Source organism: Labeo rohita, chromosome 24, assembly GCF_022985175.1.
Source record: "Labeo rohita strain BAU-BD-2019 chromosome 24, IGBB_LRoh.1.0, whole genome shotgun sequence".
In the NCBI taxonomy this organism is placed as follows: Eukaryota; Metazoa; Chordata; class Actinopteri; order Cypriniformes; family Cyprinidae; genus Labeo; species Labeo rohita.
Window position 1 is genome coordinate 26,125,341 of NC_066892.1, and position 72,089 is coordinate 26,197,429.

Below are 72,089 nucleotides of genomic sequence, written 5' to 3' on the forward strand. Positions count from 1 at the left end.
CCTCCATTTTCAAAGCCAATTCAGTGTCAAATCTTCCAAAATAAGCTTCAAATGAGCTCCAATGTGAATTTTTTGCTGTGGCGTTAGCAGGGGTTCACTAGAAAGCCTTCACGCTCTCGGTTGGGTGATCTGGTGAGGGCAGAGAGATGCCTGAAAGCGTTTAGGTGTCAGACTCACTGCCCGCACCCTCCCCAGGGAGTCAACATTGTGTAGAATTACATTGGCCGGACAAAAGGAATTCTTAATTGGATGCTAATTAGGGGCACGGAACTGATAAATACCTCGGTGAGGCAGCTTTTATCCGACCTCAGGATAAAAGAGTCAGATGAAAAGGGTCAGACACCCTACTTCCAGTTCCACTGAATAAAAGGCAGTTTTTAGGCAGGAAAAAATGGCTCTCCACTGGTCCACTTCCAGAACAAAAATTTACAGATAATGCACTCACCCCCTTGTCATCCATGATGTTCATGTCTTTCTTTCTTCAGTTGTAAAGAAATTATGTTTTTTGAGGAAAACATTTTATGATTTTTCTCCATATAATGGACGGATATGGTTCCCCCGAATTTGAACTTCCAAAATGCAGTTTAAATGCGGCTTCAAACGATCCCAAATGCGGTTGTAAACAATCCCAGCCGAGGAAGAAGGGCCTTATCTAGTGAAATGATTGGTTATTTTCATTAAAAAAGTACCATTTAAATATTTTTTAATCTCAAACGCTCATGTTGTCTTGCCGACCATATTTGCAACGCCTCCGGGCAGCTCATCTAAGACCAAGTCCTATCTAAATGAATGGGGGAATCCTGAAATCTCAAAAACTGCTCGCTGAACTGGCAATTAAATAACATATTTCAAATCAGCAACAAAATCTGAAATTAACTGCCCGATGAATGTTGTTTCTTATGCTCACATAGCATTTAAAAAGCTTATTTTTTTAAGCTGGTCCAGCCTCAAGTTTCTATGGGAGTGGGCGCTTCTAACGGCCACTGCAGTAATGCAGTGATTTTACGCATCAGTGATTGTCTCTTTCATTTAGAAGGCGGGACTATTCCACCATATAAATATAGAAGTTAACCGTCTTTGTATTTCTGTAGTCTTTGATATGCTGGTTTGGTATGTTTTGAAGCATGACTGCTGGTTTGTGCTGGTTTAAGCTGGTCATGTGCTGGTGCTAAGATGGTCCTGAGCAGGAGCTAGTTAGGACCAGCGAAGGACCAGTTTAAACCAGCTCAAATCAGCAGCCATGATTCAAAACATACCTAATCAGCATATGCTGGATTTTTTCAACAGGGATGTCACGTCTTAAACCGTGCGATAAAATACATCTAAAAACTCCTGTGCTCTCTATAGTTAGGCAAAGTTTCAGCAAAGGCTAATTATTTTTCCAGCACCGAAAATCTAGCTTGCAGTAGCTCTGCTAAATTTATTTAAAATGGATTTCCCTGTACAGTTATGATCAGCTGTTCCTCCATCTTGGCTAAACTTTCAATGTTGTTACAGAAAGGGTGAAGCTGATTTGCTGGGTCTTGTCACATGACCTTGTGGCATACTGAAAAGTTGATGTTTTCATCTTGCTGCCGCCTAGACGTAACTGGAAAAAGAGCGTGTTGGAGCACATGAGTGTCACAACCGTGTTGCTTATATTATGAGTGTGCTTGTGTCTAACATTTAAAAATAACAAACTTGGGCCTTGTCAACACTTACACATTTTAATTTGAAAATGCATCTTTTTCTCTCCGTTTTGGCCTCTGTTTTGGCATTCAAAAAATGCTGTTTTTGTAAAGATGACAGAACATTTACTCGCAATCGCTGTTTGCTGCAAAACATGAGGGCAGTTGCAGTTTAGATCAGACATATAATGGTGAGTAGGGATGCACCGAAAAAAACACAAAGAGGGTCTTAAACTGGTAGCCTATCTTGCACTTAATCGTAGCCAATACAGCATCACCTTTTCTAGATTTTGACCAAATGTATTAAACGAAAGAAAAAAACTTTCAATGCTTTAAAGACAAATAATTTTTTCAATATATTTAAAAATGTGTGCAGCATGGATTAAAAAAATAAATAATAAATAAATTAGTGGGCTGTACATAGCATTTTATTAGGCCTATTACATCAAGAAATAATGTAAGCTAAAATAACAGTAAATACAGCAAATATTTACAAACATTGCAAACACAATTAGGCTATTTTAGTTCCCTTTTCTCCACAGCAAATACTCTAAAGTTCTATTTAGGCTAAATGTAAACATCAAACTAAAACAAATTAATTTAAAAGCGAAATTGAATTGAGCCTCTCTCATTGTGCACAAATCCAAATGTTTTACATATTCGCGATGTAGCCGGAGACTAAAACATTATTTATTATGTAAAAGCACAGGCTTTGTTCTTCACTCAACATAAAATATCATGTGTCACATAGGCTATATCAGCAGTGAGGCACTGGTCACTCTGAATGTCACAGACTGTACTACAGACTATTTAAACTGAGCAGTGTAATTTTTTGTTTCTTTAACTTTATTTTATTTTGATAATGTGATGTCAAGTTGGCAAAAATATGTTGTGTCTGCAACTGTTACTCTGTAATTTATGGTCATATCAAAGCTGGTTGGTCATACAGAGAGAAGCAAAACATCATTCAACATCCATTCACAGAAGCATTGCAGGTGCATGATGTGACCTTGTGTGTATCTGTATTCTACACTATCCCGCCATTTTTGCTGGTTTCAAACACACAAAAAACAGCATATTGTCTGCCTTTCATTTACTTAAATGTAGAATTAATACTTGGTGGTTTGTAGCATATCTTCGAATAAACTAACACTGGGCCATTGTGACATACTTATGATGAACTGACAGCGTCACACTTGCATGGCCGTACTACATTTATGCCATCAGACAAACTATATTTTGTACAGATTTTATTTTGTTTTGGCAAATATTTTATTTAATTATTTTGCCCAGAGAAAAAAATTGGATTATGCAACATGAAACTCATTGTCTGCTAGCAGTTAATTAATAAACCATCTGTATCAGCCCTTTTTTTGCTATTGCCGATGGCTTTAAAGTAATCAAAAATTGACTGATTTTTTTCAGTGCATCCCTAATGGTGAGTGAGTGAAACATGGATGGGGCAATGAATGGTGAGATATTTTCGTAAATAAAATGATCCTGCCAGAAGAATTGTTTACGTCTGTATCATGAGCTTTTTTTGAGGTTTTACACATGTGCAGTAAAGCGAATTTAACGGTTTCTGACATTTCAGTGTGGATGAGAAACTTTTGGAAAAACACTTGAAAATGCTATTGTTGATTGAGAGTGTTTTAAAATGAAAACGCCATTTTCAAATGTATCCGTTGTCATGTCATGGTGTGCGGGGAATGAGGAGTAATGACGAGGAGGTCCAGAACATGCACATTTATTAAACGATCCACAAAAGGAACAGGAACGAACAGGTACAGCAGGGAATCCACACGCACGCAAAAGACTCAGAGACAATACAGACTTTGAATGACAAAACAAAGTGACTTACAATGACTACTGAATGACAATACAAAATGACTTCAAAATGACAAGAACAAGAAGTGACAAGAATGACAAGAAGTGACTTACAAGAACCGACCACCAAACAGTGAACACAACCAAACTTAAATACACAGGTATAATCAGGTATAATCAATTAAACAGTAACGTAATAATTAAAGACGGAACAGGAAAGACCAAATAAGGGCATACATGGGGAAAAAAAACACAAAACAGTCCACTGGGTGTGACATTACCCCCCACCCCCCAACCCCCCATAAGGCGCGACTCGCGCCGTAACAAATACACCAGGGAGGGGGGGTGGGCGCCCTGGAGGCTCGTGCAGGGCAGACACAGAAGGGATAGGAGGTACGCCTCCAGGACGGATCAGGGAGCTCAGGGAGCCACGGCGGAGCATACAGTCCATCGTGCCATGGCGGGTCAGGGAGCTCGGGGAGCCACGGTGGAGCATACAGTCCATAGTGCCATGGCGGGTCAGGGAGCTCGGGAAGCCACGGCCGAGCACACAGTCCATGTGGCCAAGGAGGATCAGGGGGTTCGGGAAGCCACGGCCAAGTATACAGTTCAGGACGGATCAGGGAGCTCAGGGAGCCACGGCGGAGCATGCAGTCCATCGTGCCATGGCGGGTCAGGGAGCTCGGGGAGCCACGGTGGAGCATACAGTCCATAGTGCCATGGCGGGTCAGGGAGCTCGGGAAGCCACGGCCGAGCACACAGTCCATGTGGCCAAGGAGGATCAGGGGGTTCGGGAAGCCACAGCCGAGTATACAGTTCAGGCGGCCATGGTGGGTCAGGGGGGTAGCCCCCCCAAAGTTTTCTTGGGGGAACTTAGGGCATTGTCAGCCCAGGAGAGTACAGGAAGGCCGGGCTTAGGAGGCACAGGAGGGCGCAGGCTCTGGAGGGCGCTCGGGCGGCGCCGGCTCTGGAGGGCGCTTAGGCGGCGCCAGCTCTGGAGGGCGCTCAGGCGGAGAAGGGCTCTCTGGAGGCAGCTCGGGCTCAGGAGGGCACGCTGGAGAAAGCTCAGGCTCTGGAGGGCACTCTGGAGGAAGCTCGGGCTCTGGAGGGCGCTCTGGAGGAAAGGACGGGACCAGTGGAGACTTGGAAGAGCTGGACAAGACCAGCGGAGACGAAGGAGAGCTGGACGTGACCAGCGGGGACACAGGACAAAATAATCCACATGAGTCCATAATGTCCTTAATATTAATGTGGCTTGCCGTATTAGCAGCCGGTAATCCAGAGCGCGGGGGTATGGCCGGAGTCCGTGAGCTGGCCGATGCCGCAGTCTGTGAGCGAGCCGTGGCCCGAGTCCGTGAGCTGGCCGCGGCCGTCCGCGGGTTCTGGGCTGAGGATGAGGGAGGAGCTATGGAGAACTGGGGTGAGTGAGGGAGGACCAGAAGCTACAGCCACTGTAATTTCTTGGATATGTGGACTTTAAAACGTGTAAACTCAGAGTGAGGGTTTAAACTTTTATTTTGAAATTGCAATAAACAGTTAGCATATTGAGAAAGATAATGATGTATTCTCCTGTGTTTGCGTAGGTTTATAAATTACTTAGCTTAAAAATCTGATGAAATAACGCATGTTGCGTTCCCAGATGAACATTATAATAAACTCAAACTCACAGCAATATGCAAAGATGGAATTTGAGTCGCTCCAAACATGTAAATGATAATACTTTTTGTAGCAGCATTTACTGTCAATGGCGCCACTCTGAGATGGACGTACGTAACCTACACGCATATAAATAAAGTGCATATATTAAACCTGCATCACATATATTTATTTAATGGAGTCATAGCATTTGTGAATTCTTAAGAGCATTATTATTTTTTTTTTTTTCTCATGATTTTTAAATAGGCTTAAAATTTGGAATGTGCCACTTCCGGTATTTTGCCGATTTTACCTCTAAACAATAAAAGAAAAGGAACTTTGCAGTGAGTATATTGGGGCCTTTACACATAAAACATTTGTTTGTAGTTTTGTAAAACTTTCCCACACTCTACTGGTTCAGCTACATTTGTTCTTTTCATAAGGATATCTTATTTTATTGGATTGCAAGAAGGACTGAATTACAGTCTTGTGATAGAGCGCCAATCTGGTCAAACCGTGTTAATGCAGTCTGCGTTAGGTCATATGAGATCAAACGACAACAAAAATATTTGTTGAAATTGTCTGTAATGTCGACTAATTTCAGCCCTAATGTTGACAAAAACAGGTGTGAGGAAAAAAAAAAGACTGTGGAAGCATCCATGCCATTTTAGTTTGCTTTTTCCAAGACTTTGAGCACTGTCACAAGCACTCTGTATCGCAAATGCAATGCTTTACCAGGTGAGCTACTGAGCAAGTTTACTAGATCACAAAAAAGCCATATGAAGCTGGTATTTATCTGATAAAAATGTTTGTAACAGTATTTATAAATCATACAGTATGGTACAAGTGTTTTAAGGTCATCACTTGGTATTGGGTAAGAATTCATTCAAAAATAAGTCTTTTTTAATCAATCTACAATGTAATCATAATTTGTGTAAAATAGGAATGACAGTTGTTGGTGTTTACCACCACTTGTGTTCATTTGAGCTGGAGTTTTGCAGAAATGTAGGTACAGAGACATTTTTCCAGTGAGCGTATGTCATCCATTTTACTGGGAAAGAAGTAAAAGAGTGAGATGAAGTAATTATAGATACTTTATTCTGCTCAGCACTACCCCGAAAAACCTGCATTACCCCCTAGTACAAGACCCTCCCCAAAACCCCCTAATACATGCATGCATCTCCACTGCCTCATCGTCGCTGTGTTGCCATGGAAACCTGAGGATGAAAAGAGTTACTTGTAGATTAAATGAGATATTTGAAGTACAGCCACCCCTCAAAAACACACAGTAAAGTATAAGCTCTTTGGATAATGTTCCTCAAATTCATGTCGATAGCAACATTTTCACCCAGTCAGCCTTTGATGGGCTTTAAATGCATTGATCAAATGCGTCAGTGTCTATCTGTGTACTAACAAAGTCGCTGAATGCAGCATTTTTTCACCTCTGTTTATAATAAAGCTTTCAGTAACATATTTATGAAACTGTGAAATAAGAACATGAAATATGATTTTCCTCAGCGGTGACTCTGAGTAATGGAAGAGATCCAGTTGAGTCATCTGTCACATAGAAGTCTGCGTGTGCGTGTTTGTGTCTTCGCCAGACTACTTTGAAACGTTTCTGAAGACTGCTACATTTCCACAGGCTTCAACAGATGAGTACACCGATGACGGGATGACATCCGAAAACGGTTGAGCCGTTTGCGTGCTTGCTGCCGGTCGGTGTGTGTGTGTGTGTGTGGATGCGTGTTTGTGTGAATGTCTCCTTTACAGATGGCCGCTCTCTGAAGGAGATTAGCCTGGCTAGCCTTCCCTATGACGAACACGGACAGAACATCCCAATTCCCCGGAGGAACAAGCAACTAAGATAGCAGGCATTCAAACCGAGGAGGCAGCAGACACATAAACTGTTTCCCAGTCTGTCTCAATCAGAGTCCACTGAGCAGCCAATATAGAGTGTAATTTATTGTGCACCTTGTCCGCTGAATGAGGCCTAATGAATCAAGGAATTAGAGTGTTTATGGGTGGCAACAATCTCCGTCCCACTGCTTCATTATAGCGCACTGAATTGCATGTTCTGGTAATGGACAGGCTTGAAGAGTGGCAGTGTAGGGAAAAAATTAGATTCCGAACAGGGTTGCCAGGTCTGCGTGACAAATCCAGCCCAACTGGTACTCAAAACTAGCCCAGTCGTATTCCAGAAGAAAAAGCGGCTCCAAAACCTGTAAGACCTTCGTTCATCCTCTGAACACAAATTAAGATATTTTTGCTGAAATCCGAGAGCTTTCTGACCCTCTATAGACAACAACCCAACTACCACCATGTTCAAGGCCCAGATAGGTAGTAAGGGCATCAATAAAATAGTCCATGTGACATCAGTGGTTCAACTGTATTTTATGAAGCTATGAGAATACTTTTTGTGCACAAAGAAAACAAAAATAAAGACTTTATTCAACAATTTCTTCACTTATGTATCTGTCGACGCACGTTCATGACTGTACCATGCCGCATAACATTGATAATTACACACTCTAAAACAACCTAAAAACCCCACCAGTTGGGTTAAATATTTGACCCAACATGCGGGGTTGTTTTAATTAACTCAAATATAAATTGAAAATTACTATTTCTGGCTTAAAATGAACCAAAAATAGGCTAGAAATTAAAATGCAGACACAGAATTACTAGAGGCAACAGTAAAAATCAAAATGTGGACATTTATTAATAAGTGAAAACACCCATGGACAAAAAGTTTCAACTTTGCATATATTTAAACTCATTTAAGAAGCATTTTAGAAATAAAAATCTAAGTAATATTTTAATTCAAGCATATTAAACGGTTTTCTGTTATTCTTTTTAACCGCAATAGGGCTGATTCTTGTGCCAGTGTGTCGCTAAAATCTGAGCCAGCGATGAGCTCCAATTCCCCGGGGAAACGGCGAATTACAGTCCTCCGCCTCGCATTTCACCCGTAGTTGAAAGATGCCGTGACTGACTTCATAACCTGTCAATAAACAAACAGTACAGAGTTTTGAGAACATATTTTAACATCTGAATTCATTAGAAGCAGTATAATAACGAATAACAGTTTATGTTATGGAGGGCGTTTCCATCACGCGAAATGACCATTGCTGACACATTTAGCTAACTGACATCTCCTCTGTTACGTTGCATAAAATAAAATAATTTACAGCACAATAAAGACTTTATAGATGGAATAAAACATTTACAAACCTTAATTCCACTGAAGAAATTGGCGGCACTGAGAGCTTGCTCTTTCCTGAGGAGAATGAAAAGACTGTAACCCAACAGCTGGGTTACACAAAAAACTACCCAACACTGGAAGAATAAGCCAACATAACGACCCAACAGGCATAACCCAGCAATTGGGTTAGAAAAATAACCCAGCGTTTTTTAGAGTGCATTGCTGTCTATCCAGGGTCAAAAGCTCTCTGATTTCATCAAAAATCCAAAGATGAATAAAGGTCTTACAGGTTTGGAATGACGTAAGGGTGAATAATTAATGACAGAATTTTCATTTTTGGGTGAACTCCTTCTTTAAGCTAAAACATCTACTATCAAAAAATCTTTACATTTAACCACTCAATTCAGCTAATTCACCAAAGTGGCTTCCTACATACATTCAAGGAAAGCATGTTTGGTTTCTAGCTCAGTTTGCTTAACTGTAAAGCTACGAGTGCATTGAGACACAAAAACCAGGAAATTGTAGCTTGTTACTGGAAAACCTACACTATTTTGAAAACAGCTGCTGCCGAGAAATGTACAGTCATTATATTAATACATAGTCTACCTTCAGCTACTTGCAGTTAGTTTTCCCTATAGAATACTTGGAACAGCATTACATAACCAGAATATAAAATATTTCCTGTTACTGCTGCAAAAAAAATTGGTCATGTCTTGCAAAAATGGGAAGTACTACATGATTACAGTTTTTTTAAAGGAGAACAACAATTTACTCCACTTCCAGAACAACAATTTACAGATAATTTACTCACCCCCTTGTCGTCCAAGATGTTCATGTCTTTCTTTCTTCAGTCATAAAGAAATTATGTTAAGAAATTTTTTGAGGAAAACATTTCAGCATTTTTCTCCATATAATGGACTGATATAGTGCCCAATTTTGATCTTTCAAAATGCAGTTTAAATGCGGCTTCAAACGATCTAAACGATTGGTTATTTTAATAAAAATAATACAATTTATATACTTTTTAATGCCAAACGCTTGTCTTGTCTTACTCTGCCTGGACTGTTTTTGTTCCGGTTCATGACAGTTAGGGTATGTCCCATCTTCAAAATCGTCCTATGTCACTGTTTTTACCTTTTTTGTTAAGAGTGTTCAATCTTCTTTGCATGTTCACTTTGCAAAGACTGAGTTCAGGGAGAGAAAGGCAAGACAAGTGTTTGAGATATTAAGTATTTAGTATTTGAGTATTTAAATTGTATTTTTTTTAATGAAAATAACCGATCGTTTTGCTAGATAAGACCCTTCTTCCTCGGCTGGGATTGTTTACAACCGCATTTGGGATCGTTTGAAGCCACATTTAAACTGCATTTTGAAAGTTCAAAATTGGGGCACCATATCAGTCCATTATATGGAGAAAAATCCTGAAATGTTTTCTTCAAAAATAATTTCTTTACGACTGAAGAAAGAAAGACATGAACATCTTGGATGACAAGGGGGTGAGTACATTATATGTGAATTTTTGTTTTGGAAGTGGACTTCTCCTTTAATGTATAACAATAACAAAATGTTGTTGGTTGCCAAATTGTAAGGGGCCATTCACACAGAACATTTTTGCACCTAAAAAGCATAAGATCTAGAGCTGCATTGTCTTAACTTGAGTTTCACATTTTTTTATGCTTTTTCACACACTAGACAATGTAAAAGATGTTTACATAGGAAAACATGGGAAAAGCATTGCAGTGGAATTGCAAAAATATGTTCATGAAAAGCCACTAAAGCAGGATCACTTTTAATGGAATCCCATAATGCGAAACCCAGCTTCCTTTCATGTTCCACATTAATAGCATGTTGCTAAGCTAACAACATTATTACTATAAACATAAAAATACATACAAACAGGTCATTTTTAGTAGGTTGAATAATTGTTATTGGTACATTTCTGTACTGAATGAGTTTGATGATTATAATGTATTTTAGCCATAGAGTATTTTGAATGTAACTAAAAATGTAGATCATAAAAGCAGTTTGTTTAAAACAAACAGATGTATCAATTCCTCAAAATAGTTCATTTTTATTATACAGTCATGGCCAAAAATATCGGCACCCTTGCAATTCTCACTTCTCTCAGAAAATCCAATTGCAAATGTTTTGGGTATTCACATGCTTATTGTTTTTGTTCGCACTGCAACAACACACAAACACACACACAAAGAAAAACAGAGAAGAAAAGTCAAACTTGATATTTCACACAGAACTCAAAAGTGGACTGAACAAAAGTATTGGCACCTTGTCAAAATTCTAAGAAATAATTGCTTTTCAAGCATGTGATGCTCCTGTAATTTGTATTTAGACACGTGTCACGTAACAGTGTGGGCAATATAGTAATCACACTTGCAACCAGTTAAAATGAAAAGTTGAAAGTTGACTCAACCTTTGTGGTGTGTAACACTAAGCATGGAGAAAAGAATGAAGTGTGAAGAGTTGTCTGTGGATTTGAGAGAAAAAAAAGTGGAAAAACATGGACAATCTCAAGGCTACAAGTCCATCTCCAGAGATCTTAATGTCCCTGTGTCCACTGTGCGCAATATCATCAACAGGTTTTTATACTTACAGTATCATGTTGTTACAAGGTACAACAGTGTCAGCTTGCACTATCCGTCACCATCTGAATGAAAAGGGACGCTATGGTAGGAGGCCACTGCTGACACAAAGGCATATAGAAGCAATACTGGAGTTTGCCAAAACTTATGTGACAAAACCACAATCCTTTTGGTAGAGAGTGTTTTGGTAAAGGACGTACTATGGACAGATGAGACAAAAGTAGAACTTTTTGGTAAAGGACATCATGGCACTGTTTACAGAAAAAGAAATGAGGCCTTCAAAGAAAAGAACACAATCCCTACAGTCAAACATGGTGGAGGTTCAAAGATGTTTTGGGGTTGCTTTGCTACTTGTGGGATGAAATACCTTGACTGTGTGAATGGTATCATGAAATCTGATGATTACCAAAGCATTTTGGAGCGCAATGTAGTGGCCAGTGTCAGAAAGCTCCTCCACCAGAGGTCATGGGTCTTCCAGCAGGACAATGACCTGAAACACACTTCAAAAGGCACATTTACAGATGGTTACAAACAAAGAGCTCAAAAGTTCTGAAATGGCCAGCAATGAGTCCAGATCTGAATCCCATAGAACACCTGTGGAGAGATCTCAAAACAGAAAGACAAGTAAAAGACAAAACAAAAGAAGAGTGGTCCAACATTCCAGTAGAGAGGTGTAAGAAACTCATTCATGGTTACAGGAAGCGATTAATTTCAGTTATTTTTTTTTTAACTGTGCCAATAATTGTTTCCAGTGCATTTTTTTGGGTTCTGCATGTAATTGTGTTAGATTTCACTTTTCTTTTTTTTTTTTTTTTTTTTTGTGTTGAGAAAAAAAAACAAAAAAAACACGTGAGTACCAAAACATTTGCAACTGCAACAATTTTCTGAGAGTAGGGTTGCGTTTTCTGACAGAATTGCAAGGGTGCCGATATTTTTTGGCCATGACTGTATAGAGCTAAATTCATACTTTCATGTATTAAATCTGTTTAATTACATTTATGATTGAAATTTCAAACTGCCTTCAAGATACTCTACACATAATAGATGAACTATGTTTTTTTTTTTTTTACTTACAGTATCATGTTGTTAGCTTAGAAACATGCTAAGAAAGAACTTTTAAAAATAAGCGCAAGTCTCTTGTATGCATCTTGTGAGGAACACTGTTTGTCACTGAATCAGTCATTTCTGAAGAAATATATTTTTCAGGTAACCCTGCCATTCTGTTAATGGATAACTCAAAGGGGGGAACGTGAAGAAAATGCCTGTCATATTTAAGATTTATCAGTCGACCTCCCACTGGACTAAAGATTAACCAGAGTGCCATTGTGTTGGTCTGTATACCTATTCACCTTCCTTTCTCAAGATCCCATGGGTAAACATATAAGCGCACATGCACGGAGCACAATACGCTTCACGCTATCAACCCTCGCGGTGATTAGACATAATTCAACTTTAGCGCTCGCCAACAGGCCCAAACTACGGCGCTGTCGGGATGGAGGTCAACGTGTGTAAATATCTCCACACTTATTAATGTGTCAACGTTCTAATGTGGCCACAAACAGCCCACCGGGGACCTGTGGCGAAATAAAAATGGGTGGCTGAAACAAGGTTCGCCGTGCCATTATTTTTACACGTCTTTACGACTCAATTTAGACCGTGAGGAAATAAAAGAAGCCCACGTCAAAGACAAGGGTGCGGATGATTTACCGGGCCCGGATGTGTGTGCGTGACTGCAATAGCTCTCTCGACTGGCGTGGGTGTCAGCGAGCGAAGTCTGCTAATGAATAGGGCTTATTTTGATGAGTCTCTTTAACCTTGGTTAAGAGGCCTGGATGCACAGGTTCCGCCGGGGATCGGGTACGCTGTCATGAAACACTCGGTTGCCTGGCAGACGCTTCAGTGTCTCACATGAGCGCAAAAAATGCCATTTCTCTCCTAATTACGCAAACAGTCTCAATTAAAACTCACATTTTAAATGCAAATGAATGAGCTTTTATCAAAATAGGTCTCTTTTTTTCCCTACTACCCAGGCTTCATATTCCAGATGGACGGCGTGGTTAAGAATTGATTAGTTTTTTTTACACCTCAGTTTTTTTAACCAAGGTGGTATAATGGTAGCTCGGCTGCCGGGTTTTTAATTGTGTTGCAGCTTTTAGAAGAGAGCCGGTAGCGTCTGTAATGATGGTGACTCGCCTCGTGTCGGGTTATTTTGCAGTTGTTTCGGAGCTGCTGGGGCGTACTAACACTGGAGGAGAGCGACAGTCAGTAATTAAAATTCTGTTCAGCATGACAACGCTGTTTCATGCCTCATTTTTCACACACAGGAGGAATACACAATCCGCACCATGAACACAATAAGTAAATAACAGACGAACACTTACTGTCATAAGAGACATGCAAATGAGCGGAGGGGAAGGAAATCACAGCGTGCCGTGTTTACGCTTTACATAAACGTACAGTGTTACATATGTAACACTGCAGATTACACATGTATGTCGTTTGGTGTGCCTCGTGTATCAAGTCAGCATGTTATTTAATGTGATAGATAAGTTTGTGATGATTTGCGTATAATGGAAATTAAGCAACATTGTGATTATCGTAATGACTTTAATGGATTTTAGACTTGGTCATTAAGATGAGTCTGTCGTTAGACTAGTTTGACAGTCCTTCCTTGCAAATTGTGAAAATTAGAGTACCAAAGTCATTCTTATGTATTTCCAATTTAACATTGTAATTTTATGTAGACAGACTTTCTTCCGTGGGATAATGTGCACTGATGAATCATGCACCATAATGCCAGAAACATGCATTAATTAAAAAATAAAAAATAAATTAATAATAATTTTGATTTCATGCTTACTTTAAGACTAATTTGAACACTTTCTGATGTAAACAATAATAGCATACATATGGTTTGATTAATTTTGGTGAATCAGTTCAGTTTGCTCCATGAATAAAATTCGGATTGATTAATTTGTCTTCACTAAAAATGCTCATTAAAATCCCAACATTGTATTTTTTTTTTCTTGTAGACAAATATAAAAAAACAAAACAAAAACAAAAACAAAAAAACATATATATATTAAAAAAAAAAAGGGAGTTGGACACTTTACAATAATGTGTCATGTTTGCATTAGTTAACTTATTAAATAACATGAACAAACAATAAACAATAAATTTATTACACTATTTATTAATCTTTGTTAATGTTAGTTAATAAAAATACAGTTATTCACTGTTTGTTTATGTTAGTTCACAGTGCATCAACTACTGTAATGTTAAACACAACTTGTGATTTGTGACCCTGGACCACAAAGCCAGTCATAAGGGTCAATTTATTTTTTTTTTTTAAATTGAGATTTATATCATCAGAAAGCTGAATACATAGGCTTTCCATTAAAGTATATTTGTTATGATAGGACAATATTTGGTCAAGTTACAACTATTTGAAAATCTGGAATCTGAGGGTGCAAAAAAAAAAAAAAATCAAAATGCTGAGAAAATCGCCTTTAAAGTTGTTCAAATGACATTCTTAGCAAAATATATTATGAATCAAAAATTAAGTTTTAATGTATTTATGGTAGGAAATTTACCAGCTATCTTTTTGGAACGTAATCTTTAATATCCTAATGATTTTTAGCATAAAAGAAAAATCAATAATTTTAACCCATACAATGTATTTTTGGCTATTGCTACGAATATACCCGTGCTACTTAAGACTGGTTTGGTGTCCAGGGTCACATTTTAATAATGTGTTAGTAAATGCTGAAATTAACATTAAGATTAATAAATACTGTAGATGTATTGCTAATTCTTAGCTCATGTTAACTAATGTAGTTAACTAATGAACCTTATTGTAATGTAAAGTGTTACCATTTTATTTTAAACATGAAATCCAAGTGGCAAAAATGGATATTTGGTTGACTGAGAGAAAAGCCTGTTTAATTAAATTCTGATCAAATCAACTGTAATTATTTACTGAAAAAGCTTAAACATATTTTTGCTATATCACCTAGCCCTGTAATTTACCTTTAATCGGATTATATTTTATAGGTTTGATTTGTGGTAATGGACACATGTGGGCATTTATCACAAGCGCACGACTGTGAATTCGGTGACTAGTTAGTATGACTGAAGGCAGACGCGTGTGAGTCTCTGGGGACTGTGTCCATGGGGCTCGTCAATTATTGTCAGTCAGTTATCAGCGTTTCTCCCGGTATGTGGAGGTCTCAGCGGAGCAGGAGCCCACTGTCTCCACAGCTCCTCAGCATTTAACCTGGGCCTCCACACTCTCGGCTCTTTCATCAAAAGCATCCTGCCTATTTTGTTTCCCAGCACCGCTGAGAGTTATTGCTCATGACAACAACTGCAGTTTCTCTTTTCTCTTGCTCCCTCCCCTCTCTCTCTCTCTCTCTCTCTCTCCACTCGCCACTTGCTGGGATTGTATTACCCTGTGATATTCTAGCACTCTCTATTAAATATGCATGAACCCTAGAGATGAAATTAATTTTGGGAATGCTCACTTTTGAATGTTCAAATATGCCTTCATCTGCCTTTGTATCAAACCTTGAATGTGTAATTTCATTTAGGATAGAGGCAGTAGATTAAAGCAGCACCATTTGGCCAGTGATCAATGCAACACTGAAAAAAGAAACGCAACAAAAAATATCAATATCTGGGGTTAATTTGGATGAAAACTGGGGTTCAGTTTAAAGGCCTTAGGATATTTGAATGACTGGAGTGAATTAAAGGGAAGGTTCACCCAAAAATGAAAATTATGTTTTCATTTAGTCACCCTCATCTCATTCCATCATTTCAATCCGCATACACGTTCAAATATTGGCACATTAAGATGTCAAGTGCCGTGTCTTGTGTCCCAATTGAGAACCAAGGTTGTTTAATGTCATTGTCACAGTGTGAGCCATCCAGTGTTATTTTAGTACCATTGAGATACGAATTTTATATATAAAAACCGCTCATCTACTAACCTGTAGGACCTCCTTTAGACCACAAAACAGCAGCCAAACAGCAAGGCGCTGATTCAGCAAGGTGACTATAGGTCTTCTGGGTATCTGGCACCATAATGTCATCAGGTCCTCAAGTTTCTGTACATTGCAGGGTGGTGGTGATGTAGAGCAAACCTGCTTTTCAGCTGGTTCATGCTCGGTGAATTTGGAGGCTGTGCCGTTAACAGAAATTCACCATCATGTTCCTCGAACCGCTCCTTGACAATTCTGGCAGTGTGGCATGGTGCATTATCCTTTTGGTAATGGCCATCACTGGCAAGGAACACAGTTGCAATGAATGGGCGCACTTGGTCCCCAACAATGTTTAAATCCCTGACAGCTGTCACAGATTGTGCTGTTGGGATAATGGGGCCTATAGTGTCCCAAAAAAACATCTCCCACAGCATAACACTGTCGTCGCCGGCTTGTGTCCATCCAACAGTGCATCTAGGTGCCATAGTCTTTGTTGGTAATCGGCGTATCCGTGCTCAGCTGTTGACATGATGCACCAGGAATCTTGATTTGTCAGATCAGGCCACTTTCTCCCAATCATCTACGGTCCAGTCTCGATGAACTTTGGCCCATTTCATGTGTTGTTGGCAATGGCTTGCAGTTAGCAACAAGTCTCCGCTCCCCTCTGGCATCAAAAGGACAATATACTGCTGGACGACGGTTTGTTGTTTGCCTATCCGTGCACCTCTTTTAAATTCATACTCACTGCAGCGGCATGTGAACCACCCAAAAGGCGCGCCGTTGCCGAGATCGAAGTCTTAAGGCACCATGCCATCTCAATTTGTCCCTTATTAAACTAGGATAAATCAGTAACTTTTTCTGTTTTGATACCATACACTCTATATATCGCTCACAGTTAAAGCACTGGCCCTGCCCCTAGGCCTGTACATCATATATTTGGGTCATTCTATAATTGTGGGTACATCTCATGTCCGTGAAGTATATTTTAAATATATTTTCATCAATATAAAGCCCCAATGCTTAATTTTCTAGCACACAGTTATATTTTTCCCAATCACACTAGTATATGTTGAATAAGACTAAGATATCTTTCATTCAAAAATTATGTTCATAAGACATACAACCTTGGTATTCAGCTGTCTGATTTTATGAAGTTGCTCATTCTACTCTGCATGTAAGCATAAAAATGACCTCATATATAAATTTCAGTTTTGCCTTCAGTTAGATTAGGTTATCAAGACATTTGGGTGTGCGCTTCAAAAGTGTTTATTGTGATACAGGTTGTTTTATTTGTGTCCGAAAAACTATTGTCAACTGAGTTACCCACTAGAAATCCCCTCCCTCAAAAAGGAATGGTTTGTCCCATCCTTACATAATTTGCACAGTATGAAAATTGGTGCATGTCTCAGAGCAACACAGCAGTGTTTAGTTTCTGAATGAATCTGCGTTTCGAACAAATCATGTGAACTAATGATTCAAAGGCCCATTCATAAAGAGAGCCATTTACTTAATTCCTGAATGAATCAGCTGTTTGAACGATCGGATGAATGACTCATATAGACATTTACTGCCACCTGCTGGCATTTAGTTTCTTATTTACAATATTATTTCATTAAAAAAATAATAATAATAAAAACATTAAAGGGATAGTTTATTTCTCTTGCAAACTAACAAGCTGTGGACACTGATGACTTGCCTGAGGTAAATGAAATGCTACATCTTGTTTTTGAAGCTGATTAATTGACATCTTTCCACAGTTGAAACACTGATTAAGCAATTACATAAGGCATGAGATGTTCATTCATGTTGACTTTGGGTTAAAACTATTAGTAAAGACGAAGGAATGATCGCATTTACTCGCACTCAGCTTTGCCATTTGAACGGACCTTTAAACTGCACAAGGTCACGGGGCGTTACAGCTCAGACACGGCCACCGGAGCTGATCACGGCCACTCTAGTCAATGCTTGTGTTTATACACATGCGTACCGAACCGAAAGACCTGTACTGAAAATTTTCATTTCGAATACGTGTACCGTTACACCTTGATCGGCTGTGATTGGTTCATAAAATACATCCCACTTGTGTTCGTTCACGAATCAGTCTGAATGAAGAATATAATTCTGTTAATGGGAAGATTAATTTTAGAAAGTAAACAACTCACACACTTATTTATCACCACTTTGTCAAGTCAAAATCAAACTTCAAATGGCCTAAAAACATGATCTGATATATAATCCGCATTCATGGCTATTCAATTCCACTGCATAAAAAGAGCAGCTTGAACATTCGTCAAAATATCTCCTATTGTGTTCCACTGAGAAAACAAAGTCTGGCTTGGGAAAATATAAGGGTGAGTAAATGATGATGGAACTTGCATTTCTGGGCAAACCAAGCCTTAGATCATCCCCACATTCTGTCACAACCCTGTTGCTGTTGTCATACACTCCAGCTGTGAAGCTTCCTGTAAGTCTTACACTCACCAGAGTTGAGTCCCAGCTTAAAAGCAAAGTGTGCGATTGGTTCCACACACACATTCCCTCTAACTACATCTGCATAATTACATTCTGCAGCAGGGAAGTCTCTCTGGAGCCATATTGTTTGGAGACCAGTCAAATCCCCTCTCAGGCAGATAACCCAAAGGCTAACCACAGCTGATTTCAAAAAAGGCGTTTTTTTTTTTTTAGCCTTTTCCCCTTAAGAGTTATAATTGGAAATCCAGTTTACCATCTTTCTGTCGATGGCGAGACTATGAGCCTAACTGCTACCTTGATTGGGGTGGGTCAATAACAGTTCGGGTTGGATGTGGCGGGTCGCTCGTAGGCGACCCCACGGTTCTTATCAAGTAAAGTGGTTTTTGATTAGTGTTAATGGGGATTGGTAATGGCCTTTGGCTGTTACATGGACGGTCATGCTTCAAGTCAGGGCACACAGTGGGAGTTGTTTGTTGTTGCGAATGCACACGCATAATTGCTTTTCTCAAGGGCACATAAGCCATGCGTTGCTCTCCTATATTGCGTGTGTGCCGGGAAACTCATAAATCCACTTGCGGTGTTTCACAGCCAAGTTATTCGAGGTAATGCTTTAATGTTTTGCGCTCACGAGCACCTGGGTGGTACAAACAACACAGGTTAAACTGAATCCGTGCATACGCTTTCTTTTTACCCGCCACACTGCATGCATATCAAGCTTTGCCCTTGCATGCTAATGCATGCTTAATATTATTCTTATGAACTGCCAGTGACTTCATACGTTAGCCAGCACTCTGTCAAATTAATGTCAATTCCATTAATGGCGCTGTCCATTTTCTCGCTCTCTCCCTTTCGCCGCTCAAAGTTTTTCTCCCCGGCGCGGTCGCAGTGGGCCGCCGTCGCCGCTCTGCAAAGATGAAAGACAGAGAGAAGAGAATTAACGTCCGGGGTCATTTATCAAAAACGGGACCCAAAAGTGCAGATGAAACTCTGCCGATGAAAATCCGTCCTGAGAAATGTCACTGAGATATTAGGTTTAATATATCAAATCATGGGTCTTCCCAACAGTGCTGAGCCAACACCGGTTCACCGCCTCACGCTGCGTGTGTAAACACCCCAATGGCTTCATCATCTACAGGAAACGGTCAGTGTGAAAACGGCGAAGGCAGCAAAGTGTCGCGAAAGGTGTCGTGATTGATGCTTGGTTTGGCATGCTAGCATCTGTCCTACAATAAAATGTGAGAATCTAAGCAAACTTTCAGTTTGCTATCTACCACATGAGGGATGAGCTCTTTTTTTTGAACACTGCGTCTCAGTAGTCGTGATCGATGTTTCGTTTTAGAAACCAATGTGGCGAACAGCAGCTGTGATTGTCGAGAAGACAATGCTAGTTTTGATGAATGCGGCTCACCTGCACTCAGCACAACCTTGCAGTTCATGCTGGATTTGAAATCTAAAGTGATCAACAAGGTGTGAGAGAGTTCAGGCTGGAATACACTACATGACTTTTGTTCAAAATTTTGTCCCTATTTACAGTCTGGAAAAGTTTACGCTAATCGCTGAAAGTCAGAGCCAGTCTGCAGATTTGATTTGATGGATTTCATAGAAAATCATGTGTGTATGATGGCCACAGACTTCATTTTTTATGTTTCCGTCACCTTGTTTTTATACAAGGTTTAAAGCGATAGTTCACCCAAAAATGAAAATTCCCAACACTGCTCCCAAACTACAGACTATTAATAAATTTAACACAGTTAAAGGGTTTGTTCACCCAAAAATAAAAATGGTGTTATTAATTACTCACCCTCATGTCGTTCCAACCCCTTAAGACCTTCGTTCATCTTCGGAACACAATTTAAGATATTTCTGATGAAGTCCAAGAGCTCCCTGACTCTCCTATAGACAGCAAGGGTACTATCACATTCAAGGCTCAGAAAAGTGCCGAGGTGATCGACAAAGTAGTCCATGTGACATCAGTGGTTCAACTATAATTTACGAAGCTACAAGTTACTCTTAAAGCTGCTTTAAAAGGCTCTTCACAGTGATGCCATAGAAGAACCATTTTTGGTTCCACAAAGAACCATTCACTTTCTTACCTTTTTATAATCTGAAGAACCATTTTTTGCCATAAAGAACCTTTTGTGAAACAGAAAGGTTCTTCAGATGTTAAAGGTTTTTTTGAAGCCATTTAAACAAAAAAGGTTCTTCCATGGCATCGTGAAGCACCTTTATTTTTAAGAGTGTAGGGCTGGGTGATAAACTGATAACGATAATTATCGCACGATATGAATTTCCTCTAAATGATAACAAGAGTTTGACAAATGTCCGCTATAATGTTTATGCTGCAAAAGTGGAACAAAAGACTGCTAATTAAAGCGTGCCACTTGGACCGTTTATCCACTCGGATCAAGGTTCAAACGGCGGCACGGCGCAAACTTACTAGGGCAAATGCGTTCACTCGCTGATGAGTCTCGGTCAATAAACAGCGCCAGTGTGAAGCACTTGAATTCAGTGAAGAACACAAGTGACTCGGTTTATAGCCAGATGAATCAGCGCTGACAAACAGGAGAAACACTGCTCAACGATAGTCAAAAGACTTTTTAATCTACAAATCGCCATCATTTACCATAGATTTACTGTAGTAGCACTAACAGCATAGTGGTATTACGCCGTTACATTGTTGCTTGAGGTGGTTTTTGGCTTGTGTGAAGAGTTAATGCAAATAATGGGGGTTAGAAATGCTTTGCTGAATAGACTAATTCAGTGTTTGCAAACAGTGATAATGATTTTTGTGGGCGGAGCCTATCTGGTTGTAGAAAAAAAAAAAAACAGTTTTCAAGTGGCAGTCAATGGAAGCCATGGAATAAAAGAATAAAAAGGGTAAAATTGAGTTTATGTGTCAAAATTCTGACTTTATTCTCACAATCCCGAGATTATATCCCAAACTTCTGACTTTTTACTCTTCAGAATGGACAAACTTGCAATTGTTGAGTTAAATCGAGTTATAAAGTTGAAATACAAGATATAAACTTGAATGAAAAATGACATTCCGATTCTGACATCAAAGTGCACAACAATACATTGGATTTTTCCTGTTTCTCTCCACTTATTACCAGTGTTTTTCTGCCACCACAATGCACACGCAGCTGCAAGTGACGTAACACTAACATCTACTCCAAATTGGTCTATAAATTCCTCTGTGTGCATCAAAAAAAGTAATGTGACTTTGCGCTACGGGATGGCATAACCTGACTAACCAGCAGGCCGATCTCGTTGCACAGCATCTCAAATGTTGTTTTGGTCATTCTGAAATGCCTGAGCAATGTCTGTCGTCAAAATATTCCTGTATAATTGCTTCCCAGAACTGTCTTACACAACTGTGTTCCCAAACAGCAGGCATCCACCTCTGAAAGCAATTTATTGTGTTTTGTCTGCTCGCTCTGAGGTGCAAGCAATTTATTATGAAAATTATTATATTAAGTGTCTTCTCCTACTTTTCTTAGTGATATTTAGTGCCAGTTTATCAGGAAGTGTTCTCTTTGACTCGTTGGATGGAAGCGGTGCTTTATTTGCAAATGGTTTGTGATTTTTCCAATTTTGCACGCAAATTAAATTAATGATTCCATCCAGTTGGGCGATATCAAACATGTCATTTTTCACACGTCTTAACAAGGCACATGTTTCTGTACAAGTTTGTTGTGTTCAGAAAGACCTGAAAGTCGGGTAGTGTATGATCTAGCAATTTACCATATGATGCCTAGTTTTTTCCTCTGTAACTATTTACAAAGTCGGTAAGTGTATGATGCCCCACGTTTTAAAAGTTATGTAGTGTTTTCCAGCCTTTAGTCACCACTTCCCCAATTGTGCCCAAGGGGTCAAAGTTTGTCTGGTTAGCAAGGTCCAGTTAGTCCTTGCTGGTAGATGCATAACTACACTGTGCAGATGAAATAATTGGTGGGCATTAAATTTTGATTTTTGCCTCAAAAATAGCCATATAGTACAGAAAACACTCTAAAGCCTTGTTCAGACTGTCAGTCCAAATCCGATTTTTGTGCATATCCGATTAGAATCTGATCTAGATGACTGACTTTCCACACTGTGTATTGCAACTGTTCAAATTTGATTTATGTGTCACATAGCACTCTTTCCTTTTACTGAATAAATGCATGGCAATGACGTTGTGTTGTTATAAGCAAAAAACAACAATAACAGCAATACAGTTCGCAATACATATGTTGTCTTACGACAGGACAATGTTGCCTTTGCACTGGATAATATTTAATCTTATGAGGCGGTGCCAGAAACGTAGGAAGCTGGAATGTGCAACTTTATTTTGTGCTGCTGTCTCCACTGGCTTCAAAACTCAAACAGATGCGTATACTAGCCCCTTACCAAAACTAAGTATACTTTACGTTTATTTTATTAAGTATACTTAAGTAAAGTTCAAGTATATTTTTAAATATACTTCATGAAGTATACAAATATCAGTGTACTAGTAGTATACTTGTATTTTAGTACTTCTTGGTACTAAATTGGGCCACAAATAAACATTTGGAAGCATCTGTTGTTATGGTTTCTTCTTCGCTTATGTTTTGGAAGCTCTGTACAGAAGATCTGTAATAGCACCCCTACCGTATAACAATGAAAACATGGATTCTAGAAGCACAAGTATAGCTCAAATATATTTAGACTTTTTCTAAGTATAAATCAAGTATACTTAAATGTAATTTCAAGTATATTTCTGCTAAGTACAGTGGGTACGGAAAGTATTTAGACCCCCTTAAATTTTTCACTCTTTGTTATATTGCAGCCATTTGCTAAAATAATTTAAGTTCATTTTTTTTCCTCATTAATGTACACACAGCACCCCATATTGACAGAAAAAGACAGAATTGTTGACATTTTTGCAGATTTATTAAAAAAGAAAAACTGAAATATCACATGGTCCTAAGTATTCAGACCCTTTGCTCAGTATTTAGTAGAAGCACCCTTTTGATCTAATACAGCCATGAGTCTTTTTGGGAAAGATGCAACAAGTTTTTCACACCTGGATTTGGGGATCCTCTGCCATTCCTCCTTGCAGATCCTCTCCAGTTCTGTCAGGTTGGATGGTAAACGTTGGTGGACAGCCATTTTTAGGTCTCTCCAGAGATGCTTAATTGGGTTTAAGTCAGGGCTCTGGCTGGGCCATTCAAGAACAGTCACAGAGTTGTTGTGAAGCCACTCCCTCGTTATTTTAGCTGTGTGCTTAGGGTCATTGTCTTGTTGGAAGGTAAACCTTCGGCCCTGTCTGAGGTCCTGAGCACTCTGGAGAAGGTTTTCGTCCAGGATATCCCTGTACTTGGCCGCATTTATCTTTCCCTCGATTGCAACCAGTCGTCCTGTCCCTGCAGCTGAAAAACACCCCCACAGCATGATGCTGCCACCACCATGCTTCACTGTTGGGACTGTATTGGACAGGTGATGAGCAGTGCCTGGTTTTCTCCACACATACCGCTTAGAATTAAGGCCAAAAAGTTCTATTTTGGTCTCATCAGACCAGAGAATCTTATTTCTCACCATCTTGGAGTCCTTCAGGTGTTTTTTAGCAAACTCCATGCGGGCTTTCATGTGTCTTGCACTGAGGAGAGGCTTCCGTCGTGCCACTCTGCCATAAAGCCCCGACTGGTGGAGGGCTGCAGTGATGGTTGCCTTTCTACAACTTTCTCCCATCTCCCGACTGCATCTCTGGAGCTCAGCCACAGTGATCTTTGGGTTCTTCTTTACCTCTCTCACCAAGGCTCTTCTCCCCCGATAGCTCAGTTTGGCCGGACGGCCAGCTCTAGGAAGGGTTCTTGTCATCCCAAACGTCTTCCATTTAAGGATTATGGAGGCCACTGTGCTCTTAGGAACCTTAAGTGCAGCAGAAACCTTGGCCAGATCTGTGCCTTGCCACAATTCTGTCTCTGAGCTCTTCAGGCAGTTCCTTTGACCTCATGATTCTCATTTGCTCTGACATGCACTGTGAGCTGTAAGGTCTTATATAGACAGGTGTGTGGCTTTCCTAATCAAGTCCAATCAGTATAATCAAACACAGCTGGACTCAAATGAAGGTGTAGCACCATCTCAAGGATGATCAGAAGAAATGGACAGCACCTGAGTTAAATATATGAGTGTCACAGCAAAGGGTCTGAATACTTAGGACCGTGTGATATTTCAGTTTTTCTTTTTTAATCAATCTGCAAAAATGTCAACAATTCTGTGTTTTTCTGTCAATATGGGGTGCTGTGTGTACATTAATGAGGAAAAAAAAATGAACTTAAATGATTTTAGCAAATGGCTGCAATATAACAAAGAGTGAAAAATTTAAGGGGGTCTGAATACTTTCCGTACCCACTGTATATAAAGCACATTTCTGAGAAGTACATAAAAAGAAGAATGACAGTATACTTTCCTCTTTTAAGTTTAAAAGAAGTATACTAATAGCACACTTGGATAAACTTCTTTTTTGTAAGGGGCAGTATATTGTCTTTTTCCAATTGACTTGCACTTTGCAACAACACAATCTTATTTCTGCAAAGATGTTCATTACATTTTCTACAAAAATGTCTGATATGTTTACATTTTACATGGCGTGAAAATGTGAAAATGCTACGCTAAATCCGATTTGACCAAATAGGATTCCAAACCACATATGAATGTAGCTAAAAACAAATTTGCAAAAATCGGATTTCATGTATGTTTGTTGCCTTTCAGACTATCTAAATATGATCCAGATTTGAATTGGATTTGCACAAAAATTGGATTTGGGCTGACAGTCTGAACGAGGCTTAAAAAACATCCATTTATGCCTGTCTAAAATACTTACCAATTATTTTCAGTGTGGAAATGACACTTTTATGTGATGCTTGTGTTGTTCTGCTCTTTGGATAAAAGCATTGGCTGAATGAGTAAGTATAATCATTTTCAAACATACTCTCAGGGCAACTTGTAACTATTTTACGGTCTGATTGGTGGCCATTCATACATACAAACATTCATATGTTTTCACAGGATCTGCTTACTCACCGCTTGATGGTTAGGTTTAGGATTGGAGTTAGTTTTTGATCACCTTGACATCTTGTAAAACAGTTTTCTTGTGTGATCGGGTTGATGTTTTGACTCTTTTAGATAATCATAGTTTTATAAATGTAATTAATATATTTTTTATGTTCCTGTCTTAAGATTGAAAGTGTGGGAATGAGACAAGGAACCTGGGCTTAACTGTCACCCGTCCCGTCATCGGGACGCCTAAGTTTATTTCACCATATTACAAATAAATCCTAACCTAATCATGACAAACTGTATATCATTGGAAAAGTCTAAGATTCCTAAATAGATTTTTTTTTTTTGTGTGTGTTACAAATTATGTAGAGACAGTTATAGATTAGTTTATGACAAGGGAGCACCTCAGAAATCTACACCCTAACTGGAGTTCAGCCTTTCTTCGTTGCCTTTTTCCCTATCACACTTTAGAAATCATAGAAACTATATATCAATTGAAAACCTAAAATCTCAAAATTCATCCTTTGAAAACCGTTTTAAAATTGCATTAAAATGGACAATGTACATCAAAATTATATTGCAAAATGTTTTCGTTCGTGAATTAAATTAAGTTTAGAAAGTGCATTTTATATAATCTATATTTATTTATTTTTACATGGATAAAGAAATATCCATAAACGAGGAAGGCCAGGAGGGCTTGGGTTCATGAATTTATGACTGTTAAGTGCCCTGTTTGGAGATCCAAAAAAAATTGCAGCTATTCCAAATTATAAAACCGTTATAGGGGTTTTATATTTGTTATGCAATTACCTTTAAAAGAAACCTTGCTTAGAAAAACAGCTAAATATTTCATTTTGCCATGTAAAAATCTAAACTACTGGCTCCCTTGGGTCAGCAAAAAAAAAAAAAGCTTTAAGCCCAGTTGATGAATATGAAAAGCATTTTTCCTTTTCTTCTCAGTTTAAGCAAGTGCTGGGGAGCAGCAGATCAGTAATAAGGCTCTTGATACCATCTCCAATAACAGACGAGAAAGCAGTGAAGCGTACGGCCCTTAATCAATGAAACATTCAGCGTCAGATACTGTACAGCGTACAGTACAGTAGAGATTTGTTCAATCTGCCTGCGAGAAAGCATCAAAAAGTCCCACATTCATCATTCACGTTTTATCGAGCTGCAAAAGCTGGAACATTACGCCAGTTTATTTCTTCATGGATTTATTCATTCATAAATATTCATCCTCCACATATGTCACGCACACACACACATGATTTATCTCAAAGAGAAATATTGCTTTTCTAATATTACACACACCGAGATTTATTGTCTCTCATTACCATTGTTATCGCAGTAGCTTTCAAGTAATCTATTTTTACCACTATGGGCGTTCACTATTTACTGCACAGGAATATCATTCGGGATCATACATCTTTCTCCAGAAATCTATATAAGTGTGGAATCAAAGGCAGAAATCTGCAGCACAAAGCATTCTGGGACCCCACGGTGCCTGAATTAAGCTTCTCTTTAATGGAAATGGTCTATTTTCCAGGGCATTAGAATGATCCAGGCCCGGAATTTAATTGGAGCGCTGCGTTTCCGAGGAGTGATGTATGAAACGAAGTTCGAGTCGGGCAAGTCCGCACGTCTGGGCTTGATACGGAGCCTCAAACGAGCCGTCCGTCCGGGGGCTCAATCAGCCCGATGAGATCAGATTCTGATTTAAGACGGAAAGGAAATAACAAGGGAGAAATGAAATGGTAATTACTATTGATTACCTATGTGCATATGACCCCACAGGCCTTGCTTTGCATACTTAAATCAACTTAAATAATTGGATTTGCTAATTTTTGTATGTGTAAGCCAGTGTGTGCGGCCAGGACTATGAAATACATCCGAGAATAAAAAAGCGACTGACAAATGATGTAACCTGACCCTTGTGATGCATTAGTTGGTGTTTTGTTTTTTGTTTTTTTAAATGCATTGGTCGTTGCACTGCACTTGGTTTAGCTTTAGCAAACAGGAGGTTGTGATTCTAAATTGTCTGGGGAATCATTTATTATACGACACTTATTTACAAACAATACTGCATATATTTATGCTATGAGTACACATGCGGTATAATGAAAATCAGGAGGCAAGAAGCAGTTGTGGTGTGTGTGACAGAAGCATGGCCGACCATGCTGCAGAACACGTGCTGGCAGCTCTGTTAGTGTGACGATGCACTGCTGCCCCCTACTGGATCAACGACCAATCACATCACACTGGCACTATAAGCAACAGCTAATTATCCTACAGACTTTATAATACCTTTTTCAAAATCTGAATTTTGCATATAAATGGTATTGTAAAACATTACTGCTCTTTTGTGGGTATGATTGCTTCTATTGTCCTCATTTGTAAGTCGCTTCTGCTAAATGACTAAATGTGTCTGCTGAATGACTAAATGTAAATTTAAATTGTTCTGATTTGTGTGGTAATTCGTATATATTCGTATATATTGTCCACATACACTTGTTTTTTTTCATTGTTGAAAACAGAATGTACAAACTTTACCAAACGTAGGTTATAAGCTATTCACCACACGTACTGAAGCATTTTTTGTTGAGGTGACGGTTGCTGGATTGAACATGTTCAGTAGGACAAGCTCAGTACAAAAAACATAAGTAACATTTTAAACTTGGATGATCATGCAGTAGATATTTTATGTTGGCATCATATCTTAATAAGATGAATTAAACTCAATTTTACACAGTCTTTTATCACACTATAACAATTAGTGTCAACAAAGTAGTGGTGGTCTGTGAGGGCTTTTATTTATGTATTTATTTATTTAGCTTCAGGGAGGCTGGTAGATTTTGCAATCTATATTTGCTGAATATTAAGAATTTGAAATGTTGTTACCAATTAAATGAAATCAGTATAATCAAAAATACAATTGTGACATGAATGCATCATTGCAACTATAACTGCATAAATAATATTATGAGGTTATGAATTTGAATATGAAATAAAATGTTTTTAAAAATGAAACACTAGTACTAGAAAAAACACTAGTAAGTTGACATTTAACCGATTCAGTCAAAACGGACGATTCATTCATGAAAGAAGCTAGTGACTTGCTGCATCTAAAATCACATACTTCCCAATGGAATCCCATTTTTGCCACTTAAAAAAATACAAAAATGTAATTGCAACTTTTTATCTCACAATTTTGACTGCTTTTTTTCCTCAGAATTGCATAATATAACATCGCAATTCAGACTTTCCTTAGAATTGTGAAATTTAAACATAACTTCTAGTTATAAAGTAAGAACTGCAAGATATAAACTCACAATCTTGACTTTTTTGCTCAAAACTGCATGATATAAACTCTCAGTTGTGAGTTATTAAGTCAGAATTGCTGGATAAAAACTTGTAACATCACTTTTTCTCACAAATGTGAGTTTGTATCTCGCAATTGCAAGTTATATCTTGCAATGTTGGCTTTTTTTTTTTCAAAATTGTGAGATTTATAAAGAGAATTGCGAGTTATAAAAGTTAGAATAGAAGGTTCACGAGTTCGCCTGCCCATCCAGTCCTGATGGGCAATGGTAAACGAACTTGGCTTACTGTCCTTAATGGAGGCTCGAACCCGAGGCTTGGCTTCAGTGCCGAGTTCAACCCCCAATTGTGATATTACCTAGAGGGAGAAAAACAGAAATAGAGGAGGAGAAGGGGAGGTGGAGGGATGCCGGAAGAACTGAGGCTGGGACGGTGCAAGGAGAGCTGCTTATCTAGGCTTGTAATGATGATTGACAGGACTGAATGATTAGGCTCCTCCCGAACCTACGTTTGGAACTTCATATAAACTCACAATTGCGAGAAATGAAGTCAGAAGTGGGAGATAAAATGCAAGTTATATCTTGCAATCCTGACTTTTCTTTCTCAAAATTGTGAATTTAAACTCGCTCTTGCGAGAAATTAAGTCAGAATTGTAAGATATCAACTCACAGTTCAGACATTTTTCTCAGAATTATGTGATATAATTGCGAGTTATAAAGTTAGTAAAGAGGGATATAAACTCAATTGAGCCAGAATTGCAAGATACAAACTCACATTTGCGAGAAAAGTTAGTTACTTGTCTTGTAGTCTTGTAAGTCAAGTTTATATCTCACAATTCTGACCTTTTTTCTTGCAACTGCGAGTTTTATCTGACTTTTGTTCACAGAATTGTGAGATATAAACTTGAAATTGCAAATTATAAAGTCCAATTCTTAAGGAAAAAAAAGCCTGATATGTTCTCAGAATTGTACGTTTATATCTCACAATTCTTTAAATCTTGGAATTGCGAGATGTAAACTCACAATTGGCGGGAAAAATTCAGAATTCTGAGATAAAAAGTCACAATTACTTTTTTTTTTTTTTTTAATTTTTAATTTTACCATACTTCCTAATATATAGCAAGGGAAAAAAAGTGGAAATAGCAGTATTACCGTATTCCCAAAACTTCCCAGATTACTTACTACTTGGAAGTTGTGAAGTGTGCATCTGACAGACACTTTTCTCATGCTTTGGTGAAGTTCTCTCGAGCAGGATGGTCTGTGACAGTAATGGGAAAGATAAAGGCAATGGTTTTGTCCATTATACCGCACTTAAGGCTGTTGAGTTGGCAGTTAAGAAGATGGTGTGCTGCTAAATGACCGTCTAGTGTCCATATGCCCCTACGAGGCCAAATGAGGAAACCACACAAAGCAAAATGCTAGTCTAGACCCACTTAAAAGAACGATTAGAGTCTTCATAGCTGAAACCTGCTGTTTTGTGGAGCTGTGCTCTCTATTGCCTGCACTCGGCACAAATGATGAAGATTACAGCCAGAGCATGGGTTATAGTTTTGTATCATATTCCTCGCTTGATAGCTGTAGCAATAATGAATTGCTATGTTGTTGGCAACCAGCCATTTAAGGTCACTGTCTACCAGAGTGTGGAGGGAAAAAAGGAAATAGAACCCCAGTGAGAGAAACCAAGGCATGTCACTTCCTGGCAGAAAACAAGAAAACAGGCCGTCTACAATGAGAGCACAGTCAAAATAAAACTGAACAAACAGTGATATAACACTTCTTTGATGGTGCAAAGAAAATAACAAAACTAAAAATCTGGTGCAACACCTACGGAAGCCCGTTTCCGCCACTTAATAAAAAATAAAGTTAAAAATAAAGTAAATTAATGTAAGAAATAAACTCACAATTCTGAGAATTGAAGTCAGAATTGCAATGCATCAACTCACAATATTGAGAAATAAAGTGGCAAATTTGGAGAAATAAAGTCAGAATTGCGAAGCGTAAAATCAGAATTCTGACTTGTTTCTCAGAATTGCGAGTTTATAACACACAATAAACGGTTGAGGTCAAAAGTTTACATGCCCCTTTTAGAATCATTACAAATTTTAAATATTTTACCAAAGTAAGAGGAATACAAAAAAAAGCATGTTATCGTTTATTAGTACTAACCTGAATAAGATATTTCACATAAAAGATATTTACATATAGTCCACAAGAGAAAATAATAGTTGAATTTATAAAAATGAACCCGTTTAAAAGTTTACATCTCCTTGATTCTTAATACTGTGTTGTTACCTGAATGATCCACAGCTGCGTTTTTTTGTTTAGTGATAGCTGTTCATGAGTCCCTTGTTTGTCCTGAATGGTTAAATTGCCCTGTTCTTCAGAAGAATCCTTCAGGTCCCACAAGTTTGGTTTTCCAGAATTTTTGTGTATTTGAACTCTTTCCAACAATGACTGTATGATTTTGAGATCCATCTTTTCACACTGAGGACTCATATGCAACTATTACAGAAGGTTCAAATGCTCACTGATGCTCCAGTAGAATGTACATGTACATTTTTCTTATTTTGCCAAAATATCTTTTTTTTTTTTCTTCTTCTTCTTTTTTCTCATTTAGTACGTTTCCCAGAAGAAAAAATAAGTTAAATTTACCCTGATCTTCAAATTCAACGTTTTTACCCCCCGGCTCTTAATGCATCATGTTTCCTTCTGAGGCATCAGTGAGTCCTTCAGTTGTCCTCATTGTGAATAGATGGATCTCAAAATCACACAAGCGTTGTTGGAAAGGGTTCAAATACACAAAAATCCGCAAAAACCAAAGAATTTGTGGGACTTGAAGGATTTTTCTGAAGAACAGCAGGCAGTTTAACTGTTCAGGACAAACAAGGGACTCATGAACAACTATCACTAAACAAACAAACAAAAACAAAACAAAAAAAAAAACAGCTGTGGATCATTCAGGTAAAGACACAGTATTAAGAATCAAGGGGATGTAAACTTTTGAACCTGGTCATTTTAATAAATTCAGCTGTTATTTTCTCTCGTGCACTATATGTAAACATATTTTATGTGAAATATCTTATTCATATCAGTAATAAATAAACAATAACATGCATTTTGTATGATCCCTCTTATTTTGGTAAAGTAATTAACATTTTTAATGATTCTGACAGGGGGATGTAAACTTTTGACCTAAACTGTAAACTTGCAATTCTGAATATATATATATATATATATATATATATGAAGAGTTCAGATGCAAAACCAGCTAAAAGCCATCTCGGTCAAAAATGAGATAATGATACTGAGTGAATGCTCTCAACACATATTATACGTCCATCAAACACGTTTTCTTCAAACTCGCTAAAATCCCAGCCTCAGCCCAATCAGAAGTACCAATACTTACATAGAAACCTATACATCTGAGCCTGATAAAAATGCGTTTTTTAAAGAAAGACGTCAGATGTATTTAGCTGGTTTTGCATCTGAACTCTTCATATATAATTCTGACTTTATTTCTCGCAATTGTGATTTTATATCAGGCAATTCTGAGAAAATAAGGTCAGAATTATGTCTTTATCTCACAATTCTGACTTTATATCATGCAATTGCGAGTTTATATCTCACAATTATGAGAGAAAAAGTCATTTTTAATATTTTTTTATTCAGTGGCATAAACTGGCTACCATAAAAACCTTTACTCCCCAATAATAATAATAATAATAATAATAATAATAATAATATGAAACTAACAATTTCTAATTATTGACTTGCCTTTCTAATATTTGTTTAAAGTTTAAAAAAGTTGCTGATTTAACAGTTTCAGAGCGAGTGGATGTGTATTAGTTATTAAAATATTTATTTTTTATATAATATTTAATAATATTTTGAAGTTATTAAAAATATAAATGTTTATTATTATTATCATCATCTTGTCTTTACCCAAATTATTAATATATAATAATTATTTCTGTTTTCGAGCTGCCGGGACAGATTTCATAGAAAATTGCATATATACGTCATTTTCAAATACCATGGTATTTCATGGTACTGCACTTCAAAGAATGCAAGTACCATGGCACAAAAAAACAGGGTAGCATGTGTTGGGGCTGATAAATATGTTAATGTGAATAATCAAAGAGCAGACAGTGATTTTCACACATGTGATTGTGTTCTTTATTGGTCAGGCAAATGTTAACACTTGATGATGCAATACATTCAAACATCAAACGGTGCTCTAGCAATGTGGACTTGGCCGCATACGGCGCTTCACACCGGAAAGTGGAATTTTTGCTTCTTTCTGAGAACTTCAGATAGAGAGAGAAATGTGCTTTGAAGCGGAACACTATTGCAACATGACGGGGTGACATCGGGGTCGCCACTCGCGACAGGAGCGAAAGGACGTGAAACAGCAAAACGAAACGCCACTGCTTCGTACACTCTCCTACGATTAACATTGATTTCTGTAAAATAACAAAGGGTGACATTTTTCAAACAAAGCGCTGACAGAACAAAGAGGTGCAGCCCAGAGAACAAAAGTGTCGACGACAGCGCTCACAGGACAGACGGGCCCGTCTAAAGCGTGACCTTTGAACACCGCCGCTATTTGGATGAGTTTAAATGGCAGCCATGGCCTCGGACTCTTTGGGTCGGTTGAGGACCACGTGTTCCATCTGTCCGGAGTCTGACACATCGTAGCTCGTCTTGTACTTGGCCAAGATCTTCATGAGGGGACGTAACTTCAGCCACCACTGCTCCTTAGGGATTCTGTGACTGAACACACAGAATAGAACGTCCGATATTATTACAGATACAAAACATTTTAGCCTGTTTTTAGAATGGATGTTAGAACTGTGCTGTGTACATACACAAAGTCGGTCTCATCTTTGAGCTGAACCACAGGCTGGAAGACCATCGCACGTCGTCGCATGCCCAGCAAACAGGCCGAGTCTTCTGTGTTAGCAAACACTCTCCCTACACACACACACACAGATTCAACACACGATCACAAAACTGCTAATAAAATTTTACAAATTAAATAAAAAAAAATTAAAAATTAAATAAATAAAACATACTGGATAAACATATTTACTATTTACTATTGTAAATCTACCATTAATATACAAGCCTATATATATATATACAGGCTTGTATATTAATGGTATATTTACAATAGTGAACTGGCTTATTAAAAAAAGACAAATAAAATAAATAAAAACAGTGAAAATGCACAATTTTAAAATAAATAAATAAATAAATAACATTTATATTGCCTACAAGTGTTTATAGTAATTACAGATAATTTATAGGAATATTTACAATAGTGAACTGGCAAAAAATAAAATAAAATGGAAATCCACAAATTAAGTTACATTTATACAGCCTAGTATATTAATAGTTAATGTTTATAGTATATTCTAGTAATTATAGATCATTTATAGGAACATGTACAGTAGTAAACTGGCAATAAAATAGAATAAAATAAAATAAAATAGAAAACCACAGATTAAAAAAAAAAAAAAAAAAAAAAAAATCAAAATTATTTTTATATAGGCGAGTATATTAACAGTTAATATTTATAGTATATTCTAGTAATTACAGATCATTTATAGGAATATTTACAAAAGTGAACTGACATAAAATAAAATAAAAATATATTTATGCAGCCTAGTATATTAATAGTTAATAGGAATATTTACAATAGTGAACTGGCATAAAATAAAATAAAATAAAATTCACAGATTTTAAAAAAATAAATAATAAATTATATTTATAAAGCCCAGTATATTAACAGTTAAAATGTACAGTATATTCTAGTAATTATAGATCATTTATAGGAACATTGCAATTGTAAACTGGCATAAAATAAAATAAAAATCTAAATTATATTTATATTGTCTACTATATTTATAGTTCATATTTATAGTATATTCTAGTAATTATAGATCTCTTATAGGGATATTTGCAATAGTAAACTGTAAAATAAAATAGAAAGCCACAGATTTATACTAAACTGAAATAAAATAATAAAATAATATAAAATAAAATAAAAAAAATCCATAGAAAAATCCACAGATTTTAAACAAATATATAAAATATATTTATGTAGCTTAGTATATTAATTGTTAACACTTATAGTATACTATGGTAATTACATATTGGGACAATTACAAGAGTAAACTGGCCTATTAATAAAATGTATTAATTATACAAGCTACACCACAAAAAATGCACTAATAAATCCTCTTTCAGTGAGGTCACTGACTGAGTAAAATACAAATGTTTTACCTTCATCTTTATTCATCCACAGGCACAGCAAAAGGAATAAAAACACACACAAAACTGAGCTGAGAAAATGCAGCGACTTTACGATAACATTTCGAAATCAAATAAATCAAGGTCAAGGATTATATTGAGTGTGTACGTGTGCAGTCATGATTACGCTTTAACAATATGACAATTATTACTGAGTGCCTCAAACAGAAGGTCGAGTGGTGAGTGAGTTCTAAAGACAGATTTAGGAAAAGTTTGTATAATGACTACATGAAACGCATAACTCTTGTCTTCCATACCTTTTCTGTAGCTGTCATTCAGTTTCTTGGTGATCCACTGCATGGCCTTAGCAGCGATTTTGGTCCCAAAGTTACGGTCAAATGGAGAAGGAGCACCACCCTAGTGAAAAACAAATATATAATTATTAATTCACTATCTTTTTTATATAGAATTGATATGTATTTATAATTTATTAGTTAATATTCTTTAGGTATAATATTACTTTGAAAGTACTACCTTAAAGTCAGTGTAGTGTTCACAAATACATAATACAATAACATAAATCTTAATTTCATAATAATAAACATTTTGGTAGGCCATTTATGCCATGCACAAACAGTATTGAGATGCTCCTGTTTCCAGATTTAATCGTGTATCTTAACACTCTCACTTGTTCACTTAAATTAGCAGGCAAGAGAAAACAGTACGTCTGCTCAGAATATTGATTGATTAAAGTGGAGTTAAATGGTGCCTGTCGGCCGGTGTGTTGTGTGACGTATGATTGATGTGCAGTACCTGCTGCATGTGACCCAGAACATTCTTCCTGCAGTCAAATACTCCCTTGCCCTCCTCGGAGTAGAGCTGATAGATGAAGTCTGTGGTGTAGTTTTCATTACTGTTCTCGTTCCTGCATGAACACAAGCACAGACAAACCGGCTGAGTGACTGACAGACCGCCTGAGGCTCTGCTCCCACATCTCAATCACACCGACCCAAAATACTCTCATCTGAGTCGAGAGCAGACAAAACATGAGCCAACAAGCCACAAACTCAGATTCTGTCATGCGTGATAGATCAACCACAAATAGATAGATAGATAGAGTTAAGTCAGTTAGCACTGACTTGAATAAGATATTTCACATAAAAGATGTTTACATATAGTCCGCAAGAGAAAATAATAGTTGAATTTATAAAAATGACCCTGTTCAAAAGTTTACGTGTGCTTCATTCTTAATACTGTGTTGTTACCTGAATGATCCACAGCTGGGTTTTTTGTTTAGTGATAGTTGTTCACAAGTCCCTTGTTTGTCCTGAACAGTTAAACTGCCTGCTGTTCTACAGAAAATACTTTAGGTCCCACAAATTCTTTGGTTTTTCAGCATTTTTGTGTATTTTAACCCTTTCCAAGAATGACTGTTATACTTTTGAGATCTATCCTTTCACACTGAGGACAACTGAGAGACTCATATGCAACTATTACAGAAGGCTCAAACGCTCACTGATGCTCCAGAAGGGGGGGGGGGGGGGATTTAAAGATCACGGTAAATTTAAGTTTTGTCTTCTGGGAAACATGTAATATAATCTGTAGCTTCTGGAGAGCAGCACTAAATGAAAAAAATATGATATTTGCAAAATAGAAAAAATGTACACATCCTTATTCTGTTCAAAAGTTTTCACCCCTGGCTCTTAATGCATTGTGTTTCCTTCTGAAGCATCAGTGAGCTTTAGTGAACCTTCCATAATAGTTGTTTATGAGTCTCTCAGTAGTTCACAAAAATGCTGAAAAACCAAATAATTTGTGGGACCTAAAGGATTTTTCTGAAGAACAGCAGGCAGTTTAACTGTTCAGGACAAACAAGGGACTCATGAACAACTATCACTAAACAAATAAACAAAAAATCTGTGGATCATTCAGTTAACAACACAGTATTAAGAATCAACCGTATGTAAACTTTTGAACGGGGTCATTTTTTATCAATTCAACTATTATTATATGTAAAATGTGTAAATAAAAAATAACATGCTTTTTGTATGATCCTGCAAAGTGTATGTAAACACTTAACCTCAACTATAGATAGATAGATAGATAGATAGATAGATACCTCAGAACAAGTCCTCTCTGAATACTGGTCTTCATTTTCTCTGTCAAGTGCTCTACATTAGACTGAAGAAAAGAGAAACGCAGTTTCTTCATTTAGCCAACAGATGGCGCTAATGTTTATAGTAACTGCATTAGACTTGGCACGAAATCAAAGATTATATAACCTTATACGTAGTTATTTATGACTTACGTTACATAATTTTATTACTAAGACACTAGGGTTTTTGTGTTTAGCGTGTATGCGCTGGTAACCTGTAGGTCTCTGATGTCAAACGACTCCTCAAAGATATAAGCAGCATCTGCTCCAGCCGCTAGTCCGCCAACACTGGCCAGATAACCACAGTAGCCTCCCATAGTCTCGATGATGAACACGCGGCGCTTTGTTCCGCTGGCAGATTGCTTAATACGGTCACATGTCTGACAAATACATACAAGTTCAGTCATTTCTGGTCTTGTTGAGAAATAACAGAAATCTTGCTACAACTTGCTGAATCACTGTCATGCCAGATACAAATACATTGCATGCCATGCAACAAGAGCCACTTTTAGACCTCTAACTAAACATGTTCTTACTACTGTTATGAATACAAATCAGTTTGGAGACATAAAATATTTACTTTTCATGACAGTAAATCAAAGCTGCAGAAAGCTTCAGGAAGATGAACTGCACTGAATATGGGCTTTTAGCAATCTTACACACTGACAGAACAATTTATGGTAAACAATAATGCTTGTCATACCAAACTCTATATAAGATTGAATATGCTATTCCAAAAATATTGCAGTCTAAACAGTCTAAATGCTTTTATTACTAAGTATCCTTGAGTCATTCTCAGGAAACTGTCATTTTGTGTGTGATGTGTGTTTTCACGTACTAGTGCAATAATTAAAACAGTCACAATATTTGATGTATTTTAGTCTTTTTTATTATGTAATGTAAAAGATATTTTATAACAATGCTATTTTTTTTTACTGTTTTTAATTAGAATATTAAAGATTTGCATGCCAAATAATCATCAAAATGAAAACGTAACATAAAATATATAGTAAGTGATTTATAAAGAAATATTCTTTACATATAATACTTTTAAAATGTATTTTATATTATACATTTGTTTTATTTGTTCATAAAAAAACACAATTCTGACAAAATTCAGCTTATATTACCATGCAAAATAACCAACTAACTAAATAAATAAAAACATCACTTTTGTCAACTTTTTTCCCTTTGAAATAATGTTTTGACATTTAAGTGAATAACACCATAATTTAATGTATATTATTTTATTATATTTGTTTTATTTGTTCACAAAAATAAAATTCTGCTTAACTTTAGCTTGTATTACCATGCAAATTATATATATATATATATATATATATATATATTTATATATAAATTACAAACAAATAAATAAATAAATGCAGAATCCCTCACTTTTTTCAACTTTTCCCCTCTTTAAATAATGTTTTGACATCACATTTAAGTCAATAACATCATAATTTTAAACGTATATATAATGTTAAACCGTACATAATTTAAAATAAAGACTATATATTCTAATAATATCTAATAATATTCTAATCTAATAATATAACTTATAATTATTTAAATGTTATTTTAGCCTTGTCAGGCCCAATAATTTAACTCTATTATCTGGGGAAAATATTAATATTAAGCACAAAAAAAAAGTAGAATACATTATGTGATATTTGCAAGCAAACACTTATATCAAATGTTTTGCAGTTTCAACCCCATAACATTCAATCCCAAAATCTGAATATAATAGGCTTGGCACAAATTCAAATTATAATTATATAATTTCAAGTAATGTGACTGGGTAGAGCTAATGTTGTTTCCTACGAATGACTCTTTTGCAGTCAGGAAGGAGGTTTGTCTTCTTACCTCCACAATGGCATTGAGGGCCGTATCTGCCCCGATACTAAGGTCAGTGCCGGGCACATTGTTACTAATGGTTGCAGGCAGCATACAGAGCGGGATGCAAAACTCCTCATAGCTGGACCGAGCCTCATACAGCTGCAGCAGACACTCTAAGGCCTTTGGCAGGTCAGCACAACACAGCAGGGGACCACAGGGGATAGGACAATGCACACGTTAGACCAGCAGGGGGAGTACTGGTGCAGGAGCGGACCCTGCTGATGGGACACCCACCGTGTGATTATCACCATGGCTTCCGAATGCAAGTCGAGGGGAAGAGGAAGGGGGTACGGATGGGGTCGAATCGAATTTGGCACTCACACGCACAAAGGGTTGTCACGTGGCAAAACACTGAAGCGAGACGGCAGGGGTTCTGCACGCTTTTAACAGACATAGAGGCAGCAAGATGACTCACAGTCCACACAATAACACTGATAGTGATGATGCCATCCTAACATTAGCATAATGAATTCCGACCGCTCTTTGCATGCTATTTGCTTACTAAATTGTGATTTTGAGAATATTTAAATGTGTCAGTTCATCCAAAGCTGACAATTCTGTCATTATTTACACATACCCTCATGCTATTACCCCGTTGTTGTTTTTTTTCCATGAAAAATCAACATTATCCAGAATGACATATTAATAGTGCACTATATTCAAAATGTTCTGATGTCACACAGTAGCTCTATGTGAGTTTTTGTGCTGAAAAACTTCTAACACGGTATGACGTCTGTAGCTAATGGTGTGTTCACACCGAATGCCGAATTTTTTGTGCGAGTAGATTACACACAAAGTCAATGCAAAGATGCGAATAGAGGCATATTGAAATGATGCGAAATGCACGACGCATTTGCTGCAAACACACGATATTCGGCTCAATCCAGTCTTGAAAAAAAAATTCAACTTGAACGGAAAATTCGCATGACGCATTCTCACGCAAACCAATCAGCGAGGAGCTTATGGACACATCTGGTTGTATCAGAAAATAGATAGCATTACTGGAGCCAGAAATGTATGCTATAGTTATCTGGAGCATAGAAAATAATTAAAATCACTTGTAGTGGTAGTTGTATTTTATTAGCATGGCTACAGAGATGCTGCTATCAATAATAATAATAAAAAAAATAAATAAATAAATAATAATAATAATAATAATAATGTCTGTGTATATACAGTAAAATGTAGCACACACATTAATGCGGGATTAATACTCATCCACCTCTGGATGGTGCTGTGAACCCAGACACATCAGCATTTGGCATTCCAGCGTATTTAGGACTTCCACAACAGGTACAAAGCACCAGTTGTAGTTATCTCCACCATGGTTTTATGTGCAATGTTATTGGTGTGAGTGATGCGCACAAACATCCCACAAGTAATCTAGTGCGAGTGACGTAATGCGTATATTTGCTTTGCGTTTGGTGAGAACACAGTTAGTTTCCGTCTACTGTTTTTGCTATTCTGTTATTAATATTTCATATTATATGTGGGTTTTTTGCTGAAAAACAGTCAAAGATGGTATGACGTCTGTAGCTAATAGTGTGTTAACACCAAACGCAAATTTAATTATTTGTGCAAGTAGATTACATACAAATTCAATGCAAAGACACAAATAGAGACGTATTCGCGACAGGTGATGCGGAAGACGCGGAATGTGTACTATTCGCCTCAATCGCGTCTTCTGCGCAAGTTGAACAAATTTCAGCTCAAGCACTGGCAAGCGTGCAAGCCAATCAGTGAAGAGCACCATGGTTTATCGTGTGATGTTGTTATTTGTGTGAGTGATGCAAAAAACATCCTGCGAGTAATCTAGAGCGAATGACGCGATGCGTATATTTGCTTCGCGTTCGGTGTGAACACACAATTACTTTCCGTCCACTGTTCTTGCTATTCTATTATTAATTCTTCTGAAGTCACACAATAGCTCTATGTGAGGTTTTTTGCTGAAACAGTCTGACGTCTGGTATGACGTCTGTTAATTATTTGTATGAGTAGATTACATACAAAGTCAATGCAAAGAATAGAGGCAAATTTTTTAGTTTGGCAGAAAGTTTGGTTTTCTGGCATATTTTCCACAACAGGTACAAAGCAGCAATCATAATTATCTCCACTATGGTTGAGTGATGCGAAAAACATCCCACTAAGTAATCTATATGCGTATATTGGCTTTGCGTTTGGTGTGAACACACCATTAGTTTCCATCCACTATTTTTGCTATTATATTATCAACAAAGTGTACATTTTTTAAAATTAATTATGTATTTACTTATTTTTATTTATTTATTTATTTGCAAAATTTGCTGTCTCCAGTCTGTTTCCAACCAGCTGGCCTTTTATAAAATAAAATGGTGTAAGAAATGCATTGTTGCATAAGTTATCGCAAATTATCATTTTGTATTTAAATTCAGCAGTTTACTGCTTACTAATTTCACAATACTTATATATTATTAAATAATACAAAATAAAAGAAACTTCAAATTAAGATGTGTAATCAATAAAAAAGACAAAATTTAAAAATAAGAATACATGATGTTTGAAAGGTAACATGTCTTATTTTTACCAATATTAATCAAATAATTTTATATAGAATAACAATATTCATACAATCGTTTCACACACTATTGAACGCTGAAACAGTGCTTTATTTATATTTTTATTTATTTATATTTTTATTTTTCATATTTTTGTTAAAGCTACTTTTCTTGACTACAGGTGTTTTCAAAATAGTTTTTACAACATTTTAAGTATTGACAGAATTCATGTGCTAAAGAAACTGTATCATAAATGGCATTTCCAAAAATCCTTGAATGTAAACTTGGCTACTGATATGTAGTGTAAATGAAGACAAGAAAATGATATTTGGGAGCAACAGAACAAGAGAAGATATCGTGGCTAAGTATTCAAGAATTAATTCCCATGACTGACTAACTAATATGTGGCCACATTTTAATTTGTTCCCTCATTTTAGTCAAATGATTTAATTACGGAACAAATTAGTACAATAAAAGGAACAAATTAGTGCAACATAATCACCTTTTTTTCCTACATTTAGTCATTTAAAGGTATTATATGCACTAATAATTCTTGCCATTACAAATCCTACAGTACACATAGTCTACTTTTATGTTACTTTTTAATTTTATCCCTACTCTCTGCTAATTTTTTCTGAAAATTAAATTCAAAATAGCTTTGCATTTAGGTTCCATGAACAACAAAAAGTTTGTAAGGACATGAGGGTTTCAGGTGAACGATCTCTTATATGAAAAACTGGTGGTAGGCTGTGCTTTAGTAAGGCTTGTGTTGATTTAAACCATTGATGTATAGAAACTATGCAGACAGACTCCAGTTCCGCCAGCATTAGCCAGGATCAGCGATCTGTTATGACAAGTTTAATGCGGTGTGATCACAGCACAGCACAGGCTCAGTCACATGACAGCCACAAAAAAAGCACAGCTCAAAACATGCCGCCATCATGTCATCTTCACTTACCTGTCAGCTAACGGCTCGCCTTTGAGGTTACCAGCCAAAACATTAATGCTTAATGTAGAAATATTAATAGCTCACAAAACTACATATCCAGGTCATATTTGACCCCCAAATCGATAAGGAATAATATTTTGCTAAATTTCTCAATTAACTTAATTTTGCTTAAATAGTCTTTGCACATTTGTTAATGATGTTAATGAAATTATTAATTATGTCCTGTTCACTTAAACTCTTTTACATGTTTTTTTTTTTTTTTTTTTTTTTTTGACTCTTTATACTGAAGAATAAGTACTATAATTGTTAAATTGCTTGTTTAAAGCTAATTTAAATTTATTTGAGCTCATTAGACATTATATGTGACCATGGACCACGAAACCAGTCATAAACTTTTACATTATCTGAAAGTTGAATAAATAAGCAATATTTGAAATTAGCTATTTGAAAATTTGAGGGTGCAAAAAATTTAAAGTTAGCCAAATGAAGTTTCTAGCAATGCATATTACGAATTAAAAATTAGGTTTTGATATATTTATGGTAGGAAATTTACAAAATATCTTCATGGAACATTTTTGGCATAAAAGAAAAAAAAAAAAAAAGTATTGTTGGCTACTGCTACAAAATATAACCATGCTACTAGATTTAATCTGCAAATTTAACTGAACAACAGTAAATGTGACCGCAGCCTAGTCTGATGTGATTGGCTGGTAAACTTGAGGCGAAGCCTGTAATTGGCTTGTAAAGAGAAGACAGAGCCTCTGATGTGATTGGCTGGTGGGTTGCACCCTCCAGCCTCACTTACATCAGTGATAGCGTTCAGAGCCGTGTCTGCGCCAATGCTGAGATCTGAACCGGGCACATTGTTGGAAACGGTGGCCGGCACCATGACCATTGGCACACACAACTCCTCATATGTCCCACGGGCTGCTAACAACTCCATGATCCCCAGGAAGGCCTGCAGGGCAGGGCAGAGCCGGGGATTTAGTGAACCACAACTGGTGCTGGGAATGGGGATGGGATGAGGGGACAGACAGGGAATGACAGAGACAGACGAGGAAGGAACCGAGTGGAAAGCCATGGCCATCACGACGGAGAGCATGAGATAGAGGATCCACTCCGTACACACACTTCAAATAGAAACACTTGCAGAAAATACATACACACACATCCTGATGATTTCTGTATAGAAAGAGAGAAGATGAGCCTCGAAGCATGAAATGACTTGCAGGTGAACAATTCTGGAATTTAAAGTTATTGTTCAGTCTTTAATGGCGCCATTTGTCATCTCAGCTGTGTGAATGTTAATGTTGCGCATTCAGACGGCTGAAAGATGAACAGGTGCCTGCTAAGAAGGTGAATTTCACCATTTCTGAATGCTTTTGGATATTCGTTATAAAAAGAACAGGAGCACAGGAAGCTTTAGATGATGCAGCATAGGAAAACATGATGGAGAGGGTAGGAAACAGTGTCATGGACTTTTTAAATTAAGAATTAAATTGTTTTATGAAACTAAATGACAGACTTCAGGGTGTAAAATGACTGATATTGTTTAGAATTTAAAATGATTTTTTTATATTAAATTAAAATAAATATCAAGTCATGTTTTGTTAATAATGTTACAATATTGATGGGTAACACTTTACAATAATCTTTTTTAGTTAACCTTAAAGTTAATGCATTGAGAATGAGCAATACATTTGTTATAGTATGTATGTTTTTGTTAATGTTAGTTATAAAAAATACACCTGGTAATTAGTTCATGTTAGTTCAGGTTCATTAAATAATATTAACATAAGTTTTCTAAAAAAAAATAAATAAATAAATAAACAATATTAATAGGATTTAAAAAATGTATTAGTACATTTTGAAATTATCATTAATTATGACTGATTAATACATTCGAAGAAGTTTTCATTGTTAGTTCATGTTAACAAATGTATTTAACTATAGGAAGTTTATTGTGAAGTGTTACATATTTCTGTGATTATATTTTACATAACAAAAAAATATAAAAAAAACATTAAATACACTAAAATAATATCTAAATATTATATAAAATAATAACAGTGAAGCACATCACTTTTTTCACAATTTTGTGACACACTAAATGCAAGATAAAACATTCAAATGCCTAAAGTCCAGGCTGGAAGACATACCTCGAATCCTCCGATCACTAACAATGCATTTATGTTATTCATCCGCATCTGTTCTGCAATTTTGTCAATATGCTTTGCAGGAAGCGTTCTGCAAATTTGAGAACATTGCACTAAGTATAGCACATTGCATGCAAAATCATCTGCATTGCTAAAATCTGTATATAAACATGCAACATTTACTTTGTATAAAAGATAAATACCGTTTAGTTCCCAGGAGGGATCCACCCTGACCCGTCCATCCACCTACATCTGCCCATTTGATCTCTTTTATCTGAGAAAATACAGAATAGTGGATGAAAAATGTGTTAGAATAGCAATTTTCTTATATAATTTTTACTTCAAATAGTGAAAAATAAGTGCTAACTTTTATACTGAAAGTCAAAAGTGCCCCATATGATACCTCAGGGCAATCTATTTTTAATGTAGTTTTTTCAAATACAAATCCACATAGTTTAAATGTGATTACCACTCGTGTGCTTTCTAAATTCATTGACTTATTGGATTAGACTGGCTAAGGAGATCATAATGGAGAACTCAGCTATAGGACTCTCTTAACCAAAAATAATTTTTAAATCAACCAATGTATCAGGGCCAGAGAGAAAATAAGAATTCAAAAACATTAAAAAAACAGCTATTTTATAGCTACTGATACTAACACATATGGATTTGATGAGGCATTGCTTTCTCTAATCAAGTCTGTAATCCTCCTCGAGTTTGTTGAACAAGATAATTAGTGGATCATGTCTTAATCTAAGGTCCAAGCCCATGTAATGTAATTAATAGCTCAGTGTTTATCTTGATTCCTCTGAAAGCTCTTAGCATACGGCTAATGGATTTTACACATCGCCCCCTATCAGCACACAGTGGTACTGCAGCGGTAAATTGGTTTATGTTAATCCTGTCATGCTCTGCGTCAGAGCAAACAGCAGCAGTGCAGGTCTAGAGGCGACACCACAGCCTGTGCTGTTTTCAACACCTACTTGAATTAAACATGTTAAAGTGCTGATGATTTCCTTCTCTTAATCCAATTACTAAAGCAATACAATTAGCACAATTTGATGTGAGCATGCCATTTGAAAAGGCAGTATGTAATTGCCGTAACCTACAGGCTAATGCTAGCTATGCTACACAAAACAGCACTTGTATATGTGGCCTGTAAAAACAATGATTTTAACATAATGTAAACTTGTGCTAAATGTGCATTTATTTTTTTACTTTTGGCATCAAACTGGGGCATGATTTTGCTTATACATGAAGCTTGTTTCTGATTCTTGTTTTACATCACTTACTGAATGTCTCCCATAAATCATTGAGTTTAAAAAGCTGCTGGATGGTTATTAAATATTGGAACTTATGGATAAATATTTACCTGTCCCTTATAGAATCCTTCAAAACCGTCACTGACAGCGAACATTTTGTGTCCCTCTGAGATGCCCACTCTCACAGCAGATCGCACAGCTGCGTTCATGCCAGCCGCGGGGGCGCCCACGTTCAATACAGCTACATTGAAATTGCTCTGAATGGGGGATGAAGACATAACATATCAATAATTTACATTAAAATCACTTCTCATAATCCAGCAGAGCATTTGCTAGCATGAGGCTTCAGCTATTTTACTCACATAAGTTTGGTTGTATATAATAAATACAGCAAGCGTCGTTGTGGATTACTGTAAATCTCCCTGGATATATGCAGCTTGACAAAGCAAATTAAAAATGGCCATATTCATTTATATAACAAGTTTGTACATCTGTATATTCAAGGCCTGGTATTTCTTGATCATCACTGTGTTTTTGTGTTGATCACTCAATGCCTATTAAGAATTTAACAGTGTTTCCAACCAGCCATTGCTGGTTCATCAATCTGTTTTCCATTCCAGTCAGAGCAGGGTAATTTGGTCTTTCGTTCACTCGACACACAGCCCAGAGCACCAGAGAATGATTATTGACTAAACAGTTCTAGACAAGCAGCCATTTGACTTTTGTGACTGTGATGCAGCAGCTTTGCCATTCAAGACTCTTGTTTTCTGGTCTATACAAGGTGTTTAAAAAAGTAACAGTAAACATACATATTATGCATTGGTGGCTCTCAAACACGGAGTTGGGATTAACTAGGGACAAATCACCTTTAAAATAAGCTAAATAGCTAATAATAATAATAATAATAATAATAAAAGCTGTAATTATTTGAGAATCAGGGTTGTCATGGGCTTGAAAAGTCTGGATGTAAGATATAGTTGAATTTTAAAACTGTGATTTATAAACCTGGAAAATAAAATTGAAAAATAAAATAAAATTAAATAATAAAATTAAAATTAAAATTAAAAAAATAAAATAAAATAAAAGATACTGCTATTTGCAAAACAATCATGAGCGACTAGTCATGTAAACGCATTGGAAACTGTGATTTATAGACCTGGTAAAATCTTAAAATGATTAAACATCTTAAAATGATTTTTTAATACCTAAAATTATTACAGGGTAGAAATTGCTGGGAAATTGATATGTGCAAAACATAATTAATTATTATTATTACAAAAAAATTAAATAGTTATTTAAATTTCTGTAATTATGCAATTTTATTATGTATATTTATTTATTTTTTATTTAATTTAATTATTTTATACTCCACATAGACAATTTATGGAATCTGAGATGCAGAAGCTGCTTGTACTCACCACAGAAACACCATGGTATTGATAGCACAAACATACGTTTGTCAGCATGTTTACACATCAATGCCTGTTATTTAGCAACTGATTACCAACAGAGCAAAGTGGTGTGGAGGGTAACCAATTATAAAAGAGGCAATTTGCATAAATATGATTTAAAGATACAATAGCAAACAGCCTGTTGGTGGAAAATTGTCAACTAAAAACTCATAGTCTCGCTGCCCGATGCTAGTTTGAAGCATAAATCACAAGCAAAATATATAACAAATATCACAAAAATCGTACATATTGTGCCTTTAACACAACTAAAGGCCCTTTAAGGATTCGCTGACATTGAAATAATAATAGCTAGAGAATAGAGCTAAAAATAACTATCCACGAGCAGAAATATTCACAAAGGATGTGTGGCAGGACTAATTAATCTTAGTTTCCTCTGGAAGCATCTGCTAGGGGTGAAATTGTGTCTCACAGTGTGTAGTGAGGCCTTGTGAATCAGTAAGTCTGGTCCAACAGCATGCTGATGTCAGTCAACAGAGGTGTTTAGTAAAAGATCACCAGGGTAAAACAAACAGAGAATCCCTCTCAGGACGTGACACTCACGTGTGGAAGCTCAGACTCTGGTTTGCGGTGAGCCAGCAGTTTGTAAGTCCTCAGATTGTTCTCAAAGCTCCTGCATTTACACACAAACATATAAGTGTTATTTATATATGTAATAAGATTTAGGTGTTGAATTTGTAGTTATGTTGAAAATAAATACAACATATATTAGCGTCCAAAGTTTGGGGTCATTAAGATTATTTATTATAAAGATACATTGAATTGATCAAAAATGACAGTAAAGACTGTTACAAATATAATAAGACAAAATGTTACTTGATCAGCAAATCAGCATATTTAAATGATTTCTAAAGGATCATGTGACACTTAAGACTGGAGTAATGATGCTGAGAATTCATCTTTGCATCACAGGAATAAATTACATTTTAAAACATATTCAAATAGACATCAGTTATTTTAAATTGTAATAATATTTAGTAATATTACTGTTTTTACTGTATTTTTTAATCAAATGCATTCAGCCTTGGCGAGCATTAGAAACGTCTTTCAAAAATATTTAAAAACCTTACCAACCCCAAACTTCCTATCAGTAGTGTACAAGCTATTCAGGGTTGAAAGAAGTTATTCACACTACAAGTTACTAAAACAACATAGTTAACACACCTTCCACGTAGCCGTACGGCCTCTTCAAATCTTTTTTCATCCATGGCCTTCTGCACCTCTTGAGTCTATAAGAAAAGCACTTCCATTATAAATGTTATGACTTTTTTTTTTTTTTTCAGTTAAAGGGATAGTTCACCCAAAAATGAAAATTCTGTCATAATTTACTTACCCTCAGGTTGTTCCAAACCTGTATGAATGTCTTTCTTCTGCTGAACACAAAAGAAGATATTCAGAATGTTGGTAACTAAACAGTTGCCGGTAACCATTGACTTCCATAGTATTTTTTTCCATACAATGGAATTCAATGGCTACCAGCAAATGTTTGGTTATCCAAATTCTTCAAAATATCTTCTTTTGTGTTCAACAGGAGGAAGAAACTCAATGATGACAGAATTTAAATTTCTGGATGAACTATCCCTTTCAACACATTTTTCGTAATATCAAAAATAAATCAAATTTTTATTACTGTAATGAAGTAAATCATTTTGTACAGACAACATTTTCATTTAACTAAATGTAATTAGATATTTACATTTAAATATATTCATAGGTATGCAAATGCCGGACTGATTCATGAGTGCAGCAGTAATACTGTGTTCTCACTCCTCTGCTGAATTGCATGAGTGTGGATCTGTATTATCACAGCACTAAATCCAATGTGGCATCTGTCCAAGTCTTACCATCTGCACACACTCCATGAGGGGCAGCCGCACAGACTGGTTCCCACGCAAAGACACCACGCAGGCTGGCGTGTTTGCAGTGGTCTCAAGCAGTGCCAGAACCGCCTCCACACCCATGCGACTGGCCTGACAACAAACACAAAACAGCATTGCAATCTGTAGTGCACTTAGTCAACTCTAATGTAATCTAAATCACTTTATGTAAAGAAATAGGCTCACGTTCCATGTAAACAGAAAATGTAATTTTAAATCTACCTAGGGATTTACTATTGCTAACATATTGTGTTTAGTAGATACTGTGTGTGTTATGTGTGTAAGCAGACTGTGTTTGCCTGCTGCTGTTGCTTATTTGAGCATCAGATCAAATTTTATGAACATGTACATAAACATGAAGCACTTAGGAAAACAGTGAAGTCCTGTTCCTACATAATTATTTTTTTTTTCCAATTCCCCAGATTGCACTTGAGTCTTTACTTTGTGCTGCATCATTATGGAAACAGCAGAGCACGTGCAGCGTGTGGCCATCAAATCTGTTTATGTACTTAATGTAAGCTCCCCCAACCCTCTTCAAGAGTTTCTCACCAGAATCCTGTCAAATGCTGAGGGCGTCCCTCCTCTCTGGACGTGGCCCAGGATGGTCACGCGTGTGTCGAAGCCCAGACGCTGAACCACCAGCTGGAGGGGTAATAAAGAAGATTTAGAGTTGAATTACAGGAATCAAGGGAATTCAGAGGTTTTAGGTCATATTTTGTCAACAAAACGTCTTGTACATCATGCTAGATAACATTAAAAATAAATAAAAGCTAAATCCTATTGAGTTTTTGAAAATTTAAGTAAAAATTCTCAACGTAATCATAATGTTTACTAACCATAGAGTAAATGAAACGTTAATAATTAAGTTAATCCCAAACTGAAAATTATGTTGTCATTTACTCGCCCTTGTGTCTTATAAAACCCCTATGACTTAGAACACAAAAAGAGTTATATGTCGAAGCTGCTTAAATTTTGGTCTGTTTCTAACACAAAGTTACTGTATGATTTGGAATATAGTGCAAAGGTCATACGGATCACTTCTGTAGGGCTGTCACTAACAATTATTTTGGTAATCGAGTAATCGGTCGGTTATTCTGACGATTAATTGAGTAATCAGATAATTATAATATATTTTTTTGTGGCAATAAAAATAGACCTATGAGAACAATTGACTTTAAAATTAATAATAGCAATAAGGGCAATAATAATTAGTTCAAATAAAGTATAAAAAGCAACTAATCATATGGTTTTATTAAACAATACTGTTAAAATACATAATGTATTACAAACAATAGAACTAATGTACATTTTGTATTATAATAAACAACTGCAGAGGGTGCCAACGGCCTGATGATTGTTTTTACACTTCACTGCATGATCTAATCCTTGTTTTAAATTGGCTAAACAATATTTAATTTGAATATCCACCTAATATTTAATATTGGGCCATTTCTTTATGCCAGAAATGCTACAGCCACTGTAATTTATTGATATGTGGACATCAAAACATGTAAACTCAAAGTGAGGGTTATTTGACATGGGCAATTTGCAGTCAAGGATTTATTTATTTATTTTTAAATCAAGTCCTGAATAACTATCCAATATGTACATTCCTGAATAACTATCCAAATTGAATCAAGGAATCGTGACAGCCCTATACTTCTGTCATACTTTCATGGTGTTCTTTTTTTTTTTTCCTCAGTTAGCTCCTGATCTCTTTTTTGTATTTAAGAGAAAATACAAAAACAAAAAAAACAGCCTTTTGTGTCCCAATGAAAAAAAAAAAAAAAGTCATATGAGTTTGTAATGACAACAGAGTCACAGTAAACGATGCCAGAATTTTCTTTTTTGGGTAAACTATTTCTTTGTATGTTTTACAAAATTTGACACTGGGCCACAAAGCCAGTTATAAGGCTCAATTTTTCAAAACTTTTTTGAAATTTATACATCATCTGAAAGCTGAATAAATAAGCTGTTAGGATAGGACAATATTTGGCTGTGATACAACTATTTGAAAATCTGGAATCTGAGGGTGCAAAAAAATATTGAGAAAATCGCCTTTAAAGTTGTCCAAATAAAGTCCTTAGCATTGCAGGGCATTGGACTAAATATCGTAGGACATTTACTAAATATCTTCATGGAACATGATCTTTACTTATCCTAATGATTTTTGGCATAAAAGAAAAATCGATAACTTTTACCCATACAGTGTATTTTTGGCTATTGCTACAAATTTACCCATGCTACTTAAGACTGGTTTTCTGGTCCAGGGTCACAAATTGAAAATGTTATTCGATGATAAACCTTGGTACAAGCAAGTAAGACTGGAATATCCCATAATAGTGCATGCATTTAGCATAAAGATTCAAAAGAAAGCTGCAACGCACATGCAGAGAATAAGAAATTTAGCATTAATTGGCAAAATTAGAACAGCACTCCATGCTAGTCAGTAAATTAGAGCCCATTTTTAGTAGTTAGCATTCAGAGACTGTGCTAAACATTGTAAATAGTTCAATTCCTGCAGGACCTTTTTCAAGGTGAGGAAATGTACTTCCACTCACACTGAATCATCTGAACAAAGAAAACATAAATGCTTCCATTTATGTTTCCATTTCCGTAACTAAAACTAGATTTTTACATTGTCTGAGGAAAATGTGAGTAGTGCTTGCATGAGTAACATATACCACCATGATGCTGGTGTTAACTTGACTACTTTCTAACAATTTCCCTTATTTCTATACAATTTTGCACCTAGATAAGGCTATGGGCCCACATATGTACAGAACATGTACCCCATGTCTCTATGATGTTTTAATAAGTTGATCCAAATGAAGTATCATTCATGGCAGTATCACAAAGTGATAAGATACGGAATGACGGGTTAGGAGTTTAAAGTACGAGCAATAGTAACGCTAATAGTGACGCTTACCTAATGTTTCTTGTAACACAAAGTATTCTGAAAGAACACATAAGACTAAACTGTAAAGCACGAAGATGTGCATGCTCCTGCTTAAGGTAGCATTCAAAACACTTAGTCGCTGATGCCGTGCAGTAGCTAAGATAAACAGTAAGTAGAGGATAGCTGTAGCTGGTTATGTTCAGAAGTGACCACAAGTGCCTTACCAGAAAGAGTGTGTGTGTTTAAGCAAACCACACAGGACAAAGCCAGAGAGGGCGGACATACAGAGCTCACAGAGGTCAGGGGTCAATGCATGAGCTGGATCTCTATGCACCTCATGTACTTACATTCTTTACATGTTCTGAGGTAACGGGCTGGTTGTTACGATCAATCGCACCTTCAGCTACTATTATGATATTCAGCCTTTTCATTCCTGCCCGTTTCTAAGAGGGTAAGAGACACGTCACAAACCGAAAATAAAACAGCGGGAGAGATTCAGAAAGCTGGAATTCAGGCTGCAGAAGTGGCCCCTTATTGAAACACCAATCCTACTGAAGCAACATTCGCTTGAGAGAGCAAAGTGCCTTTCTCCCGCCCGAATGACTTGTGATCAAGTCATCATGCAAATCGCTGTTAGTGTGAAAGCCCTTGTACACCATATAGCATGTAGTAGAATTTGAAGCATAAGCATTGACGCTTATTGGAGATGGGCCACTCTAGTTATGTAGCATTCCAGATTTTTGCTCTCTCCCTTTGAAAACATTCAGTACTCACATCCTTGACTATACTAGAAGTAATAGCTTTTCCATGTCTGTCAATGGCTCCTTCAGCGACTATGATTATGTTCAACCTTGAACCTCTGGATCGCGTCTGGGGCGATGAACACATTTGTTCCACAAAAAACATAAGCATGTTATAAACAGAAGAGTATATACCAATATAAAATACATATTGGGACTAGTGGAAAGTGAGTTACTGTATGCAGACATCTCTGGGATAAATACATTATATAAGCTATAAATATATATGTACCAATGAACCAATGCTGAAAAGTAGTCCCTAACTTAGTAGTGTGACTACTAGAAATTTAGTAGTGTGACTGTTTTACATAAAAAAAATATATATCTCTAACAAGTTGTGATGGAAAGCTGTACTTTTCAGAGTCACTTTCCCAACAGTGTATACAACCACAAGCTTACTTTAATGGTTTTGGCAATTTTCGAGGTTACAAATTACTAGGTATAAACTTGAATGTAATACAAGTGTGAGCACCTGACTAACATGACAAGTTTATCAAGGGTGCTACATGTAGATTTAGTGAGAAGTGATGTATTTTTGTTTTACCGCAGACAGTTTTTGACACATTTTCTCTTCCCAGCCATCCTCAGGGGGCATTTCAGGAATCAACACCCAGTCGGCTCCACATGCCAGGGCACTCACCAATGCCAGATAGCTTTACACACAAGCGCATACGGATATATAGAATACAGTGTCTTATTTGACAGTAGGCAGCATTATTTTACCATCAAGCGCAAGCACCATGCCAATCATATTATTTGAACAAATCCAGGCCAAAATACAGTTGAGGTTAAAAGGGCTCAACTGTAGCTGTAATCATATGTACTAATCTTACCCACAATGCCTGCCCATCACCTCCAACACAAATGTCCTCTGGTGACTGTAATCCACAAAGAAAGATTAGCCAATAAATGGAAATCACTCAGAAGCTAGCTTTTTCTTTCATAAGAATCTTCTGGTCATTTTACATACATCTAACTTTTAGATTAATGTAAGTACCTCTGAGCTGTAGTCATAATCGCATCCACCACCTCAATGATTCGGTGGAGGGCTGAGTCTGTCCCTATTGTCATGTCGGTGCCACAGAAGTCATTATCAATAGAGCCCACCATGCCCACAATGTGAAGAGCAGAGTATTTCTGAGCTGCATCCTCATCAATCAGACCTGTAATTAAAAACAGCAACAAAGTGCAACAAACAAGGCTATTAACATTTTTATTATTTGCATATCAATCTGCTCTGTTTGATCTTTATTTTTGGCTTATTTAAGACTGATTAAAATCCTAAAAGGTAATGAGCAATATTTTTTTATTCTGATAAATGTTTTGAACAGCTAAAATGCTTTGCATGTAAATTTGTATGTAAAACACCTCTCAATTTTATTTCTATTGTGTCATCTGCAGCTCGTACCTTGCTCGACCAGCTCTGCAAGCAAGCCGCTCCACTCCTCTCTGAAGAGATTGGCCCCGGTCAAGCTGCCGTCTCCACCAATCACGCACAGGTTAGTGATGCCCCTCTGCACAAGGTTATGAGCTGCCTTCAGACGACCCTCGCGCGTGCGAAAATCTTTGCATCGTGCGCTGCCGATAACAGTGCCGCCCTGGAACACAATCATACAAATTCGTAAGCACTGCAAACATGAGATGGAACAGCTACTGGGCCATGTAGGAACCGTAACGTTGCGACACCAGCTCTCATTGCTCTGAGGGGCCATATGCTTCTCATCACACTCACCATTTGCAGCATGCTGGACACACTCTCCCATGTCGCCTCCTTGATGTTGTCACCTCCATCCACCATACCCTGATATCCCTGTACAACACACAAACACACATTTAAAATCCCTCCCCTTATCCTTAAATGACCTCTTAGTTACCAGAAATGAATTCAGGTAATCATATGAACCAGATTACGGAAATTGGCAGGCAGTGTTCTATCTTGGCAAAGATGTGGCTTTGTGTTTACAAAATGTTTCTGCACAGCACAAGGTGAAGCATGTCATTTCTGCACCATTTGCAAATGATTGTCTTAAACTCATAAAATGACATGCTTCAACTTTAAGAATGAGGATGGAATCATGAAAAAAAATGAATATGTGGGTTTCTTCACCGAAGCAGTTGCATAAAAGCACAGTGGGCGAAGATGTTCGACCTATCACAGCCAGACATCTCTTCAAGCAGGGCTGAGATGCTATTTGAGATGTGAGTGGAAAAATGGTGTTTATGAGGCCAGATACATGGGGTTTTAATTCAAATCACTATGGAAAAACTTCTGCTATGCCAACAATGCTGAAAAGGATTAACTTATTAGGACTTATTTCAATGAAAGGCCTGTGTGTATTCATAATATTTGTTGAGTAGTAACATTTCTATATTGGAAATAACTGATTGGCCATTGAAATAGAGTGAACAGCAACATTAAGAGCCATTGCACCCATATGTTATACAGCACTGCCACTAGTTTGTCTTATTAATATTTACACATCATTATAAATATACACAGCGTGTACAGACAAATCACTCTTACAGATTTATTAAAATTCTGTATAAACTAAAAACTGACCTCATGAACGAAGTACACTTTGGCTCCTACATAGATTCCCATACGGACCACAGCCCGAACAGCAGCATTCATCCCTGCAGAGGAACAACAGACAGATCAAATTATAGGAGGATATCTTTAGAAAAACATTGGGAAAACGTGTTCGAACTCGCTGTTTGTTTGCATTTGCACTTGATATTGTAATTTGAGGATTACTGGAATGCAACTGCAGCATATTATAAAAACTCGCAGGCCTCTTTGAAGGCCTCCTCTGCCATATTTGGTGAAATGCTGCCTTCTCCTATAATACCTCACTGATATCTCTCTATACTAATACTGGATTATAAATACTATTTTTATAATCTCAATAACCTTATATGTCCATAACATAAAAAACTGGCTAAATCTGGTTTGCTAAATTTGCTTACTGAAAGCTACACTGCTGTTACTAGGCAACACATTACACTTGACTAGGAAGGAATGAGTAAGAAAGAGCCACTGTGAAAAGCAGAACAGCTTAATTCCTTAAACACACATACACACAAAGTTTCAGGTTGAATATCATAGGTGATTCAATTTCAGCAGACACCCGTGTTAAAGGAACAGGTTACAAAAGTAATTCATAATTGACTCAGCTGTTTTTTTTTTTCTTCCTCTGGAATACGAAAAAAATTTAAATTTGAAAATTGATTTCCATGCTCTTTTTTCCATGTATTTTCAACTGCAAAAGTGCTATAAAAGTAGAACATTGCTTGGTGCTTTCTATATGGTTGCTTAAAAACCCAAGTCAACAACTGAGTCAACAGTCTCTCTGATATGCTGGCCTGTAGATACAGTATGGCTTCGGTTCCTCCTAGTCTTTGCATTTTTCCCACCTGTTTCATTGATCGCCAGGCAAATGTTACGTTTGATGTCAGATGTGTCAAGCGAGAGATCTGCCCTACAGGCGCTGAAAAATTCAGTGTCATAGTGAGCTCAAGCTTTTGAGTCTGTCACTGTCGATCAATTTAACTAAACAGACAAAGTCTTGCTATTTATGTCCTGCAGCTGCTTTAAAGATCTAAAGCGTTAATTGAGTGAACTCATCTAAAACATGTACATGTAGGATACGTGCAGGTATACATTAAGACACTAAAATGACTAATTTTGCATGTAAGTTACATCAGTTTAGAGTCACTACAGAAATGACACACTGATTCTACGATGACTCATTAACTACTATGACTTTTTTTTCACAGTAACATACACTGCAGTTCAAAACAGGAAAATCTGCATTTCTCATAGAAGCTGCAGTGAAGTCCCTTGTGAGGATAAAGTACATTTTAGCATACAGAAGAGTAGCCTAAATCTTTGCTTTCAAGGTAATACTTTAAAGTAGCACCTTTGATTTAACATTGTTACAAAATGCAATTTTCAAGTGTGTAGTTATGAAAGTGTACTATCTTTAAGGGTTTTTTTCTGTAAATTATATGCAAGAACAGTTTTACGCTTTGAAGTACACTACAAATACAATTAAGCACACTTCTCACTTCTTTTTTACAAGAGATGCCTGAATGGTCTCATAAACTAGGCTGGTCTCATAAACTAGGCTAGTATGTTCCTAAATGGAATACTAGTATTTGAATTAAAGGTTAAAAAATAACTGATTTTATTCCACAATATATATATATATATATATATATATATATATATATATATAGTTTTATTGGACAAGAATCAGAAAAGGTAGAATCCTCATAAGGTAACAACTGCACCTTATACAGTGAAGGTATGTTTTTTTTGTTTTTGTTTTTTTGGACTGTGTAAAACGTGACATTGGTTTAAAACCTGGCGCGTTGGTCACATGACTCATCTTCCTGTGACGTAACTCTTCGTCTCAAACGCGCAGCGGTTCCTCACGTACGCATCCTGGAGATACCCTAAACCCTTTAAGTCACTAAATCCACTTCTTCTTTACAAAACGCATCAGTTAATGAAAAACGAATCGTGACCTTTAAAGTATCAGCCCGCGTTAGGCACGTGAATGCCACTATGAAACCCGCAGCAACTTCCTGGTTGATGAAGACGCAAAATCATCATATCGATGAAACTGACAGACAGAAAAGCGCTTATGTGAGGTAACACAAAGGTGACGGTTAATGTTAAGCAAATATGAGCAAGCATCGTAATCTTTTAGGATGGATGGAGGCAGTGAAGACACGCTACGTGCTGTTCGTGAAGGTCACATGATTCCGCAATGCAGTGACATGTATTGATACCGGTATATATGTAATTCATTCACTTAAACATCCACATAAGAAAGACTTCAATTAAAGCTCTTTGTTATCTAACAAAACAGTGTGATGGAAATGAAAGCTTCTTTCATTTGACATGAGCTGAAATGTATTTAGTGTTATTTGCTTCGTCTTCCTCCTCCTCATCCTCCTCACCATCATCCCAACCTGCATTTTTACCAATATTAACCTGTCTAAACTGCGAGCAGTGGTGAATCTAAAACGACAACACTGATCCTAAACGTCAAACGTATCACATAGCGAAACTGTGACCTTGTGATATCTCATGGTTACATTTACATCCCTTTGGACCTTCAAGGGCCATTTCATTCATTCTGATGAGAAGCAACTCTAAGTATGAGATTCTAACATGGTTTCATTTATAAAACGATTGGTATAATGACAGAACAGACAATTTAACGCTGGCAGTCGTGAATCGTCCTGAATGTCACAGTGTAACAGAATCCACATCTTACGTCAAAGTGAAACAATGTAACAATCATTCCGAACTCAATGATTCAATGTAACACTGAAAATAAGGAAATAAAGTTATACATTGTAACAAAAATGACCACGAGATGTCAGAACGATAACAGTGTGCTCCTCAGGAGTCGTGTACCTTGCGCATCTCCTCCGCTCGTCAGCACTGCTATGGCTTTCCCAGCGCCCGTCAGGTTCTCAAAAAACTTCTTGTTGTCTGTCTGAGCCATTTTCCCTTTTAATACTTACAATAGCTTAAAATACAATAGTGAATAAATTAAATTCTGTATGAAACAGTGCCGGTACGGGGACTCTGTCCTCCCCCTCTCCTCTTCTCTCTCCAGCGGTCTCCTCCAGCACGTCCTCTGCTGCCCCTCCTGAACCTGCATCAACAATATTTCTGACTGACAGCTCTCTCAGCCAATGGCTGATCAGATCATTCGTTCCTGGCGGAATTTTGACCAATCGTGAATGCTGCCGGCAACGTTTCCGTGTAGGAAGATGATGTAGGCGGGACGATAAGTTTGCATTTGACATATATGGTCTGGCTAGTATTTCCGGAAACTGAGATGCCGTCAAAGAGCAGGACCATTGAAATTGAATTTACAGTTAAGTTTATTCTTGTCATTCTTATTTTTGTACTTATAATTGAATTTACCGCACAAGTAAATTCATAATTAAAATGAACATTTGCGTTATAATTGTGCTAGTCATTTCAGTAACTTTGCAGCCGTTATTTTTGGAGTATGTTGCCGTCTGTTGGTTAGTATAAAAACTGCAGGGAAATGCCATTAGAGGAGCATCATTCAGTCTTGTTTGTTGTAGTTTTCATAATACAGCAACAGTTTTTTTTTAACAGGCTTTTATTTCTAAGAGGGAAAATCGTATTGTGATGTATCTTAAATGAACAAATGACAATACACTTTTCAAATACACTACCAGTCAAAAGTTTTTTTAACAGTAAGATTTGTAATGTTTTTTTTTTTTGTTTTGTTTTGTTTTTTAAAGAAATCTCATCTGCTCACCAAGCCTGCATTTATTGGATACAAAAAAAAAAAAAAAAAAGTAAAACAGTAAAATGTTTTACTATTTAAAATAGCTGTTTTCTATTTGAATATATTTTAATATAGTGCTGAATTTTTATGAATTTTCATTACTCCAGTCACATAATCCCTCAGAAATCATTCTAATATTCTGAATTGCTGCTTAAAAAAAAAAACAAACAAACAAAAAAAAAACATCTATTATTATTATTATTATTATTATTATTATTTATTATGTTGAAAACAACTGAGTAGAATTTTTTTCAGGTTTCACTGATGAATAGAAAATTCTGAAGAACAGCATTTCTGAAATAGAAATATTTTGTAACATTATAAATGTCTTTATCATCACGTTTGATCCATTAGCATCCTTGCTAAATAAAAGTATTAATTTCTATAATTTTTTCCCCAAATAAATAAATAAATATTCTGACTCAAAGCTTTTTATTTCAGATGAATGCTGATCTTTGTATCTTTTTATTCATTATAGAAAAAAACATTTACTCAACTGTTTTAAATAATAATAATAATAATAATAAATGTTTCTTGAACAGCAAATCGGCATATTAGAATGATTTCTGGAGGATCATGTGACACTGAAGACTGGAGTAATGATGCTGAAAATGTAGCTTTGATCAGAGGAATAAATTACATTATAAAATATATTTAAATAGAAAACAGTTCTTTTAAATAGTAAAAATATTTCAGAATTGTAGTTTTTTTAGTGTACTTTGGATCAAATAAATGCAGGCTTGGTGAGCAGAAGAGACTTCTTTAAAAAAAAAACAAAAAAAAAACATTAAAAATCTTACTGTTCAAAGATTTTTGACTGGTAGTGGATGCGCTTTAGATCTTTATATCTGTTTTAATCAAAATTCTGTTAGAATTAATATATAAATATTAGAAATTATTTTACTCAAATATGTTGTACCAATGCATTTTGTCATACATTTGTAATACATTTACATTTTATTACATAATTCTTATTAATACATTTAATATAATACATTCAAACACCATATATGCCAGAAGGACGTAAGAGAGATTTTCTTCGTTTTCTTTATTATGTTTGTATAAACATTAACATTAGGTAGTAACATTGTAACATTAGGTAGAAGTAGTACAAATGAATAAGTCAGAACATCAGATCGTAGACATATAGTAGCTAAGAGGACTTATATTTTAACAGTAAAATATATAAATAATCAATATCCACATAATGCCCAGTAATCTGTTCATGGCTCAGTAAGTCATGGATTTGAAACATTTTGTGTATTACAGTATTTGAATTTCATAACAGTTTTTAGAAAAATACAAAAACTATGTATATCGATCAAGCTTATCTCACACAGCAATAAACAATAATCTGTTCATGAATTTGAAACATTTTAAATATTATCTGCATTTCTTAAAATATATACATATGCATTAAGCTTATAGGTAATACTTTACAATAAGGTTCATTAGTTTACATTAGTTAACTACAGTAGTTAACATTAACGAAGAATGAACAATACATCTACGACATTTAGTAGTCTTAGTTAATGGTAATTTCAGCACTTATTAAAGCATTATTAAAATCACAAGTTGTGTTTGTTAACATTAGTTAATGCACTGTGAACTAACATGAACAAACAATAAGCTATTTGTATTAACTAACATTAACAAAGATTAATAAATAGTGCAATAAATGTATTGTTTATTGTTTGTTCATGTTAGTTAATACATTAATGTTAACAAATGACACCTTATTGTAAAGTGTTACTAGCTTATAAATTTGCAGATAAATACATGCATGGATAATAAAGTCTCTAACGACGCCTTCTGACGGAGCGTTTCTCCAGCCTCTGAAGAACCTCCCTCACTTTTGCATTAATGATTTCCCATGCACAATGTGACTGGGACTGAAAAAAAAAAGAAATATATAGACATTATTATAGATAGATAGATAGATAGATAGATAGACAGTCAGACTTTAGGATCTTACCTTTTTCTTAAGAAAAGCTTCTAATTTATTGAAGCATGTGGTCACGGGCTCATTTTCAGCATTGTCAGAATGATGAACCTACAGAGAGAAAAAAGACAACATGATTGTCATGTTGCTAATGAGCTATGTGGCTGTACTATACTTTAAAATAGCACATTTGTGATTCTTACACAGTTGCTCAGGGTATGATGGGTGTGATGAAGGGCCTCAATAAACTTCTTTGGGTTTGGATTCTTCTTGTACATTGTTTCTGTTTTCTTGACAATGTCGACCAGAAGGATTGCATCATGATCCACCTGTGAAGAGCAAAATGTTAAGCGTTAACTCTTAGGGTTGTTAATTTATATTAAACACCTTTTTATCGTGAACATATGGAAGGAAGGCAGATGTACAAACCATATTGGCCAGATGATGTGGATCACACAGACTGGTTTCTTCATAATCAAATGCACAATCATGAGATATGGCAGTGCCCTTTGAAAACACAACGCGTATGTTTTATGAAATTGCAAGTTTAGTAGAAAATACGTCAGAGTCTGTAAAAGTCAGAGTTATGTTTTAAGGACATTTACCATTGAATTTAAAGACTGAATCAGATGCCCCCATTTGATGTGTCTTGTGCACTCCTTATGGGCTTCCAGCAGAGATATGAACATGCAAATGATGGTGATTCTAACCCAGACCATATTTTCCTAAATCATTGAATAAATCATCATTAGTAAGAAAGGTGAGAATTGCATTTATACCTCATATACAGTATATGCAAATTATATATAACAGTTAATATAAAATGAATAGTTTTCAGAAGTTCTCACCTGTTGTAGTTGTGCTGTTTTCCAGTGAGTGCAGCTGAAGCTGAGATGCTGTGAGATGCTGATGTGACATTGTGGCTTTTATACCTTGAGAAATTACACCTGACATTCTACACCTGACTACCTGGGTCAAAATGAAACATTGACCACACCTGTTAGGTAAGGTAAAAATGAAAGATGACTTCTTTTTTTCGATGCCCAAATTCTGGTATTCCTTGAGGAAGTTCCTGGCAGTGGAAAGTGTGGGGGCGTTAAACTGACACTGTGGGCGGCACATTAGAGCACTGTTGCAACTGTATATATATCATTTATATAATTTTTTCATTGGTTATTATATATATATATATATATATATATATATATATACACACACATTTTATTTTATTAGTACTTGAGAAAAACATTGACATGAGAAATGTTGGCAACTCGCTGAAATAAAATGTTTTTTTGTTGTTGTTTTTGTTTTTTTACTTGTTTTATTTTCTGTTTGTCTTAATTCAAGTAATTAAAAAATGTTTTTTTATGGTTTTAGTTTTCGTTTTAGTTAACACATGCATGCACATTTATAAAAATGTATAGGTTGATCTACTTGCTGAAATTAAAATTCTGTTATTATTGTAGTAATTAAATAATTAATACAAATGCACACAATTAGACCACTGAAAAACAGAATGCATCACGTAACAAGTACGAGAAGCAGAGTATGATGAGAGAAAAAAAAAGTCCACCCAGCTGTAACGGTAAAGCATTCTTTTATTAGAATGATAAAATGCATTGTTCTTTTGCAGTTAACGTAATTTCAATTCCCTCAGGCACTAATGCTTCCCCGAGCATGTCAACCCTGTGACGTGGCGTTATGATGAAAGTTGGAAGGTAGCTTGTGCACTGGAAATGAAAGTGAAAATGCTCTGTTCATGCTGACACAAGAGATTCACTTATAGTGGAACTAAACAGCAGTTGGTGGAGATGCGTATACAGCACATTTTTCTCTTAGCCTATTGTACTTAATTGCCTCTTACGACATGCACCCTGTGGCGAAGCATATGCACAGCAATATGAAAAACATTAACTTATTAAGCAGATTATCAATAAACATTGCTTTGCACAATCAAAGCTTGCACAAAGTGTTTTAGGTCCTCAGAGTCATGGAAAACCAGGAAATATCAGAGAAAAATCAAAGAAAAATCTTAGAAAAAATCAGTTAGTGCACTGATATATAGTGCAACTGGACCTTTGGCGACCCGAGTCCCGACTCATGGTCCTTTGCCAACCCCGTTCCCAACTCCACCCTATGCTTTCCTGTCAATCTCTACCAGAGGTCGCGTTAACCGAAAATTCTCCGTCATTGACAGAATTTTTTTATCAGTGATGGAAAAATCTGAAGTTCTGTCATTTTGACAGATTACACTGAGGGTGATCTATTGTAAATTGTAAGTGTCCAGTTGGTGGCGAGTGTGCTCCAATTTGGAATCCAGAACAAAAACAAAAACATCACGATGATTACGTGCCGGCGAGTACACAGCTACAACGATCGATCACGCCACATTAAAGAGCACCAAAACAGTATTTATTGCTTGAATTTCCTAATGAAATTGGAATAATTTGAAATCTGAGACTTTGTTTCATATCAAAAGTAACACAAAGCCTAGCCTATTGATATTTATTGGAAGGAAGACGCACTATGTACTGTTTGTTCATCAGCTGAAAACAGCACACACCAAAAAATCGATTGTGATTTAATGATCAATACTGGTTCATTAAAATGAGAATCTATTAAAATCGAGATCTATTTATTATTTATTTATTTAGTTTTTTAACCCAGCGTATTTTGTTATTTTTAAACACTATGATGTCCTTCTGTATGTTCATGATTAAAAATGGAAATGTGAACAAAAATAAAAGCAATTAAATGTGTTATTCTAATTCAAATATAAAATTAAAGTGACGGGTAGTAATAGATTATGACGGAATTTTTATGACCCTGTCTGTCAAAATGACGGACGTTGTTAAAGTCTAGCGCAACCTCTGATGTCTACTGTCCTATCTGTTAAAAAGCATGAAAAGGGCCAAAAAAGGAGAAAAAAAAAAGTCATGGAAATTTCTAGGCCATAAATGTCTCTTTGCAAGCGTTTTGTTAAGGCAAATTTGTGTTTGCATTTGTTTACACGAATATCTAATCAGCCAATCACATGGCAGCAATTCAATGCATTGTGGTGTGTAGACATGGTCAACACAATCTGCTGAAAGTCAAACAGAGCATCATAATGGTGATTTGAGTCTGCATTTACATTACATGTTTCAAGTGACCCTATTCCAATCAGATATGACCCATGAACATGTAAGCAGGAAAAAAGCATATCCATATTGGATATCCAATTTTTCTTAGAATGTTTTGGGCTTCATTTATATGTGTAAATCGAATGTGTGCATTTGTGTCTTCCAAGGCAATAAGAACTCAAATAAATACTGATGTATGAAGAAGAGCATCTCTGAAACCACAACATGTCGAACCTTGAAGTAGATTGGGTGGACATTGAGTGGTACTCCTGTGAACAGGAAACTGAGGCTCCAGGTCTCACAGGCTCATCAAAATTGGAAGAAGATTGGAAAAAGGAAGCCTGGTCTGATAAGTCTCGATTTCTTCTGCAACATTCACATGGTAGAGTCAGAATTTGGTGCAAAAGACTTGAAAGCATGGATCGAACCAATCTAGTTCAGCTCAAACTAATTTGACCATTATCCTGTGAGCCACAAAACTGGCGCTCACTGGATATTTTTTCCTTTCATTCATTCATTCATTCATTCATTTATTCATTCGTTTGTTTGCTAAAAGTATTCAACATTTGCATGCAGTTGATGTTGGTAAAAAAATGTATTGATGCTACTTGATCTTACAGCTGCCTTTGACACTGTAGATCATAATGTTATTATTTGGCGTTTAGTGCATTTAATCAGTATCGGGGTACTGTCTTACAATGGTTCAGCTCATATAATAAAGACAGGTCTTTTTCTGTAGAGTTAAGTAAGTTCTCTTCATCTTCTGCTCTTATTATTAGTGGAGTACCTCAGGGCTCTATTCTGGGCCCGCTTATTTTTAATTTTGGTTCCCCGGAATTGAGGGGTGGTCTTATTAAGGAGCTGGGCAATGATTTCTCCTCAGTTTCCTCCCTGGTTAGGGACCTTAGTGTTATCCTGGACGCAGAATTATGTTTTTCCAAACAAATCAATTCTGTTGTTCTGTTGCGGATTATTTCCAAACTTAAACCGTTTTTTTTTTTCTTTTCAAGACAAAATTCATTGTATTTAGGTCAGCACTTTGGATAGCGTTGCTATCTAAATGTGCTAATATAAATAAAATGAGCTTACGTAACTCATTGCTCACAAAGCGTGGAAACCTTGATTGAACTTTTAACCCATTATTTACTTGAAACGCCAGTATCTATTTGCCTGGAAATGCATTTGTGATGATGCTCTGATCTGATGCTTCATTATTAGAAAAGAAAACTGAAATCCATTGGGGACAACGGTTCAGAAAAACAGGCTCTTCCACGCAGAAGGCACCATGCACTATATGGAATAAAGCCTGTCCCAACATGCACTGCAGAGCACCTTTCTTTGAAACCAGGAACATAAATGTGATCTATTCATTCATCTACACCGGTGATGCAATTTTGACAGCAACATATAAGTTTTGATTTATTTAAAATGTGGAAAGTACGTGTTATGGGGCTGGTAAGTAGAGAAAAGGTGTGATTTTACTGCAAGCATAACTGCATCAGCAACCACCTACATAGTAACACCCTAGCAACACTAAAAACACTCAGATCACCTTTGCAACTGCCTTTTTCCACAAACTAACTGGTAAAAGCTCCAGGTCTCTCCAAATCTGAAATCGTTATCTGACTAACACCCTGACTGTATTGATCCTCAGCTGATGAGTTATTGGTCAGGATGACATTTATCCCTCATATTATCAATAGTTGTGTCCACAGCAACCCAGGCTCACTGGAGAGACATTAATCTGTCTACATTTCTGCAAAACCTAAAATATGCTGCACTTTTCAGATGAAACATTCACAGCAGCACAGTGTCATTAAAAAAACACCTGTAAACATTTTGTGTTACTCGTAGCATGTTTTACAGCAATTTCAAACCAACTTGTCCAGTGTTTGACTTTAAATAGCATGTTCATTTTTCTCCAAAACAGATAAAAGTGACTGTAGCAATGTTTTATTTTGTAGCCTATTGTTGTATCATGGCAGTATGCAAGTCTTTATGCATCGATAAACTGGCCCTGTAATCATAATTTGTGTGAAAAGGAATGAAAGTTGTTGGTGTTTTACATCCATTAATGTCCATTTAAGCTGGAGAGTGCAGTGAAAAGTATGTGTAGGTAGGTATAAGTACATTTTTGCAGTTGTGTAAATAAGAAATATATGAAGCTTTAGAACTGGTTACATGTTCAAATATAGCATTTAAAATAATGAGACAGATGTCTCTCATTATAAATAAACCATTTTGTCATTCTGAGGCCCCTGGTATTTAGATTTGATCAGATTTTTAAACATTATAACTTTTAATATTAATATTTTTAAGTATTTAAGATATAAATTCACGAAACAATTAATTATATAACTAAATAAAAAATCACATCAAAGCCCTAACCCCAGAATGTTTCCAGCTGTTTGAATGAACTGAATTGCCAGTATGGTATCCTGCATATGTGTGTGTGTGTGTGTGTGTGTGTTTTTTTTTTTTTTAAGAAACATGTACTCTCTGTGGTTTCAGTTAAAGATCCTAGCAGCAGCACGTAGGAATTCTAAACAATCTTCCAAGCACCACTGTGATGTCAGTGTTTCGGGAAAGAGCAACAATTAATCTAAATCCTGAAACCCGTTGGGGCAGTAAAACGCAGTATTTGTAACAGATGTCAAAAACAAGTCAATCAAAATTGAAATGATCAGATTAGTTTATGCAGAACTTCTTTTAATGAACTACTATTCAATAGAAATGAGAAGTAAGATATACAAAGGTCAGTTTATGCTGAAAAACATTTTATTTTTTTATTCTTTTGATTTAGTTTGTTTTTAACAATTATTAGAATGAATATGTGCACCTTCAGAAAATACTTTCTTTATTTTCTGTGTGGATTGTTGGAAAAAAAGAGCAGACTATATGTAAAAATATGTTTTGTAAATATGGTAAAATGTGTATCTAATTTGAGTAATTCACTAATAGACTCTTTTATAAGACCCTTTTCTAATGTTACTGTCCTGTCAAGTCCTATACCTAGAGGTGTTTCAAGCCTTTCATGAGTACTGGGGCACTGGGCCCTTCCAAAAATGTCCTCATATTTTGATACTGCTTTTTAATAATGTTGTGAATTTATGGCCATTAATCGTCTTCATCTACAGTAGACTTCTACTTATTACTAAAATAATAAGTGTGAAATCAACTGAATGTTTTAGGACTGTAAGAAAAAGTGAAGAGGATGTAGAAGATCTTGATGAAGTTTATTGCAGCATAGCAGTGGCAAAGTACATGTTGTACCTTGGGTTCAACAAAGGCGGAATGAACCCAGAACATCCTTAGCTCAAACCTTTTATACAGTTAAAGTTTACTACCCTTAATGTAAATGAAGTTGCTCCTTTCATAACAGCTGTGGTCTGTATGTTAATCATGTTCTAACACCTCTTTGTCTGAGATGGTTCTCAGTATCCCACACCCGCTTCCATGCTACAATGGGTCACCATTTGCTCAGGATGTAATCATCCTAAATGGTCTATAAACAACATAACTGTTGACTTTCTTCTTCTCTATAATAATTAAGCCATTTTGGGAAATGAGCATGATTAAACATATATTGTGGAGTGGAATCTGGGTCGAGGCAGACTATAATTTCTTACAGGACTCTAAACTGCATATTAATAGCAATTCAATAAAAATGTGTTAGAGCTTAGTTATATTTAGCACAGTTCAAATTTAGAGTGCTTTTTCATGTGTAGGACGTAGGTACATATTTATGTGTAGTTTCAGAATATTACTGTCTTTAAAATATACAGGTGCATCTCAATAAATTAGAATGTCGTGGAAAAGTTCATTTATTTCAAATTGTTAAACTCGTGTATTAAATAAATTCAATGCACACACCACAAGACCAAAGTCTTTGATTCTTTTAATTGTGATGATTTTGCCTCACATTTAACAAAAATCCACTAATTCACTATCTCAACAAATTAGAATACTTCATAAGACCAATTTAACAACAACAACAAAAAAAAAAAACCTTTTTAGTGAATTGTTGGCCTTCTGGAAAGCATGTTCATTTACTGTATATGTACTCAATACTTGGTAGGGGCTCCTTTTGCTTTAATACTGCCTCAATTCAGCATGGCATGGAGGTGATCAGTCTGTGGCACTGCTGAGGTGGTGTGGAAGCCCAGGTTTCTTTGACAGTGGCCTTCAGCTCATCCGCATTTTTTGGTCTCTTGTTTCTCATTTTCCTCTTGACAATACCCCATAGATTCTCTATGGGGTTCAGGTCTGGTGAGTTTGCTGGCCAGTCAAGCACACCAACACCATGGTCATTTAACCAACTTTTGGTGCTTTTGTCAGTGTGGGCAGGTGCCAATTCCTGCTGGAAAAGGAAATCAGCATCTTTAAAATGCTGGTCAGCAGAAGGAAGTATGAAGTGCTCTAAAATTTCTTGGTAAATGGGTGCAGTGACTGTGGTTCAGGAGTGGCTTAACAAGAGGAATACGACAACTGTAGCCAAATTCCTTGACACGTCTGTGTGTGGTGGCTCTTGATGCCTTGACCCCAGCCTCAGTCCATTCCTTGTGAAGTTCACCCAAATTCTTGAATCGATTTTGTTCGACAAGCCTCTCAAGGCAGCAGTTCTCTCGGTTTGTTGTGCATCTTTTTCTTCCACACTTTTTCCTTCCACTCAACTTTCTGTTAACATGCTTGGATACAGCACTCTGTGAACAGCAGCTTCTTTGGCAATGAATATTTGTAGCTTACCTTGTAAAGGGCGTCAGTGATTGTCTTCTGGACAACTGTCAGATCAGCAGTCTTCCCCATGATTGTGTAGCCTAGTGAACCAAACTGAGAGACCATTTTGAAGGCTCAGGAAACCTTAGCAGGTGTTTTGAGTTGATTAGATGATTGGCATGTCACCATATTCTAATTTGTGGAGATGGTGGGGTTTTTGTTAAATGTGAGCCAAAATCATCACAATTAAAAGAACCAAAGACTTAAACTACTTATTTAATTTATTTAATACACAAGTTTCACAATTTGAATTGAATTACTGAAATAAATTAACGTTTCCACAATATTCTAATCTATTGAGATGCACCTGTATGTGTAATAAATTTTACGTTGAATCAAGTAAAATATTCTTTCTAAAGCTACAAAATATTTATTTCTAAAGTTATAATGTCTAATTAGTACTTTCTTATTTAACTCAAAAATAGCTTTAAATAATCTTTTGTGGGCATTTTTAGTCAAATTTATTTTGCGATTAATTAGATTAATTGATCGAAACATCATGTAATTAGTAACATTAAAAATTTTAATCGGCTAACAGCCCTAATTTAAATGTATTTGAAATTACACATTTATAATGATTATGTTGCAATTTTCGACATTTAAAATAACTTTAAATGCGATGTTAAATAAAACACTACATTTATGATTATCAAAACTTTACATGTGCTTTAGCATGTTAGTCAACACATCAAAATAAGTGTATTTCTTTAAAGCGTGACAAAAGATTAATTAATTAAGTGTACTTCTTAGGGCTTGTTTTATATCTCTTAAATTGTCCCATTACTATTTGGGTGTGGAAAACTACGGCAAATGATTCAGTGATTAAGTGAATTGTCTGAATGATTTTAACACTTTCAAATCTACTTGCAAACCTGTTTGACTATTTAGATTAAAAGAGTGTTTCATTCTTGATTTTGGCATCACTAGTTCTATTAAACAGCTAATAGCAAACACAAGACATGATTGCTGAAATATTGTCACAGAAAAATATTCTTAGGTCATTATACAGTAATCTCCATTATAGACACGTTAGACTGCACTATTATTACCGTAATGTCTTTTTAAAAAGCTTTCTCAGTGTTTAGCTGTTTCTTAGATGCATTTGCAATTCATTCCAGCCCACGTAATAATTATTTGACAAGCACACTTTAGCGAAAATCACACTAGGAAATCTCCATTTTGTTCCTATAGGATGCTTTTAGAGTTAACAACAGTAATCCAACTAAAGGCTCATTAGGTAGGTGAAAACATTATCAGATAAACCCCAGTATTTTATGAACAAACCTGCAAACTGGAGAATGTGTGGACGTTTTAGAGCTCTGTAGAAATCTGTGAGTGCAGTTTCTGCCTCCTGAAAATCAGACCAAATGCTAGTAACAGTCAATTTTCAGGGAGTCTCACATTCCTAAAGATGCACTGCATTTACAAGGAACAGTCTCCTGAGACAGGTGTATTGCTGTGGGCAGGGTGCTGATAGGGGGATCCCAGCACAGCTTAGGTGAAATCATCTCTCTAGGGTGTGAACAATAGCCTGGAAGATGCTATTTAATAGTCACACAACACATATATTAACTGTAAACACACTAGATACTATTTATAAATCCTAAGAACCTTTTTCTAAAAGAACCTTTTGGAATGGAAATGTTCTATGTATATTAAAGGTTCTTTATAAAACAGAGATCACAACAAAGAGCCTTTATTTTTAAGAGTGTAGCTTTAGTGCTAACCATTTTACTTCTTTTTTTTTTTTTTTTTTTTTTTTTGTCATTTCTCTCCTTTGTAGCAAATGAGGAAGCAAAATGTTGTCTCTTGAAGAATGGTTTTAGTTCACAATTATTTAAATTGACTGGAATGTGACCATATGACAAATGCTCAAATCATTGCAGCTTATTACTTAAGATAACAATGCTGTAATTCTTTTTCCAAAACCAACATTTGAAGTTTATTGCTTTTTGTTAAGTCAGAATGAAATGCCATTACCAAGTCTGAGAGGAAAAAAAAAAAAAAAAAAAAAAACAAACGCATTTTGCAATTGGGAAAACTGTGTGTGTGTGTGTGTGTATGACAGGTGGTTTGTTACAGTATAGAGAGAATAGTATAGATAAGTATTTTAATTTTATTTTTTTAATTTAATTTAATTAATTAATTGATGATAACAATATTGATAATAAATTAGTATATCAGAATAATTTCTAAAGGATCATGTGACACTGAAGACTGGAGTAATGACTGAAGAATATTCAGCTTCACATCACAGAAATTAATTAGATTTTAAAGTATATTAAAATAGAAAACCATCATTGTAAATTGCAATAATATTTCACAATATTAGTTCTTTTTTCTGTATTTTTTATCAAATAAATGCAGCCTTGATGAGCATAAGAAACGTGATGAGCATAAGAAAAAAAAAAAAAAACATTAAAAATCTTACTGATCCCAAACTTTTGAATAGCAGTGTACATTTACCAAAAATGCCTACATAATAGTCACATGAAAGCAATATTCAGTGTACAATGTCAATAAAGTCTAGTACATTTAAAATCTGAATTTGCTCAAATATTGTAGTAAATAATAAAATAAACCACTACATTTGAATACACGGGGGAAAAAAATTATTTATGGCTTTACAAAATTTACAATCAACCAAAACTGTGCCTTATCAAGCTCTTTAAACACTTTGCCTTCAATCATGTTATTTCTACTAATTTAAATTGCAATTTTAGCTTGACCGACTGCAAAATTAAAAACCTTTTACTTATTTTTTTATTTTTATTTTTTTTTTCTAATTGAAAAAGTGTACTTTGGTCTAAAAAGAAAACTCTTAAAAGAGAACACTTCCATGAAGAAGCAGAAGAAGAAGAAGACGACGAAGAAGAAAAGTTTTCTAATAAAAAAGTGTCTCTTCCCCAACGAAGGGAAAAAAACAAA

General features: G+C 36.2%; 1 protein-coding gene across 6 annotated transcripts; it reads right to left on the reverse strand.

Annotated features, from left to right (window-relative positions):
• Positions 1-32,868: 32,868 nt before the first annotated feature.
• Positions 32,869-58,652, reverse strand: pfkpa (phosphofructokinase, platelet a). Of its 6 annotated transcripts, XM_051098348.1 has the most exons (23): positions 58,406-58,652; positions 55,535-55,608; positions 54,707-54,784; positions 54,383-54,572; positions 53,972-54,137; positions 53,808-53,852; positions 53,519-53,627; positions 52,522-52,617; positions 49,825-49,917; positions 49,243-49,368; positions 48,563-48,627; positions 47,942-48,011; positions 46,040-46,186; positions 44,871-44,941; positions 44,671-44,758; positions 43,317-43,469; positions 38,996-39,148; positions 37,345-37,509; positions 37,094-37,155; positions 35,788-35,899; positions 35,292-35,391; positions 33,588-33,693; positions 32,869-33,492 (listed from the first exon to the last, which is right to left on the reverse strand). In XM_051098348.1, exons 1-23 carry the CDS (start codon positions 58,494-58,496, stop codon positions 33,336-33,338), a joined length of 2,517 nt encoding a protein of 838 aa, XP_050954305.1. In that variant the 5' UTR covers positions 58,497-58,652; the 3' UTR covers positions 32,869-33,335. The 6 variants fall into 6 exon arrangements, with proteins under 6 accessions (XP_050954305.1, XP_050954301.1, XP_050954302.1 ...); XM_051098344.1 differs by lacking the exon at positions 43,317-43,469 and having other exon boundaries at positions 58,406-58,651; XM_051098345.1 differs by lacking the exon at positions 38,996-39,148 and having other exon boundaries at positions 58,406-58,651.
• Between the last annotated feature and the right edge of the window lie 13,437 nt (positions 58,653-72,089).

Excerpts from the sequence above, each read along its gene's own strand:
- pfkpa (XM_051098348.1), bottom strand. The coding sequence starts at position 58,496 with ATGGCTCAGACAGACAACAAGAAGTTTTTTGAGAACCTGACGGGCGCT. Across the intron at positions 46,187-47,941 it reads CAGAGTCTGAGCTTCCACAC|AGCAATTTCAATGTAGCTGT; the intron begins GTGAGTGTCACG and ends TCCCCCATTCAG. Across the intron at positions 39,149-43,316 it reads CTCTGAACGCTATCACTGAT|GCCTTAGAGTGTCTGCTGCA; the intron begins GTAAGTGAGGCT and ends GACCTGCCAAAG.